Source organism: Cryptomeria japonica, chromosome 11 (genome assembly GCF_030272615.1).
Source record: "Cryptomeria japonica chromosome 11, Sugi_1.0, whole genome shotgun sequence".
Classification (NCBI taxonomy): Eukaryota; Viridiplantae; Streptophyta; class Pinopsida; order Cupressales; family Cupressaceae; genus Cryptomeria; species Cryptomeria japonica.
Window position 1 is genome coordinate 298,825,077 of NC_081415.1, and position 72,089 is coordinate 298,897,165.

Sequence of the window (72,089 nt, forward strand, 5' to 3'; positions counted from 1 at the left end):
CTATTTTAAAGAAATATTTTCATATTAAATAGGGTTTTGATTCTGGTACTAGTTCGGTTTCAGTATATATATATATATATATATATATATATATATATATATATATATATATATATATATATATAAAAGCATGAATTAATATTAGAATATCACATAGCATCATATAAACAACAAAAACACCATAACTTGAAAGTCATTTAAATTTTGAAACATGCATGATAAATATTTGTTGTTCAAACTTCAAGTTCAATATTAAAATAATAATATCAAGTTCAACAATTAGCTTTAACTTTTAATCATCAATATCATCATCATCATTGACATTAGATGATGATTAGATAAACCACAAGCAGTGCCGGTTTCCACTTGCACTAAAAATGTGCTCAATTTTGGACTCTTCAAATGCAATAAGCTGAGAAGTGGAAGCATCCAAGTCAGTATGCTCTAGCTTTATATCCCACAACTTCGTCTCCCCTTCCTTCTAGTCATGTTGTTTGTGTAAAAGGAGATGCAAGTTGGAATGCACATATACTAAGTTTTCTACTCTTTTTTAGTGCAATTTATTGCTCTTTTCTAAATGGATGAAAGAATATGTAATACAATTCCTCTCAGATGCAGATGAACTGGCAACCTATGAAGACAAAGTAAATAGTTAAAGTTATAAATTATAAAAAAAAATAAGAATAAATAAAAAACTATAAATGGAACTTTAAAAACTAAAAACTAAATATTTATTAATTATTAAACTTACTTGTGCTAAAATTTTGATTGTGAGGGATTGTAGATGTTCGAAGAATTGACCATTGAAGTACCACCAACTATGAGCATCCTTTAACAACCTATCACGAAGAGCCTCAATACTTTGACCAGTTGAGTGCACAAAATCAATGAACTCACTCATGACTAAATCTCGCAATTCATCTTCAGGAAGAGTCTGTAGAATGTTGGCTTGTACCCTTCAGCCACTTCAAAATCTCTATATGGGGGAAGCCTTCCTAACACAAAAAGAATGACTACTATAGTATTTTGGAGGCAATGCAAAGGCAAAAAAAAGGTAATGGAGTGGTCATTTTGTTCCATCTTTCTTCAACAATTGCATGCATTTGTTTGAAGAAAGTCTCCTCAAGGTCTTGCTCTTTCACATTTATGATGCACTTCATCTTCCCAAGCATTGAGTTGATGTCATCATATATCTTTCCAATGGAAGCCCTGTCCATGTAAATATAGTACATCATGCTCATAATGGGCTTGGTGAAACTAAGGACATACTCCACACAATCCCACCATGAGTCATCTAATATCCTCTGCTAAATTTTTGTGGCCCTAACAGCATTGCTTTGCCTCCATATAGACCAATTTGGGTTTTATCACCATGTTAGAAAGTATCTTTCACAAGTTGTCTCAAGACGATTGTGTTAAGAGGGAAAATTGGATTCTATAACCTATTATAAATAAATAAAATGATTAAACTTTAAAAACAAACTTTAAAAATGAATTAGAATACACAATCAAATTATAAAAATATTAAGTTTTATGCTATTTCACTTAAATAGCTCCAATTTCGAAAATGATATAAAAATTCCTTGAGATATGTGGTGGTTGGCAATGATCATTTGGATGTCCTCAATCTCTACGTACACTTCGTTGATCTAGTCAATTTTATTCCCAATCTCTTGTAGCATAAGATTGAGTGAGTGTAATGCACAAGGTGTCCAAAAGATATGTTGATATCATTCCTCAACCAGCAACCCAACAGCTCTGCAATTCTTTGCGTTGTCTGTTATGACTTGAACAATATTACAGGGTCTCGCTGCCTCAATGGCTGCATTGAGAATGTCAGCAATAAATTGTCCATCTTTTACCTGCCCCTCACAATCCATGCCTCTCAAGAACATTGCCCCTTTAGGGGACACCGCTATGACATTGATCAAGTGACAATTTTTTGAATCTTTCCACCCATCTGAAACAATGGACACAACTATCTTAATCCATGAATCCCTTATGGGCTTCAATCAATCTTCAACCACCTTGACATCTTTTTCCAATATTGTGAGCGAACAACATTGAAAGCCAAACCCATTTGCATAAATACATCTTGCTACATGTTGGTCAGCAATGTATCGACTCTCATTTTGAAATGCAGTTTCCAATGGTCCCTTTGATCTTTGGACTACAATGGGTTGTTCATTTGAAGATGACATGTGGCCAAAAATGGATTGTTTTCTACCACAATATCAGAATTAGATGGGGGTTGCATTCGCTTTGATCTTTTTTCAAGGGGTGATTTAATTTATGGGCTTCTCATTCATCTACTTCTTCTTACTCCATAATATATCTTATCACTGTCGCTGATGACACAAGTACACCGTTCTTTCCAGGGCAAGCTTTGATGCCTTTATCAAGTGTTCCACACAAATGTGCTTTCATCCAAAAATATGAACTAGAATATTGTTTATCACATTCATTGCATTTCCAAATGTAACCCCCACCACCTAGAATTAGTTGTATCATTTCAACATATTTCCACAGACGAGAATTTGGATCTGTTTTGAATTTAGGTTGAGTTGTGAAGAGACAGAACTAGTTGCCATTGAGATTCCTATAGCAAGAAATTTTGTGAACGCATTCAAAACAAAAATAAAAAAATTGAACACAAAAAATAGATGTAGAAACCCTAGCTCTTTTGAATCTCTGTTACATTCATAAAAGAATAGAAAAAAAAATAGATAAACAAAACAAATAATTTGTTTCATGTCTGTAAAACAAAAATAGAGGAAAACAAATTGAGAAGGATCTTACCTCTTTGCAAAAAAATCCCTCTACAATCTTCCTGACAGCCAATGAAAAGTTGCAAGTACATAGGAATGAGGATGCAATTGTTGTTGAAGCTTCAAAGATCAATTTTCAACTCCCTATGTTGATCCAACAAGCAAAAATTTATGTTCAACCTCTTGGAATGATGTTTTCTGTCTGCAAAATAAATGAACAAAAATGAAGTTGTTATGGTGTTTTAAGCGTTTTGGAGGTCACTTTTAGGGTTGAGGGCACCTAATCAAAGTCAACCTCAAAAAATATTTAAATTCAAAAAAGTTTAAAAAACCTTTCATTGGGCATCAGGAGGCTGGTTGGGTTCATGTGGGTTTGGTTGGGTCCGTGCTGGATGAACTGGGCATCATTTTGAAGCACCCCGCCAGTACCCACAGGCACATTGGACGGGGTGCAAACCAGACCTGGATCCAGCAAGGCAAGGGGTGAACCCAGCTACTTATTAATCATTATTGCACTGTCTTACTTCAACCCTTGTAGTTTCCCTTTCCTATGGTATTGAACCTATGGATTGCAATTCTGAAGATGTTCTGAAATGATTCTTATCCCTCAATCTTTTTTCTTCTCTGATTTGACGTACTTGATCAACAATGTTCTATCTCATGCTTCACTGTTAAACAATAAGATTGTCTAACCTTATGGCACTAGCTTTAAAATCCATGAATTGCTTAGAATTTGCCAGCAAATCAATTATAAATCTACACAATTATATTTCAGCTTTAGCTTGAAAGCTGTTGCAGGAAAAAATATTTGTCTAGGACATACATTCGTAGCATAAACTTATTGCTACATTCCATCAAATTAATATGTTTCCTAATGTCCTGCACAAAATTATGAAATTGTAAATTCCATGGACCGAGACTTGGTACTTCTAAATGCAGTCCTCACAAATTCGGAATATAATGTGCAGTTATACCCTCATCCACCTCCCGAAACTCAAGGAAGATTGAATATATATCCACTGAAGGACATAACTATTACATGATTCAGTTCTAAGGCCTGGCTCTATTGTAGATTTGGTGCAGGGCCTTTGCAAATTTAACAAAGAAAAGAAAATATCAAAGTAGTCCATCATCTTCCTCTGATCGCCACCTTATGGAATTACATGCCTCAAGAATTGATCTGGTAAAGGGATCAAATACATACAATTTTTTATCCTCCAAACCCACTTATTCATGAGATTGCATTCATTATTCATCCATATATGGGATATTTTGTAGGGTCATAAGTTAACAGGAATTAATTTGTAGATAAATTAATCTAAAAGCTTACTAGGGTTGTAAGTTTCTAACTAACTTAAGCATCATATCTAGGACTTGACATTTCTGCAAGAAAAGCAAATATTAAAAAATAAAAAAGCCTGAAAGTAAGCTTTGCAGAAAAAGAGAATATGAACTACCTGTAGATCGAAACAATCTGGGTTCCCCATAAACAGTTGTGAACACAAATGTTTGATTTGTTCCCTGCAAGAGAATTGCATGTTTCAGAAAAACATATACTAAGAAAGTCATAAAAAATTAAGGCAATTCCAGATGTCAAAAAGAAAACTGCCATGATACAAACACAAAAGGACTGATCAAACACTGAAACTATGTCCTGAGTTGCAAATTTATGATTATAACATACTTGATATTTTTTCTTTGGAGTGGGTTTAAGTGGCCCATTTAACAATCCCCCAAACACTGCACCTTCCATATCACCAGTTACCTGTAAAAGTGAAGATAATATCATCAGGTTATACTAAGGTGTCTAGAAACAACTAGAACTCACAGCAATTTATGTGCTTACCCATTCAAATGGAAGTCAAATTTGAGAGGATAATGACAGAAGGTAAAGCTGGAAGTCACTAACAATTAGGGTCCAGTCTAAACCAGATTTAGATTTATCTTTCATCTATATAGCATTATCCTTTTCCAGCTCATGGATTATGTAGACAGCAAATATGCCGCCACTAAATAAATAATACTTTGTTTTGGCAATGTAATAAATTATAGTTCCTATAGGGGTAGTTGGTCGTTGCCGGCGGTTGGTTACCCTATGGGAACTATAATAACCAACCGCCAGCAACTACCAACTACCCCTATGGGAACTATAATTTATTACATTGCGAAAACAAAGTATTATTTATTTAGTGGCGGCATATTTGCCGTCTACAGATTAGTTTTTGCTTTTGTTAGTTTCATGGCTATTGAGAAGAAGCTAATGCTTTTCATGCCCTTCATTCTTAGCTCATTTTGGACAGCCAAATCAGTTTTGATTCTTTTAGAAATCACTTTTTATTAGGCTTGCAGTTTGGTCAACTGAAAATCGAAATTTTCCATTACCTTCCTTATTGCTTCAGATGATTGGATACATATTTTGTACATTAATGAGTTTAAAGTCTATATTTAATTAGTGTTGATATTAATATTTCCAGAAATATTAATTGATATATGTAAAAAGTAAGATCTGACAATGCTGTAGTTGATCTTGTCATGGTATCCACTTGGACCGTTAGATGTTGATCAACAAACTGCAATTATCTTTCCGTTACTTAATACATTTAGAATCTTTTGCAACAGATTTTGAAACCAAGAAGACAGCAAAAATGTCATTACTTTGAACCATCTCCTTGTAACTTGAATGAATACAGGTACAAACTGATCCTGATCCATTAAAATTTGAAAAAATACTATGGAAGAGAATTTTAATTCAATAAAGTTAAAAGTTAAGCTTTGGAAATATTTTCTAAATTTGATCTAATCTATAACTAGCATCCATTTATTAATAGTTTGGGATAACAAATCATACCAGTAAGCATGGTCCAGGAAGATCATTACTCTTACGAGTAAGAGTCAAGAGGGACATACCATGTTTCTGTGTACTGTCCAAAATTAAGAAAAAATATTATTACATATTAAAAAAAACAAATCTTAATGCTTTTTAAACATCGATGTAGAACACTAATTTACCTGTACAGCAATACCCACTGACAGCCCTTTACCACAGTAGGAAGACAAGCATTCAAAAATTCTCGAAGATTATCTGACAAAAATAAAGACTCGTCTGAAAGATCAGGCAGAGATGGAATTGCCTTCTGTAAAACCCAATCTTGATCTGATGTATCACGAGTTTTTGAGCCAATCTCAGTCACAACCTCCCACTCATTATCCTCATAAACCCCAGAGTCGTCTTCTCTTGTACCATGAGTTTCAAATACCAACTTGTAATCAGAGATTTCATCCTGCCTTAAAGACTCTTCAATTAGGTTCTTCTGTCTAACAGAATTTCCGGAATCTGGGGCAGAAGAGACCTCATATTCAACATTCTGACTTGAACTATTGTCATTAGAACCAGTGCCAGCTGAAGGAAGCAGGGAAAAAAGAAAAGCAGATAAAGATGATGTATCTGGCCCATAAAAATCACCTTCTGCAACAGCTGCACCCTGAAATTGCCAAAGTTTCACATTTTAATGCATTTTTAGTTTTCATCATGTGGAATTACAAATCAATATGCAGATGAATAGCTTCACAGCTTAAGAACAGATTATGTGCAAACAGTTGCAGTTCATTGTGTAAAGTTCAGTTGACCTCAGTAAAAGTTTGAAGGTAATTGTCCTAGAAGATGGCAGTTTTCATTACAAATATGCCCCTACATTCCCAAGGTCCGTTTTTGGACTGACCTATGACCTACTATCATGTTGCATCTATTATCCTGTTATCTACAACCTTTGCAACATAATGGTTTATCTATTTTAGAATCTGCAACCAAGGAAGACAGAAGACATGCATAATGTGAATTTTCAAGAAAGAAAATTAAGAGGTATAACACAACAGATATAAAGTTTCTTCTCACAGTGTCCCTTTTATAGTGAGAATGACGCTAGATGATATCTTTAGTTATATATAAGGAGTTTCATAAAGTTGCTCCAATATGAACTGACATTCCAAGCATTATCTGTTTCTGCAGAGAAAACAAAGTAAATAATTTAAATTCTTAGGGAAAATAAAACAGAGGTTAATTTCAGATCCATAAGAACTGTGAATCCCCTAATATCTTCATGCCTATATTCCAGGTACACAAAATATTCTCCCTATAAATTGTAAGCACCATTACTTCAAAATTGTTCTTACAAAAGAATGTATTTGTGCAATGCTTGAAGTCAAATCTGTGATGCATGCAAACGAGCAGAATATGTTCCAAGAGAATGATAATAAGTATAGTGTAGCCTAAGCAACACATCAACGGAATCTACCAAAGCTAGTCAAAACCCTAAAACACCTAAAGGTATACATATTACAGTATGCATCTTGATAAAGCCATCTGTAATCACAATTTTGAGATCCCAGAATTGCATCTAGGAGGTCATTTGACATTCTTTCAAGGGTTAAAAACTACGACAATTGATTAGTGCAGCATGAGCTGCATCAAAATAATTAGAACCATTAACTAGGTAACTTCTAACAAAGCTAAAATATGTAAAATAACTTGAATTTTCCACAAACAATTTTATATGTTTGTCAGACATGTTGACCTTCAGATTATTTCATTTGATGTTGTCTGCGGAAGTGATGCAACATATAGATTCAGTTTTGGCATGTCGTATTTATTAGTCCTTCGTCTGAGACCTAAAATGATAACTTAGACAACACCAGGATTATCTGCATATATGTAATTTTCTCCATCAAATTGTATTCATGTAGAACATGTTAAAACTTAGTGCCAGAATGCACATGCATCTGCGTGCACACATGCATGCACATACACACTCACCCACACACATCTACACACATACACAAAATGCATAACACACACAAACAGCCACACATCCACACACGCACATAAAACACACACACACGGCATGTATTTGTACACATACAAACACACGCCCACACGAGTGCACAAATTCACGTACATGCAGTGCTGCAAAAAAGTAGAGAGACATGTACATGCATGTGCGAAGTGGTTGGGTGTGTGGATGTGTGTGTATGTGTGTGTATGTGGGTGTGATGTCTATACAAGTGCATGTGTGGGCTCCTGGGCATGCATGGGCACGTGTGTGCACATTCTTCATGCATGTGTGTGCACACATACATGCACTCGCACACATAACAATCTATCCTTCACATAAGTTGTGCTATGAGGAGCATTTCTATGGCATTAAAACACTCAAGAAATGTACCTGGCCTCATCTGCATGTGTTGGGATGGTTTGAACCAGTTCCTTGTATTAAACATTTAATTACCATGAAATTTGCTTACAACCACATGCTCAAAGGGTTTAACTGCTTTAACATAAAAATACTTGAGTGGACTTTATCAAGAATTTAACAAATGTGACAATTCAATTGCTGATCTTTGAAGAGCAACCTGTTTATAGAGACTCTCCTAGCCTTGGAGAGATTCATAGGACATTTGACAGCAAGCTTAGACAAATGAAACAAGCCATTTATAGCAAGGATCCTAATTTGGGATTTTATATAGAGCACATAAGGCCCATTGTGACAAAATGGTGGAACAGTATGAACCCCCCACTTCATATGCGAGCCTATGCTCTAAATCCCAAATGGTATGTATCATGGCCTCAGAGAGGGCCTTCATCTTATAATGAAGAGGTGAAAGAAAGACTCATGAAGGCCTTTTGAAAAGTGTTTACTGACAAGGAGTCTACTTTACTTTGAATATAATGGCTAGCCTTTGTCAATCTCCACAATCCAACATTCAACAAACTAGGGGCAAAGACATATTAAGCTACATTAGCTCAAACTGAACCTATTAGATGGGGAATGTGGAATGGTGAGGATGCACCAAAGTTGAGGATACTTGCCACTCACCTCCTTGCACAAGTTGCTAGTCCTCCTGTTGCAAAGAAGAATTAGTTCACATATGGCTTCATTTAGTCAGTCAAGAGGAAATGGCTTACCTCTCAATAAAAGAAGTTGGTGGCAAATTGATAGGTTCTTGAGGATCATTAAACTCCAACTACACATTGAGATGTTCAACCTGAAGATGCCAAACAAGTTAGACTCCAACCACACATTGTGTTTTCACTCAATGAGGCAGCCCCTCATAGTGGCAGTGATTCAAATTCACATTTTGATTTTGAATCAGTGTCAAATGCTAATTAAGGAAGGCAACAAATTTTCTATGTTTTGGTCATTTAGTAGTTGAAAATTGCAGCCTTTGGGCATTTTGTTGTATTTTTTAATTTTTATATAATATACATGCAAATTGACAATGAAAACAATTAAATTTTATTCAATTGTTAGTCAACTCTCATGTTAACTCTCAATTCAACTCTAATGTTATATGTTAAGATTTTATAACGTATATGATGAATATATTATCAATTTTATCATATGAATATCTGAAATTTCCTATATTTTATTTTTTCCCTTTTTTTATTAGTTGTCCCCTAGTAAATGGCTTTTTGGAAAATGCATCTTGGAAATGTATCCCCTTGTCCCTTGTCATCTCCAAACAAGAAACTTAGTGTTACATGGTCATATACAACTTTAACATCTCATCTCTTAATGTCCCAGCAAAGTCAAATATCCTTAATGTGGAATCAGAAATTCCATGGCATCTCCAATACAAATCTAAAGGAATAAAATCTCTTTAGCATCCTTGGTATCCCTACCAAATGATGACAGATTAATGTGTGTAATGTTCATTGTGGGAGACAGTCCTAGAGCTTTGATTGTTCCTCGTGATGGTAGTATTTTGGCTTCCTCTACTACGATTCTCATTTATCATTTTTATCTCTTCTTTATCTTACAAAATGATAGATTCTACTATTATATCCTTTAATTTATATAGAAAAGAAAACCTTTTCTGATGCACTATCAAAGTCATCAGTGCTCTCTCCTATTCTTCAATTGTTTCTATGCTTCTAACGAATTCTCACACACTTCTTGTTTATCTTGTTCTAAGTTCCACTACCATCCACCTCTCTTCTTCAAACTCACCATCTCACACACTTTTCTCTTCTCTTCCCTCAACATTGATCAGCACATCCTCTTCTTCTTCCAAACAAGCTTTAGTCTTGTCACTATCTTGGTCCTTATCTTGCAATAATCCTACCCTCTATAAATCTTTGGGGCTTTCATATTTTCATTAACTACACCCATCGGTATTACTGATACTAATTCTCCTTGTTCTAGAGTTTTGGATTTGTCATTGTTTTTGGTTTATCTAGCACATGCCAAGTTTAGCCACATTTCTTATCTCATTTTTCCTTGCTCTTTTCTCTCTCCTTTCTCCATTTTTCTTTTCTTCCTTCCTCTCTCAATCTCTCATCCTTAATCCTCCTTTCTAACACATTTCTCATTTGCATTCTTTCCACACTCTATCTCACTTACTTTCTCTACACAGATTCTTAGCTCTCTACACAATCTACATTTGTGATATCCTCTTAGTTCTTTCTATTTAGCCAAACTATCATAACCTGTTTGCATGATCAACTACTTCACTTTAGTAATGTTGTCTTAAAAAATTTAAAAGCACAAATTTCAAACTTCAAGCCATCCATGTCAATCTAAGAGTATCCTACATTTTCTAAGTCATTAAGTAATCATGTTGTTTTCAGTTTTGAGGTTGACAGGAGCAATTTGGTGAATCAAAAGAGTCAAGGCAAATTGATAAATTATTAGGAAAGTCCTTTGCAAAGTTGAGTTCCAAAGGAGAGTGAAAATCCCAAGTTAAATATTCAAATTCCTTCATTTTGGGGATTTTGGGGTTTTTAAGAACCCTTGTAAACATTTTGCTTGGTTAACTTCCTCGGAGTCTCAAGCTTTCTTCGCATTTTTGTAAGTGTTAGCAACTTATTGCCAAATCCAGCAAACCCAAATGTCATAGCTATGTCTAAGTTTCCATACTTTCATTGTAATTGCATTGTCAAGTTACATTCGCACTTTGAAACTCTGCATTGTTAGCAAGGTCGAAGTTTCAAATATCTATTGCTCATTTGTAACACCTACCAAATCACATTCAAAATGAAAAAGGTGCATCATTTATTGCTTGCCTATGTGGAAAAAATAATTAAAACATGTGACCAACCCTTGATTGCATAGTAACTCTGGCATTTTCTCACACTTGTACACACCTCTCACTCTTGCAAATCCAATACAACTCTACCAATTAATTCATGAGAAATTGCAATTGTGCTATCACAAATTGAAACACAAAGAATTAAGGTTTTGGTCGCTTCAATGTTTCAAAGGTTCACATACAAATAGGACTTAGTAAACCTAGTCTACAACCTCATACCAACAAACTTCCATTCCAAGCACAATTGATCTTCCAAGTACTCTCCATTCCACCAAAAGGTTTGCTTGAACATGAAACCTAAAGCTAAATATACAATGTAAAAGTCAGATGATCCACGTGCTAGAATCTTACATGAGGAAATAGGCCCAAGCACATACATGTTAATGAAACAGGCCCAAGCACATACTTGTTAATGAAATAGGATGAAACTAATATACCAAAGATCTTTGAGGAAAATTATGGGAAGGAATTCTAGACATTAGAATTTGATGGCAATTGTTCTTCATCTAGATTGGGTGGTAGAATTGTGTTAATCTCTTCCAATGTTAAGATATCTGTAATGTTCCATTCCTTAACTAAGATTGGATAATAAATAATAATAAAATTAAAATATATAAGGATAAATAATATAAAATAAATAAATAAGTGATAATAAAATACAATATTGATTAAGACAATTAAAAAGACGGAGATTGATAAACGAAAGACAGTGATTGGAATATATTATGGAGACATAATTATCAAATACTAGACCATCGATTAACAAATACCAGAACATCGATTAACAACCTCTCAGAATTATCAAATACCAATATCGACCAAGGCAATCAAGTTGACCAATAGATGGGAGTTTATCAAGCCTTTTTTTGAGCATGCTCCTTCTTTTGAATCGTTCAACATAAGGGAAGTACATATAGAAGTAATCAAGACGTATTGCCAGCCATGTAAACAATGACCTAGCAGAATCCAAAAGTAAATAAGGCCACATGTAGATGGTAAGCAGCGACTAACATGGATCATCAATGGTAACAATGTTTCAAAGGTGGAATATGAACATACTCGGCTAAGGCATGAATCAATAGCGATAAAAAGAACGATTGCAAAGGATTGTCTATCGCTATCCAAAGAAGATACCACATATAGAACGAATGCAAAAGATTGTCTATCGCTGTCCAAGGAGGGATCATCATGATCAACCATTAGTTAAGCAACTCACAATATTAGTTAATAGAGGAGAGGCACGATTTGGCAATTGGGTGCAATTATGTTGAGACACAACTTCTCACATCATGCCCACTTGGAAGGTATTATAGGAGGTTCATCGTTCATCCAAAAGGCATAAAAGACTTGTATTTTCTTAATTATTCTATCCCAGATCTAAGCACTCAAGGAACCCACAATCTGCCTAGCACTTGGGAGGTTCACTACCACCAATTACCTGGTCTTGGACCCATGATCAAAGAGTTAATCAAACAGGAACAGCGTTAGGTGAATCGCACGATTAGAAAGCAATAATACAAGAACGATCAGTTTCAGAACCCCATTCTTTCATAAACCATTCATATCCATACATTCACATGATCATAATGAAGTGAATCAGAAACAGCGATCAGGTCATTACTAGGATCAAGTCCTCTGTATTTCTTACATATTTAGCAAAATCTACAAACATTAAATTGTGTAATTACCCTGCAGATCAGATCTCAGATGTATTCATATTAAGCCATTTATACATTGTTACAATAATCCTTGGCACCTTATGCTTGATCAATAGTATATAAGAAGTTGTTCATGCATTCAAGAAGAATCATTGCTAAGCTGCAGTTGTATGAATTGTTCTTACTCCTATCGTTCCAATCAAGGTCCTGGTATAATAACTACAATCGCCTCTTGATAGCATTACTTAAGCAATCATTGACAAAAACTATTAGGAAGCCCACAAGGGGCATTACAAGTGGTATCAAAGAATGTTCCTACCAACTTGGGGAAAATAGTTAATGCAACTTAGTCAGCGAATAATTAGGGCTCTAGAAAGGGAAAAAAAGGAAGGCTACCCACCAAAACAACACTAAGGACTCACAAATGGAGTATGAATTGAGAAGTTACATGGAAAGAATGAACAAACAACCGAAGCATTACTTCAAGCCCTTCAAAACATAAACGATACTCTTAATGAAAGGCATGAGAGGCAAGATACCCACAACCAATCTGAGAACATCCATGAAACTACAATCGCCTCTTGATAGCATTACTTAAGCAATCATTGACAAAAACTATTAGGAAGCCCACAAGTGGTATCAGAGAATGTTCTTGCCAACTTGGGGAAAATAGTTAATGCAACTTTGTTAGCGAGCAATTAGGGCTCTAGAAAGGGAAAAAAGGAAGGCTACCCACCAAAACAACACTAAGGACTCACAAATGGAGTATGAATTGAGAAGTTACATGGAAAGAACGAACAAACAACCGAAGCATTACTTCAAGCCCTTCAAAACATAACGATACTCTTAATGAAAGGCATGAGAGGCAACATACCCACAACCAATCTGAGAACAACCATGAAACTACAACAAGGTCAAAATCAAGCACAAATGGACCTCCCTTCTTAACCAAGGACAGACCACCAAGAGAAAACAGGGAAATTCACAATCCTAATATGAGAGAGCTTGCCATAGAATATGCAGGACTTGACCCCGAAGTCAAAAGAAGCATCCCCTTTGCAGCCTATTGTGAGGCAGCAACAAAGAACATTCCCAAAAGAGGAAATAACCTAGCAAATCAAAACCTACAGCATAAATTAGGAAAATTAAGCATCCCTAGTTTTGATGGGACTGAAAAAATCTCAGCCCATGCTTGAATTCAAAAATTAGAAACGTACTTGACCCTAAGCCCCCTGTTAGAAGAAGAGGCCATCACATTTGCCGTACTACACCTAGAAGGAGTCGCCCATGACTGGTGGCATGGATTGATCACTCAAGATCATAAGAACATAAAAACTTATGATGCATTTAAGAGAGGATTTATAGAAAGATTCGAACAAAAGCATCCCCAAAGGCACTTTAGGGAGTTAACGAGGATAAGACAAAGGGTATCACTTGAAGAGTACATGGCATAATTTCAAAGGCTAGCAATCATGGTACCCGGGATATCCGAAGATAGGCTCATCTACCTATTTGTGGAAGGATTATCAGACACCACTCATGGATTAGTAAGTGCCTTGGATCGTACTACACTACAAGAAGCAATTCTTAAGGCCACAAGGCTTGACTCCACCCAAACAAAGGAAGAAAGTCACCATAAGAGGCACCACAAAAAACTGTCATTTCATTGGGGAGATGGACACAAGAAACCATACCTTTCCTATAATGATCGGGAAGAATTAAAGAAGGCCGGCCTTTGCTTTGATTGAAAGAAGGAATGCAGAAAGGGACACGTTTGTAAGCAAGATGAAACCAGCAAGGAAAAGGTGTGCTAAAAATGCCAGATAGAATGGAAACATGGACACATCTGTAATCCACAGGACCTTAAGCAAAAGAACTTGTGTTTCAGATGTAATGAAAGATGGGAGCGAAGACATAAATGCAGGAAGAGAAGCCAAGCCCATAAAATAGAAGCCACATCCATTGAAGAAAAGGAAAACAAGGGAAGGGTAGAAAAAACATGGAGTTTTGTGCAGGAACATATCTAGGGGTTACAACACCCTTGCAAACACAAGAAATAGTTAGCTTGGCAGATTTAAACTTTCCCATAAAACATCACATAAAGGTGCAACGGGCCCCTTATAGGTGAACGCCATCAATGGAGTTAGATATCTCATATAATTAAGTTAATGATTTGGCCCAAGAGATAGTTTTGGTCCTGGTTGGATGCTCTTGTGGATTGGTTACTCCGAGAGATGGTTCTGGTCCTAGTTGGATGCTCCTGCCTCTTAAGAGTAAAGTGAATTGGCCCAAGAGATGGTTTTGGTCCTGGTTGGACGCTCCTGCCTCTTGTGGAGGAAATGATAGATTGATTGACCCAACGGATGGATCTTGTCTTGGTTGGACATTTTTGCTTCTTGTAGATCAAGTGAACTATATCTACATGTGTATGCTTGTATCTGAATATATCCATGTGTCTACTTCATGTTTTCATGTGTTATTCTGTGTCTTCAAGGTCATTCTCCATGTCTTCATGCGTTCATGTGTATACTTCATGTTGTTTCATATATTCATATGTATACATTGTATTTTATTTGGGAGCTGAGTCAGTTTAAGAAAATTGTCAATTGCTTGAGGACAAGCAATCTTGAGTGGGGAGGGTTGTAATGTCCCATTCCTGAACTAGCATTGAATAATAAATAATAATAAAATTATTGTCCTAATTTTTGAACTTGCACAAATTGGGACAACCCCACAGAGTTTTGCTTGAAATTTGAGATTTTAAGGCTCTAGATACATTTTCCGAGGCATTTTTACATCACCTAGGAATCCATTGATGAATCCAAGTCCTTCACCTCCGCCTTTGCAATTTTCATTGTCTTAAAGTTGGGTTTTTCTTCAATTTTGGGTTTCAGAGCAGTCACTACAAGTCGGAGATTTTAATACAAAATAACAAGATTTTAAGGCTCTAAGGCATGCTTTTCAAGGTGGAAAGTCTACATTTCTTGAGGGTAAATCAATCACGAGCTTATCTTGCATCTCTGTGAGTTACTTTTGACCTTCGTTTTGGCCATTTTCTATGCAATTTCAGGTTTCAAAGCAGACACTGCAAGTTGGGAAACTTTTAAATGTCATTGCAAGTTGGGGAACTTTTAGATGTCATTGCAAGTAAAGTCACTGCAAGTAGGAACTTTTTTATGCAATTACAAGTTTTAAAATTCACTTTATAATTCTTTTTTCACTTTAAGTGTTTGTAGGAACTTTTTGAGGTGAATGCAAGTGTTTGAAATTACAAGTCTTTTCAACTTGTAAAGTGTCCTTCAAAACCCGAAATTGGCCTTTAAGTCATTTTTTCAAACTTGTAAAGTGATTTTAAAAGCTCCCATTACAAGTTATTTTCAAAACGCAACTTGTAATGAACCAAAAATTACCCAATTTTCTTCAAGTAAAGCATTACAAGACATTTTCAACTTGTAATGGGTCATGAAAAAACCGAAATGCTTGCAATGAGGAATTACAAGTCTTTTAAACTTGTAATGAGTCTCCCCAAACCAGAAATTAGTTTTGCAAGTGTTTTTGTGAATTTTTAACTTGCTCTTGCTCATATGTACCCCGATTGGAGAGATTTTTGGCAAAAAGAACACTTGGCAAGGTCTGCAACTTTATTGAATTCCCCATTTTTTCTCTACCATTGCCACGTTTTTGCAGATTTGAGTTTGATATTAATGCCCTTCCCTCCATGGTCGGATCTCCACAAGGCAGCTGCAAGTTTCTTTCATTCATAAGCAAGCTTTAAATGTTCCCTCTTTGCAAATAAAGAACAATTGTAGTCAGATCTTCAAGACCCGATTACAAGTGGTTGTGTAAAAGTTTTTCCCTATACTTGCACTTGCAGTCAGCCTTCCCAAACCCGAAATTGGTCCAAAATGCACTCAAAAACACTTGAAAATGAGTCTCTAGGAACCAATTACAAGTGCAAACTTGTATTTTCCCATTACACATATGAAGTAACATGTCCATTCTCAACAATTGCAAGTCAATGCTCTTGTTATTCTACACATGTAATGGAGTCCTCAAAACCCGAAATTCACTTGTGAGCCCATTTTTGCATCAATTTATCCTTTTCCTTGTCAATCTTGTTTGCACACATGATCTATCAAACCAACAAATCAAGGCATGGGCATTGTTTTATAACAATTTCATCTTGAATAAGGTGTTATGGGTTCTTCATCATTGAACAAAAGAAGAAGAGATACAACAGTAATTCATGGGGCAGCCCAAGGGTCAATAATCCTCAAGAAGTCATCTAGTGACAAAGTGAATCAAGCATGGAAAAAGAACACAACGAAGAGAAGAATTTCCTTCCTAAAGAAATGGTACTACCCCAAGCCTGTGATATGGTTGAAGTTCGTTGGCCAAGGACACAAAGATCATTAAGGAATTTTGTTTCGACAAGTTACATGTAAAAACAAGTTTTGTAATTGCAAGTGTCACTTTTACTTGCATTTTTGTAAAATGTAATTACATGTAAAGCAACTACAAGTTGAGTTAAATTAGGACTATAGTTGGAATAAGTCATGGTGGTTGAGATAATTTCTCAAGTTAGTTGGGATCCTCCCACCTTTTTCCCAAGGCTCCTCTCCTATGAATACTTGAGGGGGTCTATTGTAATTTTTATCTTTTGGTAATGCAACAAAATTCTCCCAGTTTGTATGTGCACTCTAAGACTTTGAGCTTAGATGTAAATCAAATTGCTTTCAATAAAAGAGGCAAGTCGTGTTGAGACTTTGTGCCACTTCTCGTTGTTATGTGACAATATTTTATGGAATTGATTGTGATTTTTGTTATATTGCCCAAGAGGGATTTAAATTCAATCTTGCAGACTTTGAGCTGCTAATTGTATTTAGAGTTATAGGTTTGGTTTTCAGACTTGGTCTTGCAAACATTGAGATGCTCATCACGTTTAAAGCTATTGTAGAAAGCTCAAGTAAGGAGATAACTTGTAGACTTTGTGTTGCTTTTATTTTTAAGACTTGTGCATGTAAGGTGAAGTGCATCATATAGACAAACTTTGAGTTGTTGTGTGTTGTACATTGTTATCATTTTGAGAAGGTTGATAGAACGGTAGAAGTGTTGAAGACTTTGTGCTTTCATTTCTATTTTCCCATCTCAGGGAAGTGACAGAAGTCTTTGTGCTTTGATGGAAACTTTGCTTCTTTATTTAATTTACTTCATTAATCATTTGTGCTTTCAGCTGTGATTCTTTTTCTGAAAGAAGAGAAAAGAATAAGTGTCTTTTCTGAATAAAAAAGAATAAGACAAAGTTTCACCCAGATTTAGAATAGATTTAGAGTTAGAATTTATTTTTAAATTGTTGAAGAAGAAAGCAAAGGGGGAGCCTTCCCTTTGAAATTAGGAGAGTATATCTCACACACTATGGCTGAAACCAAAATTTTGCATGCCTTCTGAGGCGTATAAAATTTTCAACCAACAAAAATTAAAATATAAAAGAAATATAAATAGTATAAAATAAATAAATAAGTAATAATTAAATATAATATTCATTAAGACAGTTAAAATGAAGGAGATTGATAAACAAAAGACAGTGATTGGAATATATTGTGGAGCCATAATTATCAAATACTAGAACATCGATTAACAACCTCTTAGAATTATCAAATACCAATATCGACCAAGGCAATCAAGTTGACCAATAAATGGGAGTTTATCGAGCCTTTTTCTGAGCATGCTACTCCATTTGAATTGTTCAAAATAAGGCAAGCACATATAAAACATAATCAAGACATATTGCCAGCCACGTAAACAATGACCTGGCAGAATCCAAAAGTAAATAAGGCCACATGTAGATGGTAAGCAGCAACTAACATAGATCATCAATGATAACAATGTTTCAAAGGTCGAATATGAACATACTCGACTAAGGCATGAATCAATAACGATGAAAAGAACAAGTGCAAAGGATTGTCTATTGCTGTCCAAAGAAGATACCACAGATCAAACGAATGCAAAATATTGTCTATCGCTGTCCAAGGAGGGATTATCATGATCAACCATTAGTTAAGCAACTAACAATATTAGTTAATAGAGGAGAGGCACGATTTGGCAATTGGATGAAATGATGTTGAGACACATCTTCTCACATCATGCCCACTTGGAAGGTATTAGAGGAGGTTCGTCGTTCATCCAAAAGGCATAAAAGACTTGTATTTTCTTAATTATTCTATCCCAGATCTAAGCACTCAAGGAACCCACAGTCTGCCTAGCACTTGGGAGGTTCACAACCTCCAATTATGAAGCAGTCACCGGTGAGGAGGGACCTCAAAGAGATCAATCCGGACTGGTCAGCAAGAATAAACACAACGGAAACACAAAGATATGATGGAGGCAATGCAGAACAAATTAAACTGACTACATCCATCCGGTAACAACCGGATTACAACATACCGGCTCACAGGCCTAGTAGAACATACAGAATAGGTCACAACCGGGACCTTGAATCTTGAGATCTATCTTCTACGCACAGTCTAGCTACTTGATTCTCTGCTTGATTACATTCTAATGTGCAATTACAATTATATATATCGATCTAAAGGATCCAGTCGGCCCAAAAGGATCAAAACCCGAAGAACCAAACCTAACGTGTAGAATAACAAGGTCGGCCTCCACCAAGAGATTCCTCCGGAAAATCCAAATGATGAAACGTAGATTGTGGGAAAAGGTCGGCCACACGCCAAGGAACATCAGAACCAACACCCAAGGCTCCGCAAGCTCCGAAAGGGGTTTCAGTAGATCACCAAAATAGGTCCAGGCAACCAGTAACAAGAACTACCCACCGGTAATAGGAAACTGTCAAGGAAACCAATAGCGATATCTTGTCGGAAAATGATGCAAAAGCGATGCGGTCTGGAAGCAAGAAAGATGATCGAGTCTTGAAGAAGAATCCAACTCCACAAGATCCAGTGAGCCAAAACCGAGACACACAGAAAGGAAAATTGAAACTGCAAACAGAAAGAAAAATGTTTTTGGTTGATGCAAGATTGCTATGAACCGGGGATGCTCCAACATCAGACATCCGGGGTTATTAAAAAAAGTGAGCCTCTCACTTTGCTGGGGTCAGAGGGAAACCAAGGTGGTCTACCTCTGCCTAAGAAATCCAAGATGAATCTTCAACTGGTCTATCCTTCCACTTCACAAGATATTCCTTATACTGACTGTTCCGAGTACTACGCCCAATCCTACTGTCCAAAATCTCTTCAATCTAATCCGGTTCCTTCCGGAGCGACTGTTTCTCCAAGTCTGCAACACTGTTCTCACTGAATTCTGGTTCATGGTACTCATGAAGATCTGCAATGTTAAACACTGGTGAAATACTTAGACTATCCGGTATTTCCTCAAAAACGATGCGTGTATTTATAGAAATTTTAGTTCAGTTTGTAACCCTATGACTGAGACCATGAGAGGAGATCGGAAGGAATTCAAGTGGACCACCGAAGCAAAAAAAAGTTTTGAACTATTGAAACAGAAAGTGACTGAGCAGCCCGTGTTAGCTTTACGGGATTTCAATAAAGTATTTCAAGTGGATTGTGATGCAAGTGGAATAGCAATAGGAGCAATCTTGAGTCAGGAAGGGAGAGCAGTAGCTTATTCCAGTGAGAAATTGAATGATGCTCGAAGGAGATATTTAGTGTATGATCAGGAGTTTTATGCCATAGTTAAACCCTATTTCTAGAGAAAAACTCGTCAGAAATTACAAATTTGATTCGCAACTTCTATTTTTTGGCCATGAGACAGGATGCATCAAGGTTTTCATCTGGTTTTTGAGCGCAAATAAAAATGTAATATGATTATATGACTGAATAACTAGTTAAAATGTAATATGATTATATGACTGTATTTTCAATTGTTTGATAAAGTTACCGAGTTATTGCCAAGTTTTTTGCGAGTCCCAAGTTTTTTAAAAATTTTGGGCTTGCCGAGTCATTGTCGAGTCTGAGTTTTTCAACTATGCTTTCCGGTGTAGGCCATTCAACAATTGCTTTCACTTTCTCAAGGTCCATCTTCAAACCATCCTCAGATATCACAAATCCCAAATAGACTAACTCATCCTTCATGAAAGTACACTTCTTGATATTGATCAGCAACTTCTCTTCTCTCAACCTCTGCAAAACTTGTCTTAACTGCAACAAATGCTCCTCTTTTGTCCTCCTGAAAATCAAAATGTCATCCAAATACACAATAGCAAACTTACCCAAGAATTTCTTGAATACCTCATTCATCAGCCTCATGAAAGTACTCGGTGCATTAGTCAGTCCAAAAGGCATCACCAACCTGATCTGATGATATCCACTCTTCAAATCTATCTTTGTAAAGTATTTTGCTCCACTCAAACAATCCATTATGTCATCCATCCTAGGCAAAGGAAACCGGTATTTCACTGTGATCTTGTTTATTGCTCTGGAATCAATACACATTCTCCACTCTCCGTTCTTCTTAGGTGCTAATACTGTTGGTACTACACAAGGGCTTAGACTCTCCCTGATCAAACCTTTCTTCAACAACTCTTGCACTTGTCTATTCAGTTCTTCATTCTCTATCGGTGTCAACCGGTGTGCTGCTTTGTTAGGCAAACTAGCTCCGGGAACTAAGTCCATGCAAATACTAATACTTCTCACAGGTGGCAATCCATCAAGTACATTATCTGAAATGATGTCCTCATATTCTGTCAGCAAATCTTTTATCTCTTCTGGGTGTTCTCCTTCTGGTTCCGGTTTCTCAGTCTTCTTAGGAATTAAGGCAAAACACACATTCTCATGTCTCTGTCCATCCAGGAATTTCCTTCCATCTACCTGTTGTGACCATTTCACACATCGCCCCATTAAAATGGGGACCCCCTCTTTTTGCTTCTGTTTTGCCTGTTCTTCTCTCTGCTTCTAGGATTTTGAGTGAGTGAGTTGTCTGTCTGGGCTAGGGTTAAGCCTTAGGGGGTTTCTTTTGGATATTTTCAAGCCGAGTCCAGTCAAATTTTGAAGATTAATAAGCATCCTCCCGAGGATTGCATTTTTTTTGAAATAGGATGAGTCTGTCAGGGAGTCAGGTATGTCTCAGGATGGGTCCAGTCAGGATTTTGAGGGCAAATTCAAGTTATGTTTGAATGTAGGCATTTTAAATGATGGAATTGTACATTCTTACCTAGGTAAGTTTTGATTAAATTTTTGAAGGCTTGGTAACTGGTTCCTGGCCTTGAAGATGACCTAACCTTGCTCGGTGAAGTGATTGAAGACCTAAATTGTGGTTATTTTGGCTTGTAAAGGTGAAATCGCTCCTGTCCCTCTCCCAGGGACCAAGGCGAAAATGTTATTTAATGAATATCTGTCTCTAACTTCCTTTAATTGTTTTGTGCAGGGTCTCCAGGGGATATAATTGGACATAAATTGAAGATTTTGAAGATTTTGAAGACTCGAAAATGATAAATTTTGAAGGTTTAAGGTGAATTCGCTCCTGTCCTCTACTGAAGGACCAAGGCGAAATGGTTTACTTAGGTCATTCTTGGCCTTGGTTGATCAAGTTGAAGTGCCAAGGATACAATGATGGATGATATCTTCCCCAGCAAAGGAAATTTGAGATAAAAATTTTAATGATTTGGCCTTGAGAACAAAAGGCGCTCCTGTCCCTCACTGAAGGACCGGAGCTTGAATTCCAAAATTGCATTATCCTTGCAAGATTTGAGTGACTTTACGATTCGAAGAGGTCAAGGAGAGTGTGTTCTGTCCGTTGAATATAACTTGAGTAGGCCACAAAGAAGAAAATCAACCTAAGTACTAAAAGGCGCTCCTGTCCCTCCTCAAGGAACCAGAGCGATTTTCTCACAAGACAAACTTTTGACAAAGGTAAGGCGAGTTTCAAGTTTGAGATGAATAAAGGAAGGCATAATCGATCCATTGAAGATAATTTTGAAGTTAGCAAAGCATAAGGGTGCTCATAATTGCCAAGGCGCTCCTGTCCCTCACCAAGGGACCAGGGCGAAAAACACATCATCTAGCCTCACCCTCCAAATTTGGACGAATCCAGGCCAAGGCACAAGATTGGCATGATATTTAAAGTGCTTCAAGGAAGAATGAAGTTGCAAAGAACACAAAATTTGATGAAAAATGGCTAGGGCGCTCCTGTCCCTCACCAAGGGACCAGAGCGAAATCTTCAAATTTGCCTAATAGCCTAATATTTTAGAATGCTACTTTCGTTTCCAAGACTCAAGATGGAATAAGGAATGATGTTTTATGCCTCGAAGGTAATTAGATATTGATGTGGTTAAGAATTTGTACTATGAACTAAAAATCGCTCCTGTCCTTCACTGGAGGACCAGGGCGATTTTCATAAAACCAACAATTTTCCTTCAAAGCCACGCCAAGACAAGGCGATACAAGGTGAGAAATGTCTTTCAAAAGATGATGAACAAGGAAGCGCCTCCAAGAATCAACGATCCTAAGCTCAAATGTAAAAATCACTCCTGTCCTTCACTGGAGGACCAGGGCGAAAATCCTTGGAAGAGCTCATTTCGTCTTGAGAAGGCGAGTTGAACATGCACCGAAGGGACGAATGAAGATCATTGTTTACCTCCAAACTTGAATTGGCGATTTGAAAGACAAGGATCAAGGACAAAGACAAAAATCGCTCCTGTCCCTCTCCAAGGGACCAGGGCGAAAATGCTCTAAGGCAAGCTCCTTCCAAAGATCACATAGATTGAACTCAAAATTCCAAACAAAAAGGCCATTTTGAACGCCAAAGGTAAGGTTTTGAACGTGAAAAGCAAGAAATACAAGGCCAAAATGAAAGGGCGCTCCTGTCCCTCTCCCAGGGACCAGAGCGAGGTTGTTAACAAATTCATATTTTTACCATGCCTAGGCGCCAACATCCTCCAAATCACATTAAATGCCAATTTCGCTAAAATCTTGAAATATTTTGAAAAATTAAATGGGCATTTAATAAAAGCGCATAGCATTTAATAATTAATTTTGAGCTTTAAAAAAATCGAAATTTTCAATTATAAAGGCATTCAAAATTAATTTTTTATTAATTAAAATTCGAAATGGTGAGCGCTTTGGGGTATTATTTTAATATTTTAATTAAGTCGGCCTTATTCTTTTATTAAATTTTGTTTATTTTGGCCTATTTTCACCAAGTCGGCCTATGGATAATGAAATGGTGAGCGCCTATATAAGAGAGGTGTGTTGAGCGATTTTAATCCATCATTCAATCATTCACTCAAGTGCGATTTGGAGAAGCAAAGAAGGAGTACGAAATCTAGTAAAATTGGAGCGAATTTTGTTGAAGGCTAGAAGTGGTGGAGTTGATAAAGGAAGCGCATTTTGAAGACTTCAATCTACCTTTTCCCTAGCAAATTTTCCTCAAGGCGTTGAAGACCAAAGGTGGTGGAGTTGATGCACGTGAGGACTAAAAAGGAAGCGCATTTTTGCTAGAAGGAGTCTTCAATCTTCATTTTGCCTGGCAAATTTTCCTAATTTTTGCATCATTTCTTAGAATTAGTTCTCGAGAAGAGGTATGGCGAGATCTCCCTTGTTCAAATGTTGAAATTTTGAATTTCAAAATTGCGTAGTTAAATTTAGGAAATGATAATTCAACGATTTATCATAAAGTTTCCTAAATGTTTAAATTGCAAAATATATTACTTATTATGAAATGTTGTGTAGGTGTCAAGATGGCGACCCCAAAGGCAGGAGCATCCACTAGTCGTCCAGCTCTCATGAAGGAGGATCAAAGGAATGAAGAATTGGAGACCAAGATCGTGTCAAAGTGGAGCAACATTGGAGATACCAACTTGGGAAACTTCAGTGTGAAGAAGTTTCGAGAGGTCCCTTACATTGGAAAACCATCACCTGTCGCAAAGAGAATAATTGAAAGTGGCATCATCAAGGCGGCCGGTTTCCCTCCAGCAGTCCAGTGCCATGAGCTGATGATCGAGTGTGCCCGCCATTATGACCCACAGTCAAGATCGATCGTGTCCAAGGAAGGAAACACTTTGGCTTACCTTTCAAAGGAGGCTATAAGTGAGGCCCTTCATCTTCCAGAACATAGAGATATGATTTACAAAAGCTTAGAAGGAGCCAGGTCCATGTACGAAGATGATCCAAACACTTGCTTGAGCATCATTAATAAGAATTGGTTACTCAAAAGTCGTCCTCGCCTGAACAAGATTCCCAACACACCACATAGGATCGACTTCCAAGAGGAGTACAGAGATTTGATAACTTTGCTCAATCGAGTTACAGGACCTCCTCAGGCCCTCTACTTTGAGAAGTGGATGTTCTATTTCATCCAAGTAATAGTTCAAGGAAAAGGAACAATTCATTGGGCTAGAATTATTAGTCATTGCTTGGACGTGCAGTTAAGAAGACTAAAGGCTACCAAGTCATTCCACATGAGCTCATACATCATATATGCCTTGATCAGGAGTTTTGAGTATGCAGGACTACCTCACAGAGGTGTGATCGGAAGAGGACCAGGGGAAGTCAGAGTTTGTGACTCTTATGTTCATTTGCATCATCCACCAGGAAGTAACTACAAGTTAGTCAATGATACCTTCACGATGAACATCACCAGGACATTGCAAGGAGGGATTCACAATCGGCTATCTCAAGAGGCACAAGAGCTTGTAAAGAGGTATGGTGCTTGGTTTATCCAATTCCAGAAGTTTACATATATTAGAGTTCATGGGTGTCCTTCACCTCCTTATATGTTGCCGAGATATCCGATAGACAGGATAGTACTACTTGAGGTGACTAGGCAATTGGCAGCTTATGCGAAGGCATTCAGGCACAGGCATGGAAATGGAATTCCTGTACCTATCGTACTAGGGAATTCAGTTGAGGTATGTCCTAATGCTCCAGCTTTAGACGATGCAGAAAGAGAGTTGGCCTTATATTCATTTTCATTCTTTTCCTTGAGGGAGAATTTTGATCCTTATGGGTATATAGAGGAGACAGTTGGTAGAAAGTACGAGCATGAGTGTCAAGTAGAAGACTTTTGGATGAATCTCTCAGATGATTTAGAAGTGAAAAGAAAGATGCATTCCAGATTGCCTTTAGATTTTATCAGGAGATGCAAAGTTTACAGAGTGGCCGATCAAGCTCAGGACAGTGGCAGGCATCTCCAGTCATCCTATGATAGAGAGGACAAGGCAGTGAAGATAGATTGGAACGAGCCTGAGGTTGTGGACTTAAAAGCTTTGATGGCTCCAGTTTTGTCCTGTACTCGCAGATGGGTTGATGTGCAGCATCAAAAGTTGAGAGAGCAGAATATATCAATGACTTTTACTTTGGAGGAAAGGTCGGGAGAAGGAGGAGCAAGCGCAAGTGAAGGCCATCCTCATCCTAGAAGCACAAGCGAGGGCAACCCTCATCCCAGAAGCGTAAGTGAAGGCAATCCTCATCCTAGAGGTGCAAAGAGGAAAGAAAGACCTGAGAAAAGAGAATCCTCCAAGAAGAAGCAAGAGGCCAATCGAGATCGCTCATCCGGCACATCTTCTCGACAAGAGAAAAGGACGCTTGAAGTGGAGGAATCTATGGAATCAATGGTTCAGAATGATAAACACGAAGAAAGGCAAGCATCTCAACGTTCATCAAGTCAATCTCTCCAAGTCAATGAGCTACATGAAGATAAGAATAATGATGAAGTGACATCTCCTCTCCGGAAAGAAGAGTCATTACCTAAAGAGATAAAAGTTAGAGAGACAAGGTCCGCCATTCCAGATTGGTTGAAGGAGAGACTAACAAGGGTAATTGTGATTGAGGATGAAGATAATGTAATTGACTTAGAGAGCCTTGTAGGAAATTCTCAAGAAGTAACAGAAAAGAAGAAGGCCACCAAGATGTCCAAGATGATCAGAGATGAGACAGGGTCCAGGAAGTTGCAGATAGCTACACCAGCAGTGGATAAGTATGAAGGTGAAATCCTTGCAGAAGAATATGATGTAGAAACCTTTGAGCTTGGTCCACTCACCACCGAGCAGGCAATGGATGAGGCGACCGATTCATTTGAGGCACTTAAAGATAAACTTAAGGAAGAAATGGAAAAGAATAGAAAGCTTGAGAGAGAGAGAGGTGCTTGGAGAGGTTACTTTAGCCATCTCAATCAGCCTTTGGGACGTCAAGATCCAGCAGTATCTCCTGTGCAAGCACTTCCCCTCGAATCAGTTGGTGAGGCAGAGAGAGTCAAGAGCTTGGTTCAGCTTATGAGCTCTTGGATTAACAAATCCCATACAGTTGCCGTTGAGTTTGCAACAAGAATGATGCAGACAATCCATCGAGCTATCCAGGTCCTTGAGATCATCCACAACCTAATGATAACAGTAGCCGCCTTTGCTCATACTAAAGATGTTATCATTCCTGTTCTTCAAGTAATCAGGTAAACACCAAGGAAGATCTTAGCACAAGAAAAGATAATGGATGGAGGAGCTCATAATTTACTCCAGTGGTCAACTTTACTCCAGATGAAGGAAGTTCTTTTCGAGGACACCAGCACCAAATGCAATCAAGTTGAGGAGGTCATCCATCCAATTCAGGATAAGGTGTTTGGGGTGTTATGTACTATTCTTGGCAGAAGGATCGAAGTTGAGACGGATGTGGATCTTCAAGAGTTGGAAGAAAGGGTCAAGATCATCTTTTGCAAAGATGAGAATGTTATCACAGATGAGCAAAGAGATCAAATGTTCGCTACTATGCTTTTGATTGAGAAAACCAAAGAACTCGAACCTGAATGGGATGCAGCTCTTCTCAAGGCCTTTGATCAGGTTATCCACTTGGAGGAACGAATGAGGAATCTTCCCGAGATTCCTATTGCTGAGATTGAAGGAATCGTGTCCAGATTCATTGCATATGCTAAAAAGGAGCATTGGAAAGGGAATAAGGTTCTAGAGGAGAGGTTGTTATAGATGATGTGGCACCTTAATTATCATTGGTCTATGTTTCCTAGATTTTTGTGTCAAATTAAATATTTGGCTATGCATTTAATATTGTTCAATAAAAAGGGGACTTTTTGTAATAAACCCTAATTAGGGTTTAGGTGTCAGAATCTCAGTCGTTGATCTTCTTTTGATCTGGGTCGTTCATTGTAATTGAGGATGCTATATATACCCTCACTCATTTTCATTTTGTAATAGTTAGCAATAAGAAATAGTTAGAAGTTAGAAGATTAGAGCTTTTAGAGAGAAGAAAGTTATTTTTGTAGCAAGATTGAGCTTTGAAGAAAGAATTTCAACAATTGTTGTCTATTTTGGCTTTGAGATCAATAAAATATTGAAGTTATGGTGTTTTATTGCAATTCTTGTGGCTATTTTCATGGTTGTTTACTTTCTTGAATCATTCTCAGTCAAAGAAGTATTTAAGTTTGAGGGACTAAGTGTTGGGCTTGATCTTTGGTGAGATTCACGTTCCAAACCACTAGCTTCTTACTGATTGTAAGAACGCCTTGTGTGGTCAACTGGAGATACTTGAATTACTTAAATCTTCAATCATCATTGAATTATTGATATGTACCTTCATGGTAGTGTTTATGATCCTTGATGAATTGGAAAATCATTAGTCACCCTAGAAGATCACATCAATTTCAGTTGAGTTGTTATTTCTTGGCAATATTGAAATTGGTAGAATCTTACCAAGTCTAGCCTACATTGAGTCATTCTTAGGATTAGATTAGAATTCATCCCTTACAAACCCTACCTTTTGATCTTTTTGAGAACTTGTTAGTTTTAGGAAATCTTGTTCCTGCAGCTCGGAAAACATAAGGCCCCTTGATGAAACAGCATTCACAGCGACCATTGGTGCTTATCCACACGTAGAGACCCTACATCAAAGAACATTGGAGTCACCCTGATTGATCCTTTTTTGCGACATCTTCAGCAATCAGAGGCTTTATTCAAGAGAGGATAAGGTACCCTTGGGTATTTTATTCTGTGTATGATTGTGTACAAAATACACGTCAACACTACCAAACAGATTCTAGCATTCGTACAGACTTCATTCTTCAAAGGTTCCTCCAAGGGTAACAAGGTTTGCTTCATCCCATTGGCCACAATAGTGTATGTATTCTTCCTCCCATCATGTACTACCTGTCTATCATACTGCCAAGGTCTACCCAACAAAAGGTGACAAATATCCATAGGCATAATACCACACAAGACTTCATCATGATAATTCCCAATTTTCAATTTCACTAAACATTGTTCACTTACTAACAACTTATGTTCATCCTAAATCCATGCTATCTAATAAGGTTTAGGGTGTTTCAATCTCTCCAATTTCAACTTATTCACCATTTCTTCTGAAACAAGATTATATGAACTACCACTATCAATAACAACTTTACAACACTTACCGGATACCTTACATCTAGTCTTGAACAGACTCTTCCTCTGCAAGGGCTCTTCATCTCCTCCGGTATGACACAAAGCTCTCCTCATCACCAACAGTTCTCCATCTTCCGGTTTATTGTCTAATCCAGTGGGGTTTTCTTCCACCACTGCTACTCTTCCGGTAGTTTCCGTCTTCTTACACTCGAATGCACGATGTCCTTCTCCTCCACACTTAAAGCAGGATCCTCTAAATGTCCTCTTGTCTTGCCTTCCAAAATTCTCATTCCAGTAACCATCTGGTTCTCTCCTCCGGTAGAAATTTCTATCATCATTCTGGTATGAATTACCTTCTTTGTTCACTTCCTTGTTCTTGCTCTGATCTGTACAAGTTCCTCTTCCTCCTTGAAATCTTCCTCCGGTAAACCTTCCACCTCTGCCTCTGCTCATGTCTTTTGTTTAACTTCTCTTCTGCCTTTAGGGCATACTAGTAAGCCTCTTCAACACTCCAATTTGATCAAACTCAGTTCATCTTGTATAGACATCCGCAATTCATTCAAATATCTTGCAACTTGTTCAACTTCATCATCAACATGTCTAGATCTGATATTCAACTTGTAGAATGCTTCGGTGTACTCCTTTACACTAGATTCCTTCTGTCTCAAATTTTGCAACTTCCGGAATAGATCCACTTGATAATTCGCCGGCACAAACTTCAATTTCAACTTAGCAATCCTCCGATCCCATGTCTTAATATTCTCTTTACCTCTTCTTTGTCTATCAACTTGCAAATGCTCCCACCAAAAAGATGCATGACCTTTCAACCAGGTACATGCATATTTCACCTTCCTCTCTTCTGCAATGTTTTCAAAATCAAAATACTTCCCCATCTCCGAGATGCAATCCATCAATTCTTCCGAATCTAACTTCCCATCATATTCCGGTGGGGTAAAATGAGGTTTAGTATTCGCCCTACTCGAAACCCTCAAAAACCTTTCCTCATCCGAATCAACTGCCAGTAGCTTTGCTTGTTCTGTCGGGGCTTCTTCTCCTTCCTCTTCACTTATATCTTCAATATGTCGGCCTCTTCTATCTTCAATATGTCGGCCTCTTCTTTGGGTTGTCTCCACGGCTTCCAACCGGGCTGTTATACCACACAACATCTCCATCACAGCAGGGTCTGCATTCCCACGCGCTCCACCATTCCTAGCTCCTCTTTGCACCATCGTTCACGCTAGTCCTCTGCAATTGTAGGTCGAATCCGCAATCTACCACCCTACAATAAATTTTAGGACACGCAACCTCCGAAACAAAACCTGGCTCTAATACCACTTGAAGCAGTCACCGGTGAGGAGGGAGCTCAAAGAGATCAATCCAGACTGGTCAGCAAGAGTAAACACAATGGAAACACAAAGATATGATGGAGGCAATGCAGAACAAATTGTTTTATTGCATGAAAACTGATTACATTCAGCCGGTAACAACCGGGTTACAACATATTGGTTCACAAGCCTAGTAGAACATACAAAATAGGTCACAACCGAGACCTTGAATCTTGAGATCTATCTTCTATGCACAGTCTAGCTACTTGATTCTCTTATTGATTACATTCTAATGCGCAATTACAATTATATATATCAATCCAAAGGATCCAGTCGGCCCAAAAGGATCAAAACCCAAAGAACAAGACCTAACGTGTAGAATAACAAGGTCAGCCTCTGCCAAGAGATTCCTCCGGAAAATCCAAAGGATGAAACGTAGATTGCAGGAAAAGGTCGGACACATGCCAAGGAACATCGGAATCAACGCCCAAGGCTCTGCAAGCTTCGGAAGGGGTTCCAGTAAATCACCAAAATAGGTCCAGGCAACCGGTAACAAGAAACTATCAAGGAAACCAATAGTGATATCTTGTCAGAAAATGATCCAAAAGCGATGTGGTCTGGAAGCAAGAAAGATGATAGAGTCTTCAAGAAGAATCCAACTCCACAGGATCTGGTGAGCCAAAACCGGGACACAAAAAGGAAAACTAAAACTGCAAACAGAAAGCAAAACAGAAAGGAAAATGTTTTTGGTTGGTGCAAGATTGCTATGAACCGGGGATGCTCCTGCATCAAATTACCTGGTCTTGGACACATGATCAAAGAGTTAATCAAACAAGAGTAGCGTTAGGTGAATCGCACGATTAGAAAACAATAATACAGGAAGAATGATCAGTTTCGGGACCCCATTCTTTCATACACCATTCATATCCATACATTCACATGATCATAAAGAAGTGAATCAGAAACAGCGATCGGGTCATTACTAGGATTGGGTCATTTATATTTCTCACATATTTAGCATAATTGACAAACATTTCATTGTGTGATCACCCTGCAGATCAGATCTCATACGTATTCATATTAAGCCATTTATACATTGTTACAATAATCCTTATCAGCTTATGCTTGCTTAATAGTATATAAGAAGTTGTTCACACATTCAAGAAGAATCATTGCTAAGAAGTTGTTCACACATTCAAGAAGAATCATTGCTAAGCTGAAGTTGTATGAATTGTTCTTACTCCTATCGTTCCAATCAAGGTCCTGGTATAATAACTACAATCGCCTCTTTATAGCATTACTTAACCAATCATTGACAAAAATTATTAGGAAGCCCACAAGGGACATACAATATCCTTCAGCATTCAAATTGAAATTAAAAAATACAAATAATATGCTTAAATATTGCTCAAGAAACTTTCCAAAACCTAAAAGTAATAGGAGATGCATAGCTGGTCATTAAGCAAGTCCAGAAACAATTCCAAGTTAAGAACAAGAAGCAGAAACGTTACCAAATTAGAGTATGTGATTGTATAGAGGAGTTCAATACAATTTCAATTAAAGTCATCCCTAGAGAAAAGAATGCTAAAGCTAATTGTTTGGCAACATTTGCTTCATCACTAATTCCTCATCCTAATTTCAAGAAATATCGCTACACTATCAAGCTGGCTTACAAGCCTCGTGTCTTGGACAGTTCATAACATTGGCAAGTCTTTAACAATGTTCAGCAAATTATCTCTTTCTTGGAGAAAAGGGAGAATTTTTATGAACGCGTACTTTGAAGGAGGTGACTCAACATATAGGTGATTAATTTTAAATTCTAGAGAGAATGTAGATGGTGAAGGTGCTAAATCCAGTCCTAAAGGTATTATTCAATTGAAGGGTAACAAGATTCCTAAAGGCTTGGCTTCATTGGAAGTCTTTTCGATATACATGACAAATACATAAGGAGGGTCAAAGATGAGGTCAATAGTTCTACTAAGTATGAAATAATAAACATCAATGCTAAGAAGGATCCAAAATACATCTGCAGTGGAAAAATGTTGTACTCCAAAAGAATAAGAGAGTTTGATAACATTGCTAATAAAATACAAGACATGTTTTCCTAGTGCTATGATGACCTGAAGACTTTTATTCCTTGAGAATTGCAGCATTACATCCACCAAAGCCTAGAGGAGCCCCATATAGATAGAAGCAGAGACATTATAATCTGAAGATTAATGGTATCATCTTTGAAGAAATCGATAGAATGTTAGGAGCCCAAATTATATATCCAATCTACCATTCAACTTGGGTGGCAAACATTGTGGAAATATGAAAGAAAATGGAAAAATAAAGATTTGTGTCAATTTTAATGCTTGAATCAGGCCTCACTTAAAGATAACTATCATTTCCTCTAATGGATCATATCCTCCAAACTGTCTCTAGTTCAAAAACAATGCCCATTCTTGGCATTTCTTAGGGTATAGCCAAACCAGTGTGGCTCTAGAGGATCAACACAAAACAGATTTTACTACTCCCTTGGGTACTTTTGCATTTAATAGAATGTCATTTGTATTGACAAATGTTGAAGCAACATTCAGAGGGTGATGGACCTCTCTTTTGGTGATTTAAAAAATAAAATCGTAGTGACCTATTTGCACAATTTAACAATATTTCCCAAAAAGAGAAAACATCAAGTGGATCACTTAGAAACAATTCTTCAAAGGTGCTGAAGTCATAGAATCTCAATCCCAAGAAATCAATTTTTTGGTCTTACAAAGGGTAAACTATTGGGACATATAGTCTCAAAAGAACGTATTGCAATGGACTTGAAAGAGTTAAGAGCTATCCAGCAATTGTCACTGCCTACAAGTAGCCCAAAGCTCAATTCATCTTTGGTCATATAGAGGGATTTTCAAGTCAGCAATTGTTCACGTGTCTACTATAAAAACACGAGAAATTCAAAGGTCTTCAGGTTAGAAAGTGCCACAGATTATGCAGAAATTTTGAGAAGCAATCAATCATATGTCAAAGATCACCTTCAAATGTAAGGAAAATCCATGTGTCTTGCAATGTGCAATTTAGATATTCTGAGGGTCCAAGCTTGGAATGGCTGAAAGAAGCATTGGATAGGTTTAGGGAGTATCAAAGGCAAGTTCACAATGGGGAAAAGAAAACAATAAACCTTGAAGATGATGAAAGAGAAATCTATCACAAAAGGAATGCTTAGGACATGTAAATGGCTATCAAATTTTGATTAAGTTGTAACGATTAATTAAATATACTGCTTCATATAGTTCCTGGATGCAATATTTTTTTTTATACATTCAAGTAAAGGAGTAATGTGTTATACTTTCAACTATTAGCAAAGACACCCAGATGGAAGGTGAGCAATCATGGAGGGAGTCCAAAAAACATGCCATCTATATACTGGGAAATTGTAGGCATTGTATAAATTTTTTTTGGCCATTTCAAAAAACTTGTATAGAAGAGGAAAAGAATTTGTGCTTTATTTCAAGAGTAAAGAAAATCAGATTTAGACTTTGTGTTGAAGATGATATTATCCTTCACATTTTTCCTATGTTAAATGGAGTTTACTTTTCAAACTCTCTATGATTTAAATCTGCAAATGTGCTAAAATATTTCTGTTTAAAATTTTAATTTCATTTCATGCACTTTATGTTAAATTAAATCAAACTTTGCTATCTATTTGCTTTAGTTTGCACTTTCCCCTTCCAGCATTTCACTTTTATTTTTATAGCAATTTAGAAACCCTATCCTAGAAGATAAATGTGTATGGTTTTAAATATGGTTTTCTATAAATATTTTTCAATTATGTAAATATTACTTCAGTTTTGGGTTTTTAATAAAGGGCAGCCTCCCCTATCTTGAGGAAAGATTGTTATCCCAAATAACTTGGTAACTGGTAAAGACCAAAGACCAATTTACTTACCAACAATTAGATTTGCCACATGCCACCCACTTGGTGCCTTACAATTGAGGGACGACCACTTCTCCACAAATATATGAATCTATATCCATTATAGAACTATGTCTTCTTAGTATGAGAACTTATCCATCCTTGGACCACTCATGTTACCCTGAACAAAACAAATGTAATTTGGAACTAATAATTGATGGCAAGGGTCCAAGTTCTGTCTATAGATACTCTAGTTCTTGGAGCTTTAACTATGTGCACATGATAAGTCTTTCAACACAGAACCTACAAAAATGTGTAACTTCTATCTTCTCGATATCCACAACTGTGAGATATGCAAGAATGAGCACTAGAACTCCTTGTCTTGGGGCTAAAGCATTTGGTCTTAACCATAGTTCAGCCACTCAGCCTTTGCAAAAAATCAGCAGACCCAATTTTGACTTGGACTTGACGACATGACAAAAACTCAAAAATAAAAATACTTAAATTCCTTCAAAAAACATAAATTTTATGCAAAACACAATTACAAAATGTATCAAATGAGTCTAAAATATTGGGGAAATTTCTTGTATTAAATTTGAATATAAAAAGAGTACAATATCACATCATCATGCAAATATAATGACCAACAATAAAATGTATTATGAATTTATAATGTTTGTCATTGAAAATCATCATCATAAATTGTGTATCCATGCAAGTCACAACAATTTCCTATTCCCTTTTCCCTATTCTAGTAAAAAGTTGGGCGAGGACCTACTCCTTGAAGTTGGTTGTGATTACAATCTCATACTAGAAGGTTGTAGCTTCACCCTAGAACTAGATGGCAATGGCTCCTCATCTACCTCATGTTCGACATCATCTGCAATGATTTCATCCAATCCAAATCTCTTGATTCTACTTTAGCTACACCCTCTGTACATTGCCTCTCAAAATCATCAAATATGCTTTAAAAGACCAAAAAATCACAAATAGTGTTTTACCCCGTGTTTTATCTATGTTTTTCCACTACATTAGTGTTTTTCCCATGTCCAATGAGTCTAAACCACAGACACATTGGAGCTTATCTAGTCCAAGTCACAAGTTGGATTGTAAGTAAACCATTTTGAAAAAAAGTTCATGAGTACCTATCAAGCTTATGAGTACTCAACTAGTATTAAAACTATAGTTTTTACAATAGCATATGCTTCTTTTTCTTCTCTCTACTAAAAAAAATGCTTTAAGCAATTTGCCCACCACTCTTCAATCCTTTTTTGCACAAGCCTCCAAAATTGCGATCAGTTTTCCCTTTGGGCATTAGTTATTTGTGGTCAAAGCAATGAAAACAAATGTTGGCATAAGTAGGGTGTGTTTACACCAACTTATGAGATCCCATCCTCAATGAGAACTAATATATCACAAGCAGAAAGTCATTGCAATTATGCAATAAGGGGTTTCTACATTTCACATATGTTCAAGTACGCGGGTATTTCCTACCTTGCCTTCTCTTTATTCAATGTAAGTACATAGTACAATGTCATCGTAGCTATCACTTTCACAGAACAAATAAAGTAAAGGAGCATCTATATTTCCCATATATCCCAACATATATGCAAGTACACAGGCATTTCATATTGAGCCTTCTATTTTATTCAACGAAGTACATATTAAAATGTCACCATATGCTGTCTACTTCCACACAACACTCCATTTGTCTTTATTTTCTACCTCCTCTCTATTCTCCTATGGAATTACTTTCATGTTACAAGAGTGTATAAAATGCCTCAACTCATTACAAAACTTAAACACGTGACTATGAAATGTCCTCTCTTCCTCTATGGTCTAATTATATTGCAAGCCACCATATGATGTTGCACGTTAAACCCTAAAACTACGTTGTGTTCTTAATTTGCCAACCCTAAGATGCCATGGAATGTTGACTTTGCAAGTACTTACCAAGACAATGAAGAATCCTACCAAGAGGTGTCAACATTTCAATGACTAAACCATTTCTTTCCCATTGCTTGGTTTGATGCAAAAGCTTCTGGTTGCATAGTCACCTGAGATTTAGGTGACAGCTGCATTGAGAAATTGCATTTGTGCTTCTTGAGGGACCAAGGTAGAGACTGGATTTTTTTTCTTCTTTCTGGCACGTTCCACATTCTTGATGATTTGTCAATAGGCTTGCCCCATTTTTTCACACAGTACAAACTCCAAAGCAACTTGTACAGATTGATGAAATCCACTAGTATACTTTGGTAGTTTCTCAGATCTCTTTTGTCAAGATTCAGAGGTACATTGACTTCTGGGACTTATTGGTGTCATATGGCAGACTCATCCTTATTTTGTCTCGGCAATGAAATCTCTAATACTCATCATGTTAGTGTTTGAAAGGGTAGTATTGAGCATGTGCCTCAATGAACTTGGATCATTTAAATATAAGGGTAACTTCACTTTCTTCCTTCAAAGTAAGAGACTTCCCCCAGCAAAGTACTGACAGAGACATCTTTGCAGTTGCAAAGGTAATTTTTTACATGTTTGTGAGCTTGTTGATGTTATAGGAAGCCTCCAATTGCCAAAACCCTTCATCGAATGGTTCAAAATCAATCTGGCCTTGGAATACAAATATATCAAGATTTTGTTGCACTTTGAATTGACTTTAGTACTAAAAAGAAGACTTAGGAGTCTCCATAGATATTGAAGGACCTAATCGAAGCATTATATAATGGGCGTGAGAGAAATGTTCCTTCCTATGCTCTTGCACAGATTTGTAAACAAGCCTTTGGATGATTGCAGAAGCAAATTTTTCCATGTCATCAAAAATCTTAGCTTTGTTTCATTGCTCTTTTTAATAGACTAAAATAGAACATGTTTGTATACCTTCCTTTCATAACTAAGAATGAGTAGGCGTGCACAACTAAAATTTGTTGTGGAGACCAGCTACATAACAATTGTTGATGACACCAATTCTCTAGATTGAGGTGAGGACCAAAAAAAGAAGGGCGTGTGAGTGAGAAACTGCTTTATACCAAATTATAAGTATTCCTTTTTGAGCTCACAAAATGCACATAGGACAATTTACAAACTAACTAGGATATAGATCTATTTAACTATATGAGTTATGTTGATTCTTGAACATACAATAGAAATCAAATAGATCAACATAGAAGCACCATTACACACTCAATAGATATGAGACATAGCAAACAAAGTTCTTATGCTCATCATGAATAGGAAATTCTATAGAGTAATGTGTTTACTGCTTTATTTGATAAAATGAGTACGTGAATTAATAATAGAGATGACAATGCATATGAGATATAGGAGTAAAGTAAATCTTTATTCACAAATGAAATTATTAGACAAGAAGACTAAAGATGGTCAGCCAAGGATCAAAATTGATCTAACTAGATCATACTGCTTTCGTTGACAAAATGAAAGATATTTAAAAGACCCAATGGTTGCCAAGAGGAACACAAATTAACCAACCAATGCTTATAACTAACCGAAGCCAACAAACAACTAATACATAGTTGGATAAACCATATTATCAAGCACACTAACAGAGAAGCTAATGCCATGACTGATCTATTGTAAAAGTGAGCGATCGATCAGAATGTCACGTCACTCCAATCGGCAAGCAAGAGTCCACTTTAGGATATCCTGATTTCTGATCAATGCAATACCACAAGTCCGGTGATGTGACGATTGAGGTAATCTTTGAAGGATGCATCCTCTGCTCCAGATGGGGCGAGTTGATTCAACACGTGAAATCCAAGAACCCGTGACAATTTTTTGCCAATTTGGGGAATGTTTCCTCAATGGTTGAGAACCAGGAACCTATGCGATTTATCTATATATTGATTTGAATGACTAACTCAAGACAAAATGGCCAGTTCTTCGGCTGCAACCAGCAAAGAGGAGGATGAATACATATCAATTGCAGAAGTGGAATGCAATCGCAACCAAGAGGTCACTGAATAGTTGAAGCATATATTTATCATACAAGGAGATACTGATGAGGACGTTGTCAGGCTCATAGTTGGCAAGCAAACTCTCACACAGCCCCACATCCACAACGCAGACATTCTGGAACACTTACATACAACATTGCGCATACTTCTGGGAAGCACGAGTGGGCTGCAAAGGCAATAAAAAGGATGGTCAATCAAGTTTATCGCACCCATGCACTTGCTGCTCTGAAATGCTTAAGCAGTGACTCAAAGTTGGGACTTGTAGGTGACGCTGTATGCATTGCCACAACTCTTCAGAATGAACATCTGCTTGAAGCTATCTACATCCTGCATGATGGATTATGTAGGAATATATGTCCACTTATGCATATTTTGTTAATTTTCATCAACTTGATCACCGCAGCCCAGATTGAGAGAACCCAGAAAGTTATAAAAGGAATTAGGATTCCGTTTTTCTCTCTCTGTAGATGAGGTTTCTCTTTGTAATTTTTCAATATCTACTAGAAAGGGAGCTAATCCCTGGTAGCAGTTTGACAAAAAAAACAATATAATGCATTGGTCTTTTAAGAGATTTGAAACATATTTAGAATCTTTTCTCAATTTTGATCTAGGGATTTCAGTTTTATGAGTATAAGCATTTGTTTACAGTTTAGGAGAAAAAAAAAAGAGTTTCTTCAAGCATGTTATAGACAACCCACAAATCACTGGATTTAGCAATGCAAGGACAGAAATTAAGCAAAGGCTATGGAAAGCTGTCACCATAACTGGGAATTATTCATAAGGAAACTACAGAAACTGAGGGAGTAGGCAAAGCAACTGTCCATACAAAACAAAGAAATGCAATTCAGTTGCAAAAGCCAAATATCACTTATTGGGGTTTGGAATGACAGAACAAATGTCATGTTCCCTTTTCAAAACTAATAGAACTAATAATATTTTATGCTGGACCTGATCATTTTATTTTCAAATGGGCAATTCAAATATTATTATACGTACTATGTAATGTTTAATAAGTGTTTTTAAAACTTTATGCAAAATATAATTAAGAAAGGCCTTTGAATGTAATTTAAAAGTATTTTTGAATACTTGGAGGGAAAAGTAAATTAAAATAAAAATAAAATAAAATAGAGGCCCAAAATAGACACCTATTAAAGAGAGGTCAATGCTCAAAGCAAATCATCAGACTGACATTTCATTACTCCTTACATATTGAAGATTGAAGCATTCAAAGATGAAAACCCTTGGTGCTGGAGATCCAGAGAAAAACTCTCTTGGCTTTCCATAGTTGGATTTGGGGATGAAAACTCTCATTTCCATCTGAGGCAATCCTATTCAAGGTTCATCCTTGGGCTTATAGATTGGAGTCATTTTCAGCTGGCTGCATTGTTGCTACAGCAAGTTGAAGTTGTTTTCAACTTTCTACAGTATTACTACAAATATTTAAGTCATTTTTGACTTGCTACAGTGCCACTACAATGATTTATTGAAGATTTCAGCTAGTGGAGGTTTGAATTGATTGATATTTGCAAGCAAATCAGATATATATATTTTATTGGCTGATTGAAGGGCATTTTCAAATCATTTGCAGACCTAATATGGGTAATTTATGAGAATTTGGTGCTGCTGTTGCACACATTAATGCTGGTTACATTGGTCGTCATAAATAAAAATCAAATCTGGAGGTTCTATGTTGTGTTTCCATGTTTATTGTTGCTGTCATAATTAATCCAGCAACTCATTATCCAATTCTACTTCATATTTGTTAATTTTAGGGTTTCATACCTGTCTCCGGGACGGGGGGACGGGGACGCGACATCCCCCGCCGTCCCGCCACCGCCACCCAATCGCCACCCCATGGAAAGTCTAATACGTAAAAGTTTTTTTTTTTTTAAATGTGACTTTTTTGGGAGTTAAAGGGTAACCCTAATTGGACGTGGGCCCCACCCTTTCCCCCAAAACAACACAACACCATTTTTTTTGTTGATTTCACTCTCATTTTGAAAAACTAATTTTTTTTCCAGCAAGCTCAAGAGGAGGAAAAAATTGAAGAAGACTGATTGAAGGGGTGAGAAAAGTGATTGCAAGTGTGATAGGAGCTAGAAGAAGCAAGAAGAAGAGGAAGAAGAAGATTCTACTGCATTTTGGAGAGATTTTTCAAGCACAAGGTAGGGTTTTCAACTTTTTCTTGTTATGTTTTTGGTTTTATTTTCTAATTTTCATTGTTCAATGTCATTTTTGGATTTTTTTTTTTTTAAATTCCTATTCATCTCAAAATGAGATTTGATGTTGAATCTTGAGGGCAAAATGATTCATCTCAAAATGAGATTTGATGTTGAATCTTGAGGGCAAAATGATTCATCAAATCATTTTGCCCTCAAGATTCAAAATCAAATCTCATTTTGAGATGAATAGGAAAAAAAACAAATTGTTAAACTAGGCTGATTTTATTTTTATTTTTATTTTGTGAAATGCGGTGTCAATTTCACAATGAGCTCCCAAGGCATGAGTGAAGATGAGATGGAAATCCATTCTCATAGTGAGAATGATTCAGAATATGAACCTGTAAATGAGGGGGGTGACCATGGGGCTGATCCTGGAGCCCAATCTAGTTCTATGGCGAGTGCACCAGCTAGTACAAGTTGCCCTTCAGAGTTGTTGGCGCCGTATGCTAGGGGTCATTTTGATCCTAAGTCTCCTCTCAAACAGTTTGCTTCAAGAATATCAGTACAAGGCACATCACATTCAAGTGGGGGAACAAGGAAGTGGAAGTGCAACATTTGTGACACTGAATGGTCTGGTAGCATTAGTAGGGTGAATGCACACTTTCTTTTTTGGAGAGGAAAAGGCGTGAAACATTATAAGTTTTTGGAGGAAGCTAAAAATATACAATACAGAATTGAGTTTAACAGGCTTTAGGGGGTTCCAAATGACACAAATATTTCAATGCCTACTACTTTGTCTACTACGGCAGCCCTTCAGCGCAGCCAGAATCTGCCACATACTTCTCATGCTTCGCAGACAAGAGTAATGATGTTTGGATCTCCATCCACTTCCACTTCTACTGCCGCCAGGGCAGGGAAACGTAGGTTGCAGACACCACAGAGCAACCCCATTGCTGATATGTTTAATGTGCAATTAAGAGATGAGATAGATGAATCCATTGGCAAGTTCTTCTTTGCCAATGGCATTCCATTTCATGTTACACGGTCTCTTTATTATAGGAATATGATGGTTATGGTGGCAAAGGGAGGACCATCTTATGTGTCACCAGGGGAGACGAAAATGAGGACCTCGATCTTGGATAAATGCTATTCCAAGATCAATAATTTGATGGAGAAGATGAAGGCATGTTGGGTGGCATCGGGGTGCAGCATAGTTATGGATGGGTGGACGGACATTAGCCATCGTCCACTCATCAACGTCATGGTCACATGTGCAGAGGGCTCATACTTCCTTAGAGCAGTTGATTGTACAGGGCATCGTAAAGATGCTGATTTCCAGTTTCAGGTCCTCAAGGAGGCTATTGAGGAGGTTGGGCCACAAAATGTGGTCCAAGTAGTGACAGATGCAGCCCATGTGTGTAGAGCAGCAAGGAGGCTCATTGAGGCAGCCTATAGACACATTTGGTGGACCCCGTGTTGTGTGCATGCCATGAACAATGCACTCAAGGACATGGGGAAGATTGACTGGATTAGAGGAGTGGTCACCGATGCGAGAGATGTGCAGATGTTTATCTACAACCACCACACTTCACACGCACTCTTCAGGACCTTCGCGAAGGAGTTCTTGAAACCAGTTGAGACCAGATATGCATCCTATTTCATTCTCTTGGAGAGAACAATTGAGTTGCAAGAGGCATTGCAACTCATGGTTATGACTAATGAGTGGAATAGGTGGGCTGAGGCCAAGACAGAGCAGGGGAGAAGGGTGAAGGAGATAGTGAAGAGTGATGTGTTTTGGACTGATGCGAAATACATTGTCTCCATCATTTCTTCAGTATTCTAGGCAATCAGATATGGGGATGGGGATACAACTAACCTTGGAGAGGTGTATGAGTGCATTGACTCTATGCTTGACCAAATGAGGGTTGTTGTGCGAGTGAAGGACCCCTCTCTAGCATTCTACAATGAACAAATCCGGCCTATCATTTAGCGTAGATGGGACAAGTTGAACACTCCTTTGCATATGGCTGCCTTTTCCTTGAATCCTAAGTGGTACAAGGCTAGACCAAGTAGAGTGACACCGATTCAGGATGATGAGGTGAAGGCGGGTTTCTTTAGGTGCATAGAGAAGATGTTTGATTCCAGAGATGCCGGCACAATTCGCACTGAGTGGGGAAGATTTGCCACTCTTAGAGGTTATTCAGATACGACAAAGATGGATATAGACACTATGGCACAGGAGGACCCACTTTTGTGGTGGAATTGTCATAGCCCGAAATCTTTGACCACCACTCTAGCCATCCATCTGCTATCCCAAGTTTCCAGTTCTTCAGTTGCTGAGAGGAACTGGTCTACATATAGCTTCATCCACTCTCTTAAGAGGAACAAACTTACCTCTAAGAGAGCAGAGAAGCTTGTGGCTGTACACAATGCTTTGCGTCTCATGGACCGCAAGACACTTGTGTACAAGGAGAGTCCAGCGGCACGATGGGATGTAGAGCCAGAGGAGCCTTCACAGATTGAGGAGGATGATCCTACCACTTCAAATGCAGGGCTAGTTGGTGTGAGCTTGAGGGATCTTGATATTCAGGAGTCCAACAGTTCTAGTGAGGAGGAGTTCGCAGTTGATTAGAGGCCTCCATTAGCTACATTTTGAGTTTTGTCATTTTGTCTTTGACTCTAGTCTCTTTTGTAATGCTATTGCTACATGTATTTGTATTTGGCTACTCATTGTAATGATGAATCATGTAATCATCTTTATTATTATAGACTTTGCAATGGCATCAGATATTCATATTTTCGTTTTCCTTTTTCAATATAATAGAAATCTCCAATTTGACAATTTCATTTGTCAAATTTTATTTATCAATTACTAATTACTAATTAGCAATTAGCATTGAAGAAATCTTGGTATTTAGATTTAGTATTTCAAATTTCCTATAGTTTCATTTGAAATGTAAGTCTTATACTGTTATACTGTCACATCTTTTCAAAACTAGTTTTTCAAGTACTATATGTATATGTATAACTATATCAGCACCACCACCCCGCCACCCCCCCCCGCCGCTGTCCCCCCTCCGTCCCCAAACTTAGGCCCTTGGTCCCCCCGTCCCCAACGCCCGTGGAACACTAGTTTCATATAAACATCACTGAATGATAGTATCACTGACCATGAGAAATCAGTCATTAATCAGTAGTCATATTTGATATATTTGACACATACAATTCAAATTTATTGTTTAAGTTGCATTTGAGGATGTATGCAAACACTATGACGGTTTGAATTTGCTGTTTGGAAGTGTGAGTTTGATTACCAAGGGTTTGCAATATTCCACTATTGTTGATCAGCTACAGTTTGGCATCTACATTGGTCATTTGATTATTGTTTCAGCTTGCACATGTTTGATAAATTATCCATTTCCTGGAGTTGTATGATTCAGGATATTACAACACAAAGTTGTTTAAAGGTAGAAAGGACTGATTTGGTCAAGGAGACTGCTCATGTGGAGTCTATTAAACTTGCAGATTCATCACAATTACACAAGCTTCAAATCCTAGGTCGGAGGTGATTTAGGAGGCCACCTCAGTTTCTAATACCTTTTGATCACCATCCATGCATTACAAATTAGAGAATTTTGTGATGTTGGTGATTGGAAGAAAGTAGATGTTACTACCAAGAGGCTGGTTTTTAGTTGTAGGATGCTGTTTATAAGTTTCCTTTGTGGAAAGAGGTTACAATAATGGTCAATAATTGTCGTAGAGGAAAATGCCTCCATGCCATGAAAAGCTTCCTGCAATTGTTTTGGATTACATAAAAGAACACACTGAGGCAAGGTTTTACAACATTAGAAATGATGATATACAAGAGTGTTTATTATTTGAGGTGGGTGGGCCAGCATTGCCCATAGACCTCTAATTAACAATGTAGTCTACTCATCAAAGGGTGCTTTCAAGAAGCAAATGGGCAAGTGAGGTGAAATAATATTGTAAAAAACATAACGAAGATCACTTCAAGTAATGTGTTAGCAAAGAGGATTGAGGAGGAATATCCTCACACATTCTCAATACAATGTGTCACTTTTTGCACAAACTTGATGCTCAAGGATTTATGAAATGGGCATTCTTGCCTTAGTGAAATGGTTACAAATATCAAAAGAAAATGTAGCACTTTTTTTTTAATCATTCTATGTCATAAGCCATATACATGAAACATGTTTCTTTGCAGCCAAAGTTGCATACATGCATGTTTTGCTTCAAACTTCATAATAGTTGAGCACATTGGGAAAATGAAGCAATCACTAAAATGGGCGGTGATATCAATTAAGAGGGAATGATAGAGGGACAAAATGAGTACTAGCAACCTTGTGCATGATGTGATTGCTTATCACATTGTTGCAATTGGGTCAGTTTTATTTTGGTAGCAAGCACAATATCTTATGACACTCTCTACACCTAGTTTTGAAGCACCCATCCTTTTGGAAATGATAAACCATGCATGGACAATGTGTTTGAAAAGCTAAAGCAAATTAGAGATGCTACAAGACATATTTAAGGTTGGGACACCTTCACTTGAAGAAACACAAGACTTGGGAGTTTGTAGTTTGAAGAGGTGGAAAATGCCCCTTGTTCTTTGCATGCTATTGGCTTCCTACATAATAAAATGACTTCAAATGAAACTATGGTTGGATGATGAGGTTTCCCAAGGATGGTCAACCTTTAAGAAGTGAATTTATACAAATTAGAAGACAATACAAAAATTATGAGTGGGTGGTTATAATTATCAATTTGATAACTTTCCTGATGATGTTACATATGAATGGATCCATAATTGAACTACTCGCCAAATGTAAAAACTCGCTAAGGCCTGAAAAAAAACTTGGCAAGTTAAAAATTTGCTTAAATTTAATTAAAAATGCATTTTTTTTTTGTAAAATTCAATGAGGAGATGCATCCAATGAGTCAATAAATGAGTACATAAAAGAAACAAGCTAAGTCTAGATATATTTGATTGATTTAAATGCAAATTGGGTACAAAATGGCATCCTCATGTGAAATGTTGATGTCTAATAGTTTGAAACAAAATGAAATAGCAAATTATTTTTGTAAAACTGAAAGTAAATACTACATCAAAACATTTTACATCTTCCTCTTCCTAGCTCTAGTGAAAACTAAGGGAGAGATAGAACTAGAGGGTCTAGTCCTAGGAGTTTGATGTGGCTCCTCCACCTTGCCAGAACAATGTTGAGGGTAGCACCCCTCACGAGGGTTTGAGGGTGAGAAAGAGAGAGGTAAAGAGATAGGTCTAGATCTTAGGGAAGAGAGGAGAGAGTGAGATAGAGGATGGTAGAGAGAGAGGATACAAGAAGAGTGATAGGGAGATAGATAGGTCCAGAATTCGGGGCAGATAAAGTGAGTCAGATAGAGAGAGCAAGAGAATGTTAATAGGAGCCTACTGATTATTGAAATTTGACTGAGTCTAAAAATTTAAAAGATCTTCTAAAACCTAGAATTTGTATTACAACTCCTAGAGATCTAAAACCATTCTCAAACATCCTTCCAATACATACATGAAATATAACTTGACTTGTACTTAAATGTTATATTTCATGCATAAATTCTGATGAAGAGAATGAGACTGACTTGAAAAAAAAAATTAGAAAACTTTTTGATGTGTTTGGGCCTCTTTTTTATGCAGCCGAGTTTTGTCAGAGACTTGACAAGTTTTTTTAAAAACTGGTAGATGCGAGTTTATGGAGTAAATACTCGCCAAGCAAAAAAAAATGAGTTTTTCAAGACTGCAAAAACACCCTTGCTTGGAGACACAACCAAATGTTCATCTTCGTTGATGTAGGTGAGATCCATTTCTTATGTCTATCTCCAGGCCTGTTTCTCATCACATGTTGTTGCAGTTGTGTTTCCCGTTTCTTGTTCTTGGTAATGCAGCTTTCGTAGTTATCAGGCAAAGTTAAGAAAGGTGTCGACTGACTAGGAAGGAACACTGCACAAGGCCAAGGATGTGGATTTACACATATTTACAAAAACTAAAACTGTAACATTGATGAGAAATAACTTTCAGTACGGATCACATAGTCAAATCATGGAACATGATCCACAACATTCACACAGTCAAATCCAAAAACTACCGAGCTCCAGTATAACTTAGACCGTAAAAAGATCACACAGTAAAATCCAAAAATATCAAGCTCCACTAATTGTATAACTCAGACCGTGAATCGCAACATACAACAACGTTAACAAAACAAATCTTGACGTGCACAACCCTCGCCACTAAACTGAAATCTCTAACGATTCGATAGAGGGGGCACCCTGTAAACCAGGCAGCCTAATTTTAAATGGAGATGACAAAAAATACTTCCACTAAGGCTTCAAACAAACAACCCTCATTGTGAATTCATCAAAAACGCCAAATCAAATCTATAGCAAGTCTCTATTGAATTATGGTATTATAAGTTGGATAATAAGCCAGTGGACATTTACCAATTCTCCACAGAGACAAAAAGTAACAAATGTGACAATTCTCGTCAACTGAAAATCTTAGCACACATCCATTGTGTGGAAAAATTCGTTGTAGAAGCAACGTCTAGAGTACTCAACAGATGCTCAAAGATCAGTTGATTGTCTGATCCTGTTTTCCATTTTTAGGTCTGATAGACCAGTGGCCCAACAAACAACCGTGCATTCATTAATTCATTCATGAATTTCGTTAGAAATAGATGTACCTGAGGCTGGAGCGGTACCGTGCAAGGATCCGAGCAATTGGATCCTGTGTTCTTTGAGGAATCGGAGAGTATAGCGGAAAGCTTATCAGCCAATTTCTCCTTCCATCCCAACATTATTCTTAAATCAATAGCGTTTTGCCATGCCCGCTCTAACAATTCAACCTGCGTCTTCGATTCCTCGCTCTTACAGAATAAATCTGAATCCGATTGATTGTTCTTAAATCAATTCCACTGTGTCATATGCCCGCTAAAACATTATTCTCTTTGATAGCAAAAAGCAAGCCTGGGAATGCCACTAGTCCTTCCCTGTCCCTTTTCTTTCCGTCTTTTACGTAATGATTATGTTTTTTAAGTAATGATTTATGTTTTTAAGGTAATGATTAATGTGTAAGGGGTGATTTGTACATAAAAATTGATATAAAATTTGAATTGAGTATTTAATTTGAGGAATTGATTTTAATTTGTTATTCATTTAATTAATTTTTAAAATTAAATTCAGTTTTAGATCTGAATTAATCTTTATTCTACACGGTTCATAAAAATATTTTCAAGCTCTAATACAAAATGTACTTTGAAGATCATTTTCTTTTCTACAATATCAATATAAAGACTTAAGAGAGAGGAACCACAAATGCAAAATAGATCCACATTCTTAATATGAACTCACTACATTATAATAACTTAATGTGATATATTTGGAGTAAATGTATACAATATAATATCAACTAAATTATCAAACAAAATAATAAAAGGTTAAGATGTGCAATTCTAAATATGTCCTTCCCTTTTAGAAAATACTTTTCTCAAGGCTTGAACAATGGAAACTATTGCTAAAGCTGGTGAGGAGTTTTAAGTGGTGTCTTTTAGGTACATCACTCACCACTAGACAAAGCACGAGTGATGGTGTACTTATAGAGTTAGCACTATCATTAGCTCATAATAAATTTTGGCTCAAGGATAGTGGAACCTTAGTCATTTAATCTAAAAAGTGTTTGCTAAATATGAGCATGTTTTCAAAGGATCTACTTTAAACATCATAAAGAATATTGTGTCTTTAATTCATTGATATTGTGTAAATGTAGAAATAATTATAGAGGTGATGACAAGAAAGCAAGTTCTCATGGTAAGTGGGGAGGAAGCATCTACTTAATTTTCCAAAACACCTTGAAGTACAAACAAACCAGGTTGAATGACATGACAAGGTTTACTAGTTGGAAACCCAATTTATAAAATGTATAGTGGGGAGTATTTATACAATAAGCTATCAACCAAGCCTTCCATGATATTTTGAAAAATTTTATGGGCATATAATGCCCTTTGCATGTGGTGAATATTGTATCAGATATTAAATACATTTGGTGTTAAAATTAGCTAAAACAATTATATGAAGAAAAAACGATCATGTGTTTATTTATGTAAATAATGCAATTACATAACTAGTTAGTAGTTAATGACTTCTTAAGGTGATCTATTCACATTAACTTGAAATTTACTTAACGATTATTTAGAGATTTGTCTCGACTCATATAATTGAAACATGTATACTTACTTTATGAATCACCTCTTTATACACACTTTATACTCACTAAAACACTTGCCAAGTGAGTTAACAAGTGTCTCATCATACACACTTTGTGCTCACTAAAACAGTTGTCAAGTGAGTTAACAAGTGTCTCATCCTTAGAAGGATAATCAGTTATTGTTTACGTCTACTTGTCTACCTCCACTAATTTGCCTATACATGCAAGCCTACATTGTATATTTGACACGCATTACTATTCAATCAATTGAATTATTGTTTTTCATCTATTTGAATATGTTTTGTTTTGTTAACTATTGACTTGACTAATTAATCTTGAACTATTGTTTTTCATCTATTTGAATAGTTTCTCGTTTTGTTAACTATTGACTTGACTAATTAATCTTGAACTATTATTTTTCATCTATTTTGAATACTGGCTTGTTTTGTTAACTATTGACTTGACTAATTAATCTCGGCTCCAACATGATATCAACCAAGTGCCATTACTTGACCAGTTAATCTTGGCTCCAACGTGATATCAGAGTCTTGCTGGTACCCTTTTGATCCGATATTATCGCATAGTCAATTTAACAGAGTGCCATGCAGACAATTTGATTGCTTGTGAGGCAAAAAAATTTTATAAAATCGATCGACTATCGTTGTTCAACATCTCCTTGCTGGGTTTAAATCATTGAAAGGGCATTTGATCGATTTCTTTTGATGTATAAATACAAATATGTTAAAAGTCGCTGAACATGTGTTGAAACACCATGAGAGAGATTGTGTTGCAGGCTGCTTTATTGTTCCAAGGCGTCTGAGATTTCAAAGGCATTGTGTTGCATAAAGCCTCACAAATCTATGTTTTGTGTGCATTTGTATTTGACTTGCCCGGCCTCAAAGAATCTTCAGCACCCTCATAACATTTCCCAAGGTGTTTCACTTTACATATTTTTCCTTCAGTGGCTTCATTCAGGAATAGCTACTTCATTCAAAGCAGCCTGTTCTGCAAAAAATTTTGGAGTTTTGTTTGGTTGACCAGCATCCACTTCTACATACAATCACTGGCAACATTTTTCCTCTTGGTGGAAAATTCTGTTATTGGCTTATTCTTCTTGTTTTCATCTGTAGTATTGCAAGCCAAGCGTGAGAAATCCACTTATTTACTTCAACACCCAACATCTTTGGTATATGCGTGGAGTTTGCTGGTCATTCAACTCCCATTTTCTATCACATTCTTCATTTGTGAAGAGAGTCCGATACAATTTAATTTACAGAGTCAGGGAATAGATTACAATTTGATCTATTCCAGAGGTATACGTTGCCTACAACGTGTACCTCTGGAATACATTACCTACAGACTCACGGCTTGTTGGAAGAAGAGTCCCATACTCCACCAACTCTGAAAGCGTCCCAACACATGATCAAATCAAAACGAGGTACCTAACTTTGCTCAATTACACTACATCTGATTTGGTGGGATACTTTCCCATCTCCACGAAATCTATGCCACAGCTTCACCTCTCATCAGCGACCTCCAAGCTCATCCAGTGAATGTTTCTTGAGGAAGTCACGGCTAATTATTTAGCAAGCTATATAAGGATATGTTTCTTATATAACTTGTTAAATGTAGAATGAATAATTAGTTTGTTGATTAATGTTCACTTAGTATTTTTTATTAAATTTTGACATTATTTGGTTACAATTTTTTTTTTTGTTAACTAGAGTTTATCATAAATATTAGTGTAATGTTAATTTTTAATGGATACGTCAATTTATATCAAAGTTTGTAATTAGTATTAAATTTTCATTGTAATTTAAATGCTTGTAAAGGAGGAGTTTTTTTTTTTATATATTTTACAAACAGGGAAGTGTTTATTTATGAGAGAATAGTTGTTGGAAAGTGTTTTGCATGCCCATTTCAACAATTATTTGAAGCCTGGGTCTAACCTCATATTAAGCATCTTTTTAGAATTTAGTGCAGTGAATTTTAAAAATAGGCCATTTTATAGGAATTTGTTTATTTAATAGCTTTTGAATGTCGTTTTTTTATAAGTTAATATTTTTTCATTTCCCATACATTGGACCTATTCAAATTGTAAAATGCATTAAGTTATGAAGTGTCAAAAATCACGAGGGGAATGGGGTCACCAAAAATGCATCATGAGTTGTGTCATTGTGCACTTATGTGAATCGTTTCTTTGAACATTTTCACATCTCCCTTTCAACATTTCTTCCTTCATATCAATATTTGCAATCAAATCTACTAAGCATGTAGCTTAACAACCTCTAACACCCTTCAACTATCATGAGTGGAAATCTCCCATTTTCCTTATGTTAAAGAATCAAGGGTTGGGTAATTATGGGTACAAAAAAAGAGTCCAGTGTAGCAAAATATAAGCAAAAGTGGTTTAATAAAACTGATCAAGTCTTCAACTTATGGTGTCTAAATCTATCTCTAGAACTTCTATTTCATGTAGAAGCTTTGAAAACACCCAATGAAGTTTGGCTAACCCTTGAACAACTTTATGGAATGAAAATCTCTCATTCTCCTTACATTAAATAATCAATGATTGGGTAATTGTGGGTACAGAAAAAGACCCCAATGTAGCAAAATATAAGCAAAAATGGTTTAATAAAAGTGATCAAGTCTTCAACTTATGGTGTCTAAATTTATCTATAGAACTTCTATTCCATGTAGAAGCCTTGAAAACACCCAATGAAGTTTGGCTAACCCTTGAACAACTCTGTGGGAAGTTTGATGAATTAAGGAGTCATGAGATATAAAATGAAATCTTGTTTAATTCCTAGAGACTTTGACACCTTGGAGGACTATTTTACAAAATTTAAAGCACTAAGGTTGCAACTCAAAGAATGTGATATAGAAAAGAAAGAGGACCGACCCATCCTTTCCATTCTTTCAAGACTAAGTCTTGAATATTATGTTTGTGTATCCACATTTTATTCCACTAAGATATCTCTTTGAACTACATGAAAAATGTCATCTTTGGATTATTTTAATGTAGACCTAAAAAGGGAGAAAAATAAGTTAATCCAAATGGGCACCTTGAAGACCACTAAACCTCAAGCCCTCATTGCAAGAAAAAGTAAATAGAATGGTTCAAACAAAAGGGAGAAACAAAAATATCAACAAAATAAGGAAAGTAATGAAGAAAATAATTCATCCAATCAAATTGACACTTTTTCAAATCAAAGAAAAAACAAGACAGAAAAAGTGAAATGTGCCTTTTGCAAAAAACCAAGACATAATGAAAACAAATGTATTCACAAAAAAAATTGTCACCTAATGCATCTTATTGAAAAATTTGGGATTTTTTTATCCATCATAGAGTCTTCATCATGTTCAAAATCTTTTAAGGCGGTGGATAAAACAAAGGGTCATGCACTCACAGCTTTTATGGATTGTTCATCTCCACCATCAATTGTTGCATTAGGATTCAAAGATGCTTCACCAAGAGCATCCAGAGGTTCTTTCTAGCAAGATAGCACATGGAACATCTGGGAATTATCTCATGGGGGATACATAGTCTCTCTTTTCTCTCTTCTATGGGGGAACATTTCTTATGTATTTTGCATTGTCTCTCTTTTGAAGGGTAGGTTTTTCCCCATGGGGTTTCTCTAACTTTATCCACTTTATGGGAGACTTTAATTGTATGTGGATACCCAACATGGCTAGTAGTTGAGACCCATTATCATCATCTATGTATACTTTACTCCCTAAGTTGCATTCAAGGGGGGTTATTGGTGTAAATAATGCCACTACATAATTAGTTACTAGCTAATCACTTCATGTCATGACCTATTCACATTAGCCTAAATTTACTTATTTTTTATTTAGATATTTGCCTCACCTCAAGTTGTTGAGGCATGTGTGCTCACTTTGTGAGAGACCTCTTCATACACACTTTCCACTCACTAAAATACTTATCAAATGAGTTAACAAGTGTCTCATCCTTGGAAAGTTAGTCAGTTGTTGTTTACTACTCGCTTATCTCCACTATCTTTTCTATATATGCAAGCCTACATTGTATATTTTACACACATTAATATTCAATCAATTGAGCTATTTATTTCTATATGCTTTCAGACTCTCTTGTTTTGTTAACTATTGCAGAGCATACGATTTCTTGACTCTTGTTGCTCAACCAAGTGTCATCACTTAACTAGTTAATCGTGGCTCTAGTAATGTCAAATGTCAGTGGAGTTGAATTGAATGTATTGGTGTAGATGCAAGAGATGGCAATAATTATTAAATCTAAAATGTACTCCTCAAATTATGTGATGTGACTATGTTCTTGTAGTGAGTTGCATTATGCTACTACAATATAATATTAGCATGATTCAACTATTCTCACAGATTGTTTCATCCATGCTTGGGGCATCCTAGTGTTATGTCATATGCATAGAGGAATAGTATAACACGGGGCAATCTTATGTCTGAGCTAATATATATGATTGTGAGTTGTGAAAGACTACACGTGAAATATTCACCCTTTTTATACAATCATGGTCTCCATTGTATTTAATGTGTGATGAAAAACTTAACTAATCTTGATCTAAAAAACCCCAAGTTGTGTTGAACTTTTTATGTAGTTGTGTTTAGATCATTTTCCCTTTTGTGTAAAGTGATGTCCTCATCATGCTAAAAAGACGCTTGTATGTGCCCAACACACACACTGAGAGAATTTATATAAGTAACAACAAGGTTATGCATGTTTGGTGTGAATATGTCTTTTAGTATATTAGTTTCCATGTGTGTCCTATCCACACCTAGTTAGTTGAGCCTAGTAAGGGATTTTTCTTTTGTTTTCTCAAATCATGTGTGTACGAAAAAATTATTAGAACGCTTGTCATGTATGCACATATGAGGTTTTCACCTATCCCAACTACCTTCTTGTCTCAACCTTATACGAGGGTCTCCATGTATATTTATATTGTATCAATATCTACGAAAATATCATTTATTTTGCATTTCTCTGATGAAATGTTCTTTGGTGTTGTAGAAGATTCCTATTTTTGTAAAGTTCTTTTTCCAACTTCAACATGGTATCAAGGATTTAAATATATAAGTCCCCTATTATATTTTAGGAGATATTGCCAATGCTTTGTGTTAGTGTATCCTAATCTAAATATAACCTCACAATTGAGTTTAGAACACCCAAATCTTCTAGGATTAACAAAAGAAGTGTTGGGGTTTAGTTATTGTAAATGGAAGGCATTTTCTACATCCTCTCTAGTATATACCACCATCTATAACAATTTATACTTCTCATGCCATTATTGTACATTTTATGCATCACTGTTTATTTATTCTTTACCAAGAGGATCTATGTAGGCATCTTAAGGTATAACTATTGGATGTAGTATTACATTAAGTAATAGAAAATTTTATTTGACTAAGGTTTTTTAAATCTAAAATGTTAAACAATGTAGGGTCTAAAAAATCCCATCCCTGTCACATTATGGTTGTATTGTCATATTAGCAACCCATTGGCTCAAGCCCCAACTCTAATCATAGTTATAACCACTCACATAGATGTTCTATAAAGGAGGTGCATGTAAGATCTCCACCACACAAGGTCCATTCACTTTCATTGTATTAATGTTGTAGATTTTTTCAATCACTTCACATTGTAAGGTACCGACCTAGAAAATTTATTAACCCACATAGGTACTTAGCCTCCACTATTACCACATTATGCCTAATGTTAATTGTCAAATGCCTAAGTTATTCAACTTAGTTCTCTGCTCCAATAGTGTCTACCATCTACCCTACCCTAGTAGTGGTCTGATCTACCCTCTACTCTACCTTCATGTGCTCTGCCTAAGCCAATGGTGTTGCTCTGACTAAAGATAAAAAGGTGATAGCAATGAAAAAGTTATATCCAAGATTTGCACAAGGAAGAAAGAATTTATGAGTGAGATGGAGTTGATGGCCAATATTCAACATAAAAACCTTGTCAATTTACTCAGATGTTGCACCGAGGAATCTAAAAGGTTGCTTGTCTATGAGTATTTGCAAAACAAAAGTCTTAACACCTTTCTCTTTGGTGGGTTATTCTTCAACATTTAAAATTTAATTAAATGTTTTTAAAAATCAATTGCATTTATATTTATTTTTTTCTAATGTTTATTGTTGAAGTGTATATTCCAATAGTTCTTATTAAATATTTGTTTTTCATTTTGAAATGACAACTTTGACACAAGAATAATAAAAAGATAGATTAGAAAGATCGTTGCTTGTGGTCTTTTGTATCTTCATGAAGATTCAAAACTATGAATAATTCTTAGAAACATCAAAGCAAGAAACTTTTTACTTGATGACGATTTGAACCCTAAGATTGTTGACTTTAGCTTAGCCAGACTTTTCCCTAACAATGAAACCCAAATCCAATCAAAAGTAATAAGAGCATAGTAAGAATACCTCTAACTTTTCATAGTAGGAATAATAAGTTGAGACTAATATATGATCCTAAGTTACGAATGTTTTGATGGTGTGCAGAGGGTACATGGCTCCATAATATGGAGTGGTAGGGCAGCTATTTATAAAGGCAAATGTTTATAATTTTGGTGTCTTAACATTTGAGATTGTGAGTGGTAAAAAAAAATATAGACGTCCTTTCAAAAGAAAGGAAGAGCTGCAGCTTAGTGGAATGGGTAAGAGATTGAATCCCCCATTTAATTATTTTACGTTGGTCATTTATTGAGGATGAGAAGTTGAATCTGTGTGTGTTATATGGTTGTTGTGCAAGTATGGAGAGCATACAAAGGAGGGCATGCCGCCAACTTTTTGGAAATTTTTTAGCACCATCGCTCACATTTCTTCTTGGAATGAAACGTCAGTGAGTACAATGGAAGGTAGATGACCATGTTCAACATTTAGTATGTGTTTTGGCATACCTTTGTAGTGCCCATAGTTGCATATTTCTTTATTTAAATTTGAATTTCACATCTATAATGTATGGATAATTATTTTTTATGTGCATAAGGGTTTATTATTTATGGTCTTCATGGTGATTTCATTTAATACATGTGAAACACTCCTAGTAATCTCAATTGAATCTACTCAATCTTAGAGTTATTCTTGGTTCTTACTATTGCTTCCATACCATTGCAATGTATACCATTAGACCTCACACTTTAGTTCATATAGGTTACATGTTCACTAGAATGCACATACTTGGTGTTGTGTTTGTTAACTTGATTTTAGCAACAGTTTTTAGTTATTGCAAATATCTATATAAAAATCATTTAATCTATAATTAATCATATAGTTTGTTAGCTTAGTTTTAGCAACGGGTATTTAGTTATTGCACTAACATCTATATAAAAACCATTTAATCTATAAATTAAAAAAAATCATAATCATATGTGTGTATTTGTAGAACTTAATATATTCTAAGATGCTAATTTATTTTTCTTTACTTTGAATTTGATTACAAAAATACATGTCTATTGAAAATGGTTTCATAATAAAACAAATGTCTAATAGACTCACACAGATAGCTTGAAAAAATGAATGTGGATGAAAGCGTGAAAGAATGAATGTTGTAATAAAATAATGAAAGCATGAATGTGTAGCTTTTGTTGAAAAGCCGTCTAAAGTATATGGGTGACCATAGATCAAAATAGTTAACTAATTTTGAGTGGACAATTGAAATCAATTAAGTTGATTTATATTGAGAAATTCTCCACATGTTATATGTGTGTAAGAGAGATTTACTTCTAAATGTTTTCAAGGTGTTAAGTATAGCTTGTAAATACAATCAAACCATGAATTACACACCAACATTATAAATTCACCAACTAATAGAAGTATTACATTATCAAAAGTATCCAGTTAGTGACATCATATGATGATGTAAGTCTAGTATAGATATGCACTATGGAAAATGGGGGAAATCAATTACTTCAACATTATCTTATTGTGGTAGAAGAACATTTTAATTTAAATAGAAATTTATAGATACATCAGATATTTGATGCTTCTCAATACTCAATGATATATTTGTTTTACCCATGAGTACTTGTTACTCCTCATATGTTACAACCATATTCGATGTTCATAAATGTTTTTTGAATATTACTTATAATGGGTATATGCACGAAGTTGTGGTACCAAAAAGGTGCCACACTTCAAAAAAAATGCTCATAAGGTGCACGGCTTATAAGGCCCGCGCACTATAGGACGCCCTATAGTGCACGCGCCTTATAAGTTGTGCGCCTTATGAGAGAATGTGGGCTTGGATCACGGGTCAAGGGTCCCATATCACCATTTTTTAGTGCAGCTCATTTGGCTAGTGCCAAATATGGCACTAGCCATATTTAGTGCTAGCCAAATAGGACACTATATGACCCGTTAGGACACCATATGACCCCTTAGGACACATTATGGTGTCGATATGGATCATATGATGTCCTAAGGGGTCATATTGTGTCTTCATGGGTCATATGGTGTGTTATGACCCCTTAAGACACCATATGACCCCTTAGGACACCATATGGTGTCCTATAGGGTCATATAGTGTCCTAAGGGGTCATAGGACACCATATGACCCCTTAGGACACAATCTAAACCCTAACGACACATAAGGGGTTATATGGTATCCTAAGGGGTCATAGGACACTATATGACCCGTTAGGACACCATATGACCCCTTAAGAGACAATATGGTTTCGTTATGGGTCGTATGGTGTCGTAAGGAGTCATATGATATCCTATGACCCCTTAGGACACCATATGACCCCTTAAGACACAATATGGTGTCGTTATGGGTTGTATGGTGTCCTAAGGGGTCATATGGTTTCCTATGACCCCTTAGGACGCCATATGACCCCTTAGGATGCAATATGGTGTCGTTATGGGTCATATGGTGTCCTAAAGGGTCATATGGTGTCCTATGGGGCCATAGGACACCATATGACCCCTTAGGTGTCGTTAGGGATCATATTGTGTCTTAACGGGTCATATGGTGTGTTATGACCCCTTAAGACACCATATGACCCCTTAGGACACCATATGACCCGTAATGACACCATATGGTGTCCTAAGGGGTCATAGGACACCATATGACCCCTTAGGACACAATGTGAACCCTAACAACACATAAGGGGTTATATGGTATCCTAAGGGGTCATATGACACTATATGACCCGTTAGGACACCATATGACCCCTTAGGACACCATATGACCCCTTAGGACACAATGTAAACCCTAACGACACGTAAGGGATTATATGGTATCCTAAGGGGTCATAGGACACCATATGACCCCTTAGGACACAATATGGCATTATTATGGGTCGTATGGTGTCGTAAGGGGTCATATGGTATCCTATGACCCCTCAGGACACCATATGACCCCTTAGGACACAATATGGTGTTGTTATGGGTCGTATGGTGTCCTAAGGGGTCATATGGTGTCCTATGGGGCCATAGGACACCATATGACCCCTTAGGTGTCACTAGGGATCATATTGTGTTTTAACGGCTCATATGGTGTGTTATGACCCCTTAAGACACCATATGACCCCTTAGGACACCATACGACCCATAATGACATCATATGGTGTCCTAAGGGGTCATATAGTGTGCTAAGGGGTTATAGGACACCATATGACCCCTTAGGACACAATGTGAACCCTAACAACACGTAAGGGTTTATATGGTATCCTAAGAGGTCATAGGACACTATATGACCCCTTAGGACACCATATGACCCATAACGATACTATATGGTGTTCTAAAGGGTCACATGGTGTCCTAAGGGGTCATCTGGTGTCCTATGACCCCTTAGGACACCATATGACCCCTTAGGACACAATATGGTGTCGTAATGGGTCGTATGGTGTCGTAAGGGGTCATATGGTATCTTATGACCCCTTAGGACACAATATGGTGTCGTTATGGGTCTTATGGTGTCCTAAGGGGTCATATGGTGTCTTATGGGGCCATAGGACACATATGACCCCTTAGGTGTCATTAGGGATCATATTGTGTCTTAATGGCACATATGGTGTGTTATGACCCCTTAAGACACCATATGACCCCTTAGGACACCATACGACCCATAATGACACCATATGGTGTCCTAAGGGGTCATATAGTGTCCTAAGGGTTCATAGGATACCATATGACCCCTTAGGATACAATGTGAACCCTAACAACACGTAAGGGGTTATATGGTATCCTAAGGGGTCATATGACACTATATGACCAGTTAGGACACCATATGACCCCTTAGGACACCATATGATGCATAACGACACTATATGGTGTTCTAAGGGGTCACATGGTGTCGTAAGGGGTCATATGGTGTCCTATGACCCCTTAGGACACCATATGACCCCTTAGGACACAATATGGTGCCGTTATGGGTCTTATGGTGTCCTAAGGGGTCATATGGTGTCCTATGACCACTTAGGACAAAATATGGTATCCTTATGGGTCCTATGGTAACCTAAGAGGTCATATGGTGTCCTATGACCCCTTAGGACACCATATGACCCCTTAGGTGTCGTTAGGGGTCATATGGTGTCCTATGACCCCTTAGGACCTAGAGAGAGGAGGGAGTGAGGAAGAAACTAAGGGAAAGAGGTGAGAGAGGGAATTAGATGGGTGTAAGGATGAAGAGGGAGATAGCTCAAGGGATAGGAGAATAAGGGAATTGTGCGAGCTAGAGAGGGGAGGGACAAAGAAGAGTATGTATCTATAAGAATGAAGAGCCTGAGAAGAGGTAAGGGGAGAGAGAGAATATCAGATCTAGTTCATAGAGAGAGATGGAACTACGAGAGAAGGGAGATAAAGAAGGGAGAGGTGAGATGGGGGTTTCTATGTACACATTTGGCGCTCTCCCTATTTGGCGAGCGCCAAATGTGGAATATGGACCACATTTGGCGCACGCCAATGGAAAAATCCATTCATCACATTTGGCGCATGCCAAATAGGGTGAGCGCCATATTTGGCGCGCGCCAAATGGCTCGCTTTGGGAAACACCAAACCTATGGGTTGGATTCGCCTTGGGCATTCAACCCAAAGGTTTGGACGACCATTTTAGGCTAGAGACGTGTTTTTATCATAACATTGAAAATTTTGACATATTTTTTGTCGTGTTCTCTGTTAGGTTTGCACGTGTTTCAATGAAGGTAAAAAAAAATACCTTGGTAAACTTGATCTCCCTCTTAGCTATCCAACAATGTAATTTATTTCAAATTTCGATTTCATTAAGTCTTTCATCTATAATTTCTTTTGTCAGTGTTTCCATTTTTTGTCAAAAACCAACATGCACTATTTTGGGTATAGATTTTTACACGTTCATTAGATTTTGAAAAAACTTACATTTTTAGAAACTAGACTCCATTCTACACAACTTTAAAAAAAAAGTTTTGATTTTTGTTAGTTTTCAATGATTTTAGGGGGGAGCACGCTCAAATTTCTATTTTTCAGGATGTGTCCACTTCAAAAATTAGTAAAAAATCATATAGTCATTAAAAAATTAGCTGAAAAATCTAGCATAAACTACAAGGTGTTAGCTAATTTCTCACTGAAGCGATTTTAAAAATTCAAAAAAAAAGTTAACATTTTAGGGGGGCCACAACAGACGCTATGTTATGTTTTTTGCATAAAAACAAGACCACTTTTTGTGGCCCCCCTTTTTGAAGCCCTTAATCTCCACCATTTTCAAAAAAAAATAGTAGTTTAGAAAGTAGACTCGAAGCACTCTGACTCTTGTTCTTGTTTCATCTTTAAATTTGGAGTGTAACTATCTTCAATTTGTCATTGAAGTTCAGACTTTGTTGATTTCAGAAAAAAAAAGTGGCATCTTAAGACCCCCTTTTGGTACCACAACTTGATGCACATACCCTAATATTTCTATTGAAGTCCATTCATCTCCAAGGTAAATGTGTAATAAAAAAAAGTAAATAAATTTTAAAATAAAAATTATAACATTAAATAATGCACCTCAATAATTTTCATTTATGCAAACAAATTGTTGGTATGCATAATACTAAAATGGGCTAGATTTGCATATAGTGGTATGTGACATATGTATATTAATCGAGCAAGATCACTAAATAAAATATTAGTGAATCCATAAAAAGCTAAAATGACATTTGATGGAAATAATTATTTTAAATGTGTATTGATAGCAACAAATAAATATGATCGTACAAAATACACTTCATGTACGAGCACACATTGAATATGGATCCACTCCTATATAGTTGACCTCTCAAAGGTCACACGTACCAAATATGAATCTTCAAGAATGCATAAATTATAATTTTATGTAATTTGAAAGATGTAAAACTTACTGATGTAAGGATAAATTTCCATTATTACCTTCAACTCTAAATGTCCCATGAGTATATTAAATTCATAAAATTTTATTTTGTACACTCTAAATGATTATAGGAATTAATAGATATTAGAATAAGCCTTGAATTACATTTCCTAGGCAACTTTTTTATATGAAACATATCGATACTTCTTGTAAAGTATTTATTAATTCACATTGATTGCCATCATATTTCATGCTAAAGTCCAATTAATTAAGAGGCTCAATATCAAATTATTCTACATCTTCCTATACACCCGTGAAATAGATAAAAATTTCCACTCACTCATTTCTACAATGTCACCAAAAACATTATATCCAATGTATTCATTATGAGAATCAATAGTTTATGAATAAAAATTCCTACATTCTACATGGCATATATGATATATATTTTTGATACTTTGTAATTTTTAATAAGGAACTTCTTCTCAATTCCAATATCAGCCTTGTTGTCATGGAAAGTCTCCACAACAACAATTCAATCCATCAATAATCTTCATTACTAGCTATCATTTAATCAGTATTATTTATATAGTCAAGTTTTCCTAGGCATTATAAGTAGGTATCCAAGTTAGCTTTTATATCATCTAAGATACAAATAGGTTGGAATGGAGTGTAATATTTATTGATATCCCTATTGGAGAGAAGGATCGCCTACAACCTAAATAACCTTCTAAATAAATAGAGAAGAAATAGAAATTATATGAAGCTAGAGAATTCATTAGATGCAAAAATGAAATCGGTGCAATATATTGGTGTACTAATCATTCTAAGGTGGTACTTTTGAATCAATTTGCTTATGTAGAAAATTATTTATAATGGTAGGTATGATATTTCTCCTAATCATGTGCCTCAAATCTTAATGCATAATCACTCACTCATCCAATCCTCATTTTTACTCTTACAATTTTATCTTCTTGTGTTATTTCCAATATGTCTAGTTATACTAGCTAATATAAAAGCCTTGCTAGTGCGAATGGGAATGCAAATGATCAATTTCAACATGAAGATTTGAGGTGAGGCCTACAAATTTGTGAATATTTATATATATTATTAAATCATGTCAAATTTTGAACAATGTTTGGACTCTACTATGTAAATCTTATAAAATAATGACATGATATAAATTTTAATGGTAAATTCAAACAATATTTATAATTATTTTGTGTATTGTTCACCTATTTTACAAATTTATATTATATTTGTTGAGATAATTTTTTGTCAATTATCTATTAATTTTTGCTTTCATTCATAAATCCTTAGTAGTATTTGATAATGAATGCAAATAAAAAATATCTCTACAAGTTCATTTCTGCTAGAAGTTGTGCTATCACAAGTTTGGTTCCCATTTTGTTCAAGATTCTAAATCAACCTAATCCCAACTTGTCACTTAGAATTGACTTGAAATTTTGTAAATCCATTTAAATTTTTTCAAATCTATTTGAATTTTTGTAAATCAAGTCTATCTTTTACAAAATTTTGGTGACAATTTTATCACATGCATGAAAATTTGTGTCCCTACTATATTTTCATTGATTTGACCTACCTTTTTTTGACATGGATGTATAACTATTTTGGTATCCTATGGTCAATCTGCAAATACCTTGACATTTTGGCCTAGCATAGGCATGAACTTGTAAATTCTAGTATCTTAGCTTGTGCACTTCACATCAACCTAGCAAAATTGTTTGGCATTGTTTGGTAGAGATCTATTGATTATCTTAGTTTGTGGCAGCTTGACCTTGGCCTATACCTAGTTTTTGGTTGAGAAAAACAAATTTGTGTTCAAATTTAGTTTTTGAGTAGCAAGGTGTTGTTTGCCTTTGAAGAATTGGAATTACTAGTCTAGAGCAATTTTCTTTTTATTTGCATTCCATTTTGTATTTTAGTGCCTTACTAGTGACTTTGATACATATTTTGATTTTTAATTTATTTGAATTTGACTTTGATATATATTGGTTTTTTATTTGTATCTAAGCAAAGAATAACATGAACATCAAATTTAATGTAGTTAGAAACACTATTCATTTAAAAATTAATTTATTTTCTAATGTCTCCATTGATCCTAGAGTCTACATCATAAAATAATGGAGAGAAACTCTGAGTGAATTTATCCTTTGGTTACATGGTAGTTTAGCCTTCCATTAATTCCAACCCAGGGGGGCTTAAACTCCACCTCATTTCCTCCTATTTTGTCTCCAAAAAAAAAATTTAAAATTTTTTTTGTATTTTTTTGCAAAATCACATTGTAAAATTTGTAATGCAAGTTTAGGCATTTAGAAAAAATATTGAAATTAACATAATTTTTTCTTGGTAACTCCAGATTTAGTGTAATTTTCTCCATAGAGTGGTAATTTTCTTATGTTATATCAAATGATTTAATTTTACACATCACTATTAAAGTATAATTTATTTCTTTAACTATGCACTATAATTATACAGTCCCAATTACGGAGGGGTCTCTATTATTAAATCCATGGTCACATGGTGTGGTGGAAAGGACCCACAAAAGCTAAAGGAGGAATCCTAGTGGGAGGGAGATGACTAATCTCCATACAAAACGACACCTAATCAAAAACACAAATTTGCATATTGTGTGCACAGGTTGAGAATTTCAAAATGAATAATTAGAAATTGGGATGCAAATATTGTGTGCAAATTGGATCAAGGGGACAACATAATGAAGCAAAAATGAAGGCTCTCATTTTGGGCTTGAGGAAGTGCAAAGAGATAAGGTCTAGGGAATGTAGTTGCAGAGGGAGATTTTGCAATTATAATAAATGCAGTTAGGAAAAGAAATACCCCCAAATAGAAACTTCATGCACTATTGAAAGATGCTTTAATAATTTTTTATTCCTTTTACTTCTTTCCAACAAATCATTTAGTGTAGTTTGTTGCTGAAGATTGGCTATGAACCCTTCTGAGCCTCTTTTTGCGTAGTTCTAGTTTTGGAAGGAGACAAAAATCAACATAGTGTACACGGTGGGGAAATATTGTAGATGTGATATGATCAATATAGAAATTATAAATAGAAAAACGATAGAGGTGGTTGATTTAAGTGGCGGCGTGCAAAGATCTATCCATTGAAGTTTAACCCCCTAGTTGGGTATGACTAGGAATTCAATTAAATTAAAGGAATTTTATCAATGTCCATGATCTACCCAACGGTATAAGGGACCAAGATGAAACAAGTTAACCCCTTTCTAAGTTCTTTTCAATGTTGGCTCTCTTACGATGACTCTTTAGTAAGAAACTCAATTTTGTGAAGTCTTGACTCTTCAAAAAGCTCATTCAAACTGTCCATCTTTAATTCGTTATCAAATTTATTGCGGATATCATCATATGCTACACACTCTTTGAAGAAATGCTATTTTATTTCCACCTCCCTATTACTGCAAAAGATGCACGTCCTTTCTTCCCAATCTTCTTTGGGAACCTTCCATTTACCAATTTTGCATCTCAAATGATGAGATCTCGTCCTTAACTGTGCAATTATAATTTTGGCCTTTCCATTGGTTGTGGATCTCAAATAATTTTTTTCATTGTGTTCCCAGGTGGGGTTAAATTATTTAATATAGTACAGGTTTTTTTCCCACCTAGCTATTTTGTCCACATAGCATTCCTAAATTTTTCTAACACTCACTTTTTTATCTCTTCTTTAGTGCTAGGACAGTCATGAAGATTTATGTTCCACTTGTTCAACCACTTTATTTTTTGATTTTTCTATTTCTTTTTCCTATGAGTTAGCTCCTCCTCTTCCACAATCATTTTGGTCCAGCGGTGCTTATCCATATTTTCAACTTTCTTTAGGTAACATAACAACCGAATGACTATTGAGGCCTCAATTGGAAACAAACTAGTTTCAGCTAAAATAATAAGGTATTATTCATTTTACTTTAAGGTTGTTGGTGATTAGATGTTTTTGGATTCTTTCTTTTTGTTACCATTTGTGATTTGACATGTTATTCCCCTAGATTTCACATTCGTAAAGAATAACTAGCACCACTAACAAACTGAAAAGAGTTTTCTTAGTCTTCCAATCCCACAACTCTACTTTTTGACATCTATTCTTAAGAAGGTATAAATCTCTCCATCCCCCTGGTATCCTCATTGATCTAAATGTCTCCCAACTAAGCTTATTGTGAAAATCAATTCCTAGATACTTGTATTCCACCAATATCTCCAAGGGGCTACCCTCGAAGATAAAATTGACTTGTTGCTTCTTCTTTTTCAAAGAGAATATTGTGACTTTGGTCTTGCTGGTATTTACTTGCACCCCAGCCTTCTGACAAAAGAGCTCAAAAGTCTTTGAATGCTTTCTCAAACCTTGTGTAGATTTAGCAATAAGAATAAGATCATCTATGTATAAAAGCAACTTCACCGCATATCTCACCAACTAGATACCTTATCCATTATTGTTATTTAACCACTCTTCAAGTATCAATATATAAATTGAACAAAGTGGGAGATAGAGTGTTAATATCTCTTCATGGGTTTAGTTTTATTTAGATTAATTTTTCATTAGTTTATTTATTAGGTTTTTCTATTCCGGCAGTTTTGTATAATAGTTTACAACTGTTTTTGCCTCCTCTTTATATCTGCTTGTTTATTTTATTTTGAATGTATAGTTTTTTTATTGGAATACAAATTATATTCAGATTGCAATTCTTTCCATTCTTTTTTCTATCTGCTGCTAACAGAGATTCCAGATTGTTATTTTCTGCTAGGCTAACAGTGGTATCAGAGCTTTGGAGTTTGGAGTATATTTTTATGTGAAGCATTTGAAGATTGCAGCTTTCTACAGAATCAAAATACGGAAACAAAAATTGATTCAGGTGAAATCAATTTATTTATTTGTACAAGAATTTTATATCTTGTTATATTTGGTAAAGTTTGGCAAGAGATTTTGAGCAATCCTATAAATTTGCAAACTCTGCAAAATCTATATACATTTATTTTCAATTTACAATGCAGTCCATTGTTTCATTGATTGGGGAAATATTAACTAGAAAAGATACTTGGTTGGAATGGCATAGAAAAGTGGAAAATACATTAATTTTTAATGATTTATGGTATAAAATATGTGATGGAGATACCCAACCTACATAACCAATAGATTTTAAAGAAAAAGAAATTTGGAATTATAAAAGTTCAAAAGCCTTGGCTTTGATAAGAAATTCAGTTAATGGAGATGTATATCGTCATATACAGGGATGCAAATTTGCTTGGGAAGCCCTTGACAATTTAAAAAATTTATTTGATTCTCATTCAAAATTAGAATTTATTCAGTTACAATTAAAATTGTTCAATCTTGAATTAAAAATGGTGATGTTATGAGTTTGGCTTATGAAATTAGAGCCATAACACAAGATGTTAATGCTGCTGGTGGGAAAGTTGATATTTATCTCACTGCTTTTATGAAGGCACTCCTTCCAACACATTCTACTTATATAGAGTCCCTTCAAGCAAGTAACCAATTGAAAACCATTACTTTTGATTTATTGGTTGAAAAGTTGGCTAAACGTGAAAAAGCTTTTGGAAGGAAAATAGATAATACTAATGAAAATGTTTGTTTTGCTCACCAAGAAAAACCTCTAAATAAGAGCTCTTCAAGAGGAGGTTATAATGATAGAGGCAAAGGTAGAGGTCAATGGAGGAAAAATGATAATCAAAATTATAGGCAACATTTATATTGTAAAAGATGTGGTAGAAAAGGAAGTCATGAAGCACATGAATGCAAGTTGTCATGGGATAAGATAGAAAGTTTTAAAGAAAATACTTTTAAGCAAAAAGATAAAACAAAAGTTTATAATGATGATAAACATTTAGATGATAAAATTCCAGGAGCAGCCCAATTTTCTTGTGATAGTGATGGTGATCAATATGTGCTTTATGTTTTTGACTTTGCATCTAATTCCTCATGGTATGATTCTTGGATCTTAGATACTGGAGCCACACAACATATGACATTTTGACGTGATTAGTTTGAGGAATTTCATGAAAGTGCATGTGGTCCAATTTATTTAGTTGATAAATCAAGTCTCAAACCTATTGGAAAAGGAACTGTTCGATTTAAGTTGCCTAATCTTCTAGAATTTGTGCTTCATGATGTATTGTTTATTCCTCAATTGCAACATAATTTTTTATCACTAGTATTGATTCGACAACAAGGCTACTCTATTTTGTTAAAAGATGGGCAAGTTGTTGTTAGAAAACAATCAAATAATCAAATTGTATTCACTGGATGTGAGGATGGGAGATTATTAAAACTAAATGGCACTTCTTTTTTTTAAATTTTTGCATATCTTACTGAAGAAGGTAGTCTATCTCCTATTCTTTTATGGCATGCAAGACTTGGGCATATTGGTTATGATAACATTCATATCTTGCAAAAGCATGGTGTTGATGGCTTACCTGTTTTGCCTAAAACAATTGAAAAATGTGAAGCATGTATTCTTGCCAAGCAACATAGAAATTCTTTTCCTCACTCCACTTGGAGAGCACAAAGAAAATTGCAGCTTATTCATTCTGATTTATGTGGGCCTTTACCAGTAAATTCTGTGGGAGGATCTAAGTATTTCATGTTGTTTATTGATGATTACAGTCGCATGACTTGGATTTATTTCTTGCAGCAAAAATCAGAAGCTTTTGAAATTTTTAAAAGGTTTCGTGTTATGATTGAAAAACAAGCTCAATCTCAAATTGGTACTCTTCAAACAGATAATGGTGGAGAATTTACTTCACAATTTTTTGAGGACTATCAACGTCAAAATGGGATCCAACATCATCTTACTGTTCCAAGTACTCCTCAACAAAACGGTGTTGTTGAACGAATGAATAGAACTATCGTGAATATAGTTCGTGCAATGTTATATTTTAAAGGAATCAAATTACATTTTTGGGTTGAAACAACAAGAACTGTAGTTTATCTTCGTAATAGATCTCCATCATCTACATTACACCAATCTATTCCATATGAAGTGTGGTTTGGATATCCTCCTTCTGTTCGACATCTTCGCATTTTTGGTTCCACTTGCTATGCTTTAATTCCCAAGGACAAAAGAAGTAAGTTACAACATCACAGTATTAAGTGTATTTTTCTTGGTTAATCATAATCTTCCAAAGCATATCAGTTGTATGATGAAGTCAATAAAACTTTCTTTATTACATGTAATGTTGTATTTGTTGAAACCTCCAACATTGCTGAAAATGATGAATGTAAATTCAAATAGCTTGATACAATTACAAATTTGTCTCCTTTGATAGAAAACTCTTGTGAGATTCCACATATAGAATCTATATCTCCAAGTGATCTAATTCACGTTGCTCCATCAATAAATGACCAAGAAGAAGCCCATCATGATGAGCTTGAACTCTCTGAACTATATACCACTAATACAACATCTAGTAATGAAATGGTCACATCTTTTGTGCAACCAAAGTCTTCTCATAAGTGGGCAAAACAAGTCCAACAAACATTGAAAGATTTAAGACCTGATGAAATAGGTAAAATAGGTACAAGAAGCTCTTACAAAGCAAGGCTCCAAGCTCAAACCAATAGTGCAGATAACTTGGAGGCCATTGGTGAACTCAATCTCATAATTGACTCTAAACCATCATCCTATAATGAAGCTAAAAATATTATAGTATGGAGGAAAGCTATGCAAGATGAGTATGATGCTCTTTTGAAAAATGGCACATGGCAATTGGTTGATCCTCCACTTGGTTGTAAACCTATTGGCTGCAAGTGGATTTTCAGGAATAAATATAAAGCAGATGGTACACTTGACAAACACAAAGCCCAACTTGTTGCCAAAGGTTATGCTCAAAAGGAGGGGATAGATTATGATGAAACCTTTGCACCTACAGTAAAATGGACCACCATTCATGCTTTGTTGGCCCTTGCAGCTCAATATGGGTGGAAAATTCACCAAATGGATGTTAAAACAACATTCTTAAATGGTGATTTCAAAGAATCAGTTTATATGACTCAACTAGATGGGTATACAGTCAATGGAAAAGAACAGCAGGTATGCAAGCTTGTCAAATCATTATATGGTTTGAAACAAGCTCCTCGAGCCTGGTATGAAAAACTTACCGAGTATCTCTTAAAGTTGAATTTCCAGCATTTTGAATTTGATGATGCCACACTTTTTGTTAAAAAACTTGATAAGATTATTGTCTATCTTATTGTTTATATGGATGATTTATTTATCACTGGTCCTGATGAGAATAATATTCAAAATGTGAAAGAACAACTGAAGCAAGGTTTTGATATGAGTGATTTGGGTCATCTTCATTACTATTTGGGTATTGAGGTAACTCAAACACCTCATTTTATTTTTATCACCCAACAAAAATATATTGGTGAACTTTTGCATAAGTTTGGCATGGCTGATTGTAAACCCCTTAGTACTCCTATGGAGCAAAATCTTAAGCTCTCTTCAGATGACCTTCAACATTGGTTGATGCAACTATCTATAGGAAACTTGTTGGTAGTTTGATTTATGCTACAACTACCCGTCTGGATATTTCTTTTGCTGTTGGAGTTCTTTCAAGGTTTATGCAACAACCTAGAGAAACTCATTGGTTAGCTGCCAAGCGCATTCTTCGCTATTTGCAAGGTACTCAGCACTATGGGCTCAAATACTCCAAGACAAACCAATTTTCTTTGGTTGGCTATTCCAATTCCGATTATGCAGGTGATTCTATAGATGGAAAATCTACATCCGGGTATTTAATGTATCTTGGATCTTCTCTCATCTCTTGGAGATCTAAAAAGCAATCTGTTCTAGCTACCTCTTCTTCTGAAGCTAAATATATGGCCGCCTTTGAAGCAACTCGGGAAATCTTATGGTTTCGAAGAATTCTTGAAGACTTGTAGACACCACAGATTTCATCAACTCCACTCTTCATTGACAATCAATCTGCTATCAAAATGGCTAAAAATCCAGTATTTCATGATCGCACCAAGCACATCAATACAAAGTTTCATTTGATTCAGCATTATGTGAAAGATGGCACCATATACCTTGAATATTGCCCCACTATAGATCAACTAGCAGATATTCTTACAAAGGCTTTGGGCAGAGAAAAGTTTGAGAAGTTCAGAGAAATGCTCGGCTTAACCCCTTCAGTTTAAGAGGGGGATGTTAATATCTCTTCACGGGTTTAGTTCTCTTCATGGGTTTAGTTTCATTTAGATTAATTTTTCTTTAGTTTATTTATTAGGTTTTTCTGTTCCGACAGTTTTGTATAACAGTTTACAACTGTTTTTGCCTCCTCTTTATATATGCTTGTTTATTTTATTTTGAATGTACAGTTTTTTTATTGGAATACAAACTATATTCGGATTGCCATTCTTTCCATTCTTTTTTCTATCTGCTGCTAACAGAGATTCCAGATTGTTATTTTCTGTTAGGCTAACATAGAGGACACCCCTGTTATCCTACCTTAATGGAGCTCTAAAACTTGGGGTGCTAGATCTGTTAGGCACTAGTTTCCTATGTGGCCTTGGGATTTTCCCTTTTCAAAAGCATTCAACTATTGATTTATGTACATCCTACATCATAGTACAATCCAATTGGATATTACTAATGTTTTCATACATAGCGTTGTGATGCAAAAAAAATGTATTATTCTAATGTAGAAAGGGATGTATCTAGAGTAAAAAATTACAATAATGGATTTCTACACAAATGCCTAGATATAGGATATAAGATATATCCTATATGAATTCATATAATTGAGATATGGGATGGTGTCATAAAAAATGTTGAATTCGTAGCTTATCTAAATCATATCAAGTTGATAGTAAATTTAGAGGATATTGGGCCTTCCAGACTCAAAAATTTAATTTATTTTTCTCTAAGATGCACTATGTAAAAATTCTTGACAAAAAATCCTAAAAGGGTGTGGAAAATATGAAGCTCTAACACCATGTAAGATAAGCCATAAAGGTTCACAAGATCCTATTATCCTTTATGGTACTTATTACCTTCCAAACAAGATAGAAGCAATGTTATGAAATATTTACCAAAGGTTGATGCAACACAACCTTGACTATGAGCATATTATACATGTACAATTAGGGAACCATTGTATATATAGACAATGGTGAGACATAAAACAAATTAAATTGAATCTCAAAACACATTAAGATGAATCTCTTTATGTTTTTTAGAGATATAGGGGTCATCTATACCAAAGAAGGAGATTCTATACCAACCAAGAATGATGAAGAGAACCAAATTGAGACTCTTCTGAGAATAGGTTAACAAGTACCATAAAGGATCCTAGGATCTTGTGCTCTATACCAACCGAGAATGATGAAGAAGACCAACTGAGCATTAATTTGGGACTCTTGGAAAATTTAAAAGTGAATTACACCAACCATTTTCCATTTTCATCATTCCTATTTTTCATTTTTCTTTGGGGTTGGTTGGTATAGAATCTCTTTTATTTTTTAGGGCTATGTGGGTCATATTTTTTCATTTTTGGTTTAAATTTTGTTTGAGTTGTTTTTAATTTTGTATTCTTATTTTCCATTACCTGAGTAGTCTCCCTGGTACCCTAATATGTTCAACAGTGCACAAGCCTGAGGATTATTTGTGGGGTGTAGCTACTGGTAGGGTTCCCTTCTATTTTTTCTACTACTTATTGGATGATTCTTTATTTCCCTTGATTAATATTTATGTCCTCATAGGATGGCTAGAATGGAAGAGTTTAAGTGGATGAAGATATTAATGTTTCTCCCAATTAGTATGATGAGAATAAACTATATTGTTGTATGGGCGGTCAAGAATTTCAAGAGTCTCTTAAGTCATCTTTTAAAGAAATTACAGGTGGTTATAAGGATTTATTTCGTAAGGGTGTAATTTTTCTAGCTATAGAGTTGAATAATGGAAAAGGTATGTGTTGGGAAATTGTTAGCAATTTTTCAATTTCTAATCTGATAATAAAATTGGCGAGATTCAACACTTGGAATATTACAATATGGAAATCTATGATTGTATACAAATATAGAAATTTAATTTGCCTTCATATGAAAAGCCATTGAGATACTCATCTTCTTTGTCAAACTAAAATCAACCACTTTAACATGATTAAAAGAAATATCTTAGATGAACATAAAACATTAATAAAATTAAACATCATATTATCATAATATACAAACAACAAAGAATATCATAAATTGGTAATACAAGAAGAACAACTCACAACACATGATTTACATAGAG

At 36.0% G+C, this 72,089-nt stretch overlaps 1 protein-coding gene across 1 annotated transcript; it reads right to left on the reverse strand.

Moving 5' to 3' along the window:
• Positions 1-4,169: 4,169 nt before the first annotated feature.
• LOC131072461 (uncharacterized) lies at positions 4,170-47,278 on the reverse strand. Its single transcript, XM_058008631.2, has 5 exons — positions 46,969-47,278; positions 5,778-6,250; positions 5,617-5,689; positions 4,453-4,533; positions 4,170-4,289 (listed from the first exon to the last, which is right to left on the reverse strand). Exons 1-5 carry the CDS (start codon positions 47,080-47,082, stop codon positions 4,170-4,172), a joined length of 861 nt encoding a protein of 286 aa, XP_057864614.1. The 5' UTR covers positions 47,083-47,278.
• Positions 47,279-72,089: the final 24,811 nt, after the last annotated feature.

Bases quoted from the DNA above. Each gene is read 5' to 3' on its own strand.
- LOC131072461 (XM_058008631.2), bottom strand. From the start codon at position 47,082: ATGTTGGGATGGAAGGAGAAATTGGCTGATAAGCTTTCCGCTATACTC. The intron at 5,690-5,777 runs GTAAATTAGTGT...AATTTTGGACAG, and splicing joins CAGTGGGTATTGCTGTACAG to TACACAGAAACATGGTATGT. The intron at 4,290-4,452 runs GTATGTTATAAT...ATTCTCTTGCAG, and splicing joins CTCCAAAGAAAAAATATCAA to GGAACAAATCAAACATTTGT.